This window comes from Toxotes jaculatrix, chromosome 11 (genome assembly GCF_017976425.1).
Source record: "Toxotes jaculatrix isolate fToxJac2 chromosome 11, fToxJac2.pri, whole genome shotgun sequence".
NCBI classification, from domain to species: domain Eukaryota; kingdom Metazoa; phylum Chordata; class Actinopteri; family Toxotidae; genus Toxotes; species Toxotes jaculatrix.
The window spans coordinates 22091082-22163170 of record NC_054404.1 but is presented as its reverse complement, the minus strand read 5'-3'; positions in this window follow the sequence as shown (position 1 = coordinate 22163170).

The window sequence follows — 72089 nt, the reverse complement described above, 5'->3', positions numbered from 1 at the left end:
TAAAAAAAAAAAAAAAAAAATACAGCAACAAAGATTTCATTTCCATAATGCATTCTAATGGATGGGCGATGTGTTTCAGCAGGTGAGACCAGAGGGCAAAAGCCTCCCAGACAAACACAACAATAAACCTGACAAGCACCATTATGCCATAGATATTACCGGCTGTTAGGGAATGGAAATGATGATAATTAGCTAATTCAGCTATAATCTCATTTGTTTGGCCTCACCTTTTACTAATACGACTTTGACCCTGATGCCTGAATGTTCCAAACAGCGTAAATAAAGAGTGCCAGGATGCTAATGTAGCAGGTATATATATTGCTTGTTGTATTGTTTTTGGGATAAGAGTAGGTTTGTGTGTTACAGTATTTTTGTCAAAGCTGTTTGTTTGTTGATCAGGGAGAAATTTTGAAGTGTTTTATGGTGAGTTTAAGAGCTGTTTTTTTTTTTTTTTCCTTTTTTTTTTTTTTTTTTTAACCAACTGCAACATTAAAAATGCTGCCCAGTTAGCTCAGTTGGTAGAGCATGAGACTCAGTCTCTCGTGGTCGTGGCCGGGCGGCATCACCTCCCATGGGCCCACCAGCTGTGGGAGGTGCCGTAGGACTTTGGTGCTTTGTGGACTGGGCGGCAGTCGCCCCTGCGACCTTGGCCCAGACTCAGATAAGTGGCAGATGATGACAACATTAAAAATGTCTAAATTTGCACATGTGCAGTGAAAGGCCATTTATGTTGACAAACAATAAGGATGTAAACAAACATGACTTATTTTTTTAAATTTGCATTGAACAGATGCAGACAGCATCCAGGTCTTTATTCTCAGCTGACACAATGTGCCATAAAAATCACAGCTATGACATCAGTCATAACCTTGAATGGCCGACACACACACACACATACACACATAGCATAAACACACTTCTACACATACGGATAGTATTTATTCTGCAAAAATACACACTCACAGGCACACACACATGTATTTGTAGCTTTGTTTCCTCAGCCATGCGATCCACAGTGAACACACCAGTTTTAGCTCTATCATAAAAGCATACGCATGCACATACTGTACACAAACACACACACAAAGCAGCACAAACAAGGACCTTCCTTGTAGTTACCTCCACACTGTAATCTGCTGTTGACCAGACACATTCCTCCAGCCTGGGCCACAGCACATGGTGCTCAGCCTCCTCTCTAATAAATGCTCCATAGGCGCTGGGCTGCGGGCCATGGTCCAGGCAGGGGGCTGGCAGGGGGTGAGCCATGGTTATGTGTGTGTGTGGTTAGGGCCAGGGTTTCTTTCATCCCGTGCCAGCCCAGGCTGGGTGTGAGCAGCTAGGGGTTGAACTCCAGGATTTATTGGTTCCTCTGGTTCCCTGGTTCATATACTGTGAACCCAGGATGCTGGGATGGAAGCAGCAGTTTACGATCCACTTCCCCACTGCACCACCACCGGATGTGGGACCCGAAACCTCACTCTCCTTTTCTCTTTGGCCCGTTTTGAACAGGACTAGTATTATAAAGACAGTATGGAATTCACTGAAATCACTTGGTTCCCCGTATACAGCTGTGTGAGGGCTGAACGTTGTGCTCGCTGGTTGGCGTGTAGGTCCATGGATAAAGTTTGGAATCTTACTGTGGCGTAGGCTGGAGTGTTTTCATTGCCAGTTAGAGTCAGCTGCTGATGAACGTCTTCAGGTTTCCCACTGTATGCCCACTTTTTAGTCTTCCTGCTGCTGACAGTGCAAGCTGCCACTGTTGAGTGCAAGTTCGCTTGTTCCGCTTTGTGCAGACCTCTCAGCCGGGGGGGGGGGGGGGTCGTGGTCAACGCTGGTTGCTTCTCACCAATGAGTTTCCCCAGCAGCCAGCTGTGTGCCTCCTTCTGTGCTGGACAGTCTCTGTGGCAGAGTGACCCTGTCACAAAGCTGCTGTTTGCACCAGCACAGGGACGTGCAGATGTTAGTCTCAATCCATCTGTTTATTCATACATAAATCACGGTTTTCACAGTTGTAATTCTTGCTGGATTATACTCCCTCCCAAATTTTGAGCAATGTATTTTAAGCAACTCTCCATCATCTCCTCTGTAACACCTTTGAGGGCAGTCAAAGCAGCCCCATCTGCACTCGCCGCTGCTGCTCCAAGCCCTGCCCTAAAACAGCGACCGGCCCGACGAGAGGGTCCCATAATGCACCTTTCAATGACTTTCATTAGCCAAACCCCGCCCCCTCCTCCATTTACACGTGCTCTACCCCTCTCTCGTGCCCCCTCGACCCCCATCTCCTTTGTGCTGTGATATGAATGCACTTTGATGCCTAATAAGTGGCTGTGTCCTTTTTGACATGAACAGCCTGTGCCTGCCCTGTTCAGCCAGTAATTAGCCTGCTCTCCTTACTTAGCAGCCATGTACAAATTAGACCGCTCTGCCTCTATCTCTCCTTCTCCTCCTCCCTGACTTTCATTCATCCATGGGTACTGTCTGTTCCCTGACTCATTCTCCGTCTTCCTCTCTCCCTCATTTTGTTTTAACTTCTTTATAAGCTTTGTCTTGCTCTTTCTCTTTGTTCATGTGCTTAATTCAATTCTTCAAATGTCAAAATGTCCTCATCAGGACAGAACACTGCTGGCCCACTCGAGATTAACCATTTGAATCCTTAACTGTTGTTTCTTGGTGTTCACTCTCTTTATTTACTGGCCTATGGCATAGTCACTGCATAGGGTAGGGTAGGAATGTGTTATAGTTATTTTCATAATAGGTTAGGTTACTCAGAAATGGATTTCTTCATCAAGGGTAAACAAGTAGTTTTCATTACATTTGCTTAAAATGTAATCCAAAGTTAGTAAAACCAGACATGGATAGCTCGTCAATGACTGTGTAAACGTACACTTTGAAACCGTAGGCTTTGATTCAGTTATTACCAGCTGCGACAGCGTGGCTGGTATTGTTTTCACCTTGTGAGTCATTGTTTGTGAGTGTGTGTGTGTGTGTGTGTGTGTGTGTCATCATGGGAAAATGTGGTCCTGGAGAAACCTACAGTATTGGGAACTGCCACGGTAATTTGGAAGGCGTTTCTGTCTGTCTGTCTGTCTGTCTGTCTGTCTGTCTCTGTCTGTCTGTCTGTCTGTCTGTCTGTCTGTCTGTCTGTCTGTCTGTCTGTCTCTGTCTGTCTGTCTGTCTGTCTGTCTGTCTGTCTGTCTGTCTGTCTGTCTGTGTCTGTGTGTCTGTGACAGATTTTGTCACTGTGATTGCACAACTGTGCAACATGCAGTCACGAAACTTTACAAGTGTGTAGTTGAGATCAAAATGAAGGCAGAGGGCATGATCCAAGTGAGGGCGCTATCAAAAACTCTGTTTTTGAGTAAGTGATATAATCTTACATTTATATTTAAAAATGATAGATTATCTTGTGCTGATTATGCAGACTGCTTCACATAATTCAAGTAAATGTGACTTTCTTCCTCTGAATTAGCGGTTTTATCTCATTTGGTGTTGGGGTGTATCCGTTACAGGACCTCCAGTTTGCTTTCACACTTGTCTCTGAAGTTTCAAGACAAAAATGTCTTATTTCAAAAGACAAAGTATCTCACTTCAAGGTTTAGATATTTCAGGTGGTTTACTTCCTGTTCAGTACAAACTATAGTCTCAGAAGAATCATTAGACCTCTCTGTAATGATGATGGAAATAATGCAAACCAGAATCGCACATATCATAAACACAAAAATAGTAATAACAATAAAATAGTGTCATCAGAAGTTAATACACAGATGTTACTGTATGTTAAAAAACTACAGAAAGTCTGAAGACATGCACCAAATTGTTTCTAGAAACATTCAGTGGTTGGGAAACAAAGAGAGTGAAGACCAGGCAACCACACACAGTCAGACACACCAGATCACTGAGTGTTGTGTGTCTCCAGCTGCCCCAGTGACCAACAACACATACACAACAGGACAGCTTCATTCAGGTGAGGAGACTATGTGCCCTCATACCCCCTCCAAACCCACAGCCTCCGTATGTGCCCCCAAATCAATAGAGATGTAAATAAGTCCATGCAGGACCTTTGTTTTGGACGCTCACACTGGAGAGGCCTGGCAAGTGCTTGTCCTTTGTCCCCCCCCCACCCCACACACCCCACCCCTCACCCCTTTATATATACACACGGAGGGTGAGTTCAGCTGCTCAGGGTCATCTGTTTATGAAAGGAGGCTTGTGTTTCCCCTTATGGGGAAGAGATGCTGTTTGTGCATGTGTTGTGTGAATGTGTGTGTGTGTGTGTGTGTGTGTGCACGTCCTAATGACGATGACGAGAACAAATGAAAACTCAGCGTCTGGTTGTGCCCATTTAGTCTGGTAAACATGTGTCACCAGTTATCTTTACACACAAATAACTCAGACTTTGGATCCTAGCCTGGCTTATCAAGAAAAAATAAAAATTCTCATGCGTCTGTATTTTAGGCACGACACGGCTGCTCACCGTGCTAGGTGCAGTATCATCTCCAATTACAAATGCAACCAGTCTGAGATCGTTAATTGAAGAGGCTGCATCACTAAACATCGGGGATAATATTATCTGAATTTTAATTCAGAGTCACTTAGGCCACTTTAATGGAAACTGCAAAATAACTGGATAAAAAAAAAAAAAAAAAAAAAGGCAATATGAAGGGATTTCATCCCGAAAAGCACCAGGCAATCAGATGAAATCACAACAGTTATGAATTTGGCAGGTGTACAACGTCCAAAGCTTTTTGCTGTAATGGCCGACGCTATTATGAACATTAGCCCAATTCCCTTACGAATTCAGTAATCTGTGGTAAGATGGGTCAGACACACAGACACACACTCACACACACGCATACACAAAAATGCATCCCCCTGTGTCAGGTCCGGTTGGGTGCTGTGGTGGTGCTGGGAGTGTTTGTAGGTTGAGTATTGAGGAGAGGCAAGAGGGCAAAAGGGACGTGCTGGCATAATGCATTTACTAATAACTGTTTATTATTGTTGGTTCCCCAGGGGAAGCACTTTATGGAAATGGCTGTATATGAAGGGCAGAGGTGCCAGAAGGCCACAGGGAAAATTAGCTTTTTAGATCCCCCCCCCCCACAATGTCCTACCAGCTTCATACCTTGTCTGCCTGTGGTGTCACCCTGCGAGCTTGGTTCATATACATGTGTTTGTTTATGGTGATGCAGATGCACAAAGTAAAAGGTGGTGGCGGATAATGAAAAACAACAAAAACTTGTGTGTTTAAATTCAGGGATAGTTTGAGCAGTTTGCGTGGAAATGCTCTCTGGCAGACACAACACTTTCCGCCCTGAAACCGGCTCATATGTCTCCAGTTCACACTTCAGACGACAGCGGACCCAGCCCAACGCACTAATTAACGCACACAGACACATACGCAACACACAACTAGCACTGTCTCATACTTTGGCAAGGTGTGATCTTGCACTTATTTGCATACATTAATTAAGTGCTTTGCTTCTAATAACACAAAATGACAACTGCGCTACATTAATGAATCGACTGTTCCAGTGACACACAACACGTCTTCACAGTCACAGTGGCTCTAATTCAGTAAGACTTAGCATATTTTAACACAAGCTTGACCCAACAGGAACACTCACAGTACGTAATGTAGGAGCGCTGTTACGCACTTTGCACAGTAGAAGACATTCTTACAGCTAAAATCGGATTTGGTTGTGTAAATCGAAATTTTTCAACAGCAAACCTTATTTACATTATACATAGATTTATAAAGCTTTACAATTTTATAATAAATAAATGTTTCCCTCTGTACGGTTACACTAAACAAGATTTGAACATTGATCAGTATAATGTACGCTGCAAAGTCAGCTGTCAGTCATTTTCATCTGATGTTTTAACACAAGTAAATTACAGGTCTCTCCACCAAGAACACATAAAATGCAAAAAGAAGTTTTGCACTCCGCACTAATTTGTCTCCAGGGAGCTTTAGTCTGTTGGGATCGAAGGTGATTTAATGGACAGTAAACCTGGAAAAAAAAAAAGGGACGTACAGTGTGGATTTGTGACATACATCTCCTGTGTGTGTAGCATTGCCTCAGATATTTTCTGTAGTGGTTTAGTAATTTACTCCAGCCCACTTAAAGACTTAAATTGGAATGAAACCTCAGAAAACCTTCAAGACTGGAGGATTTATTGCAGGACTGTTGTATTAGGCTGCGTTAGTCTTAGCTAGGTGTACCTAATAAATTGACAGCAGAGTGTATATGAGCATGTCCTGGCTCTGAGATTCTGTTTGTAGTCCGTCCCAATCATTATGTAATATTTTTGATTTAAAGAACCGTAGAGGAGAGTTTAATGATGTTTGGAAGAATCAGGGGAAACACTGTGTCAACTACACATCGGTGCTCTGCAAAAAAAAAAAAAAAAAAAAAAATACTGCTGAGCAAAGTTTTGAGTTTGGACTCATCTACAGACCACAGCAATATTTCACTGCTGGGTTAAAGCTTAATGTTGGATGTTGTGTTGGGGAAAAAAAAACCAAAACAATAAATTAGAGAAACTGTATGACCGAACACGGTGAACAAAGGATCATTTAATTTCACAAGTGATGCATTTTAGGGGAAGAAGAAGAAGAAGAATATCTGAAAATGTGCCTGGTTATTCACAAACAGTTTCACTGTCCAGAACTCTTGAATCAACTTACTCTTCCATTGAAACAAGTGCAACTTCTGGAACCAGAGGAGAAAAATATCTGGCAGGACACTGAGGTCATTTTATTGAACATGTCTTGAAATAAGCCTTGCGTAGCAGGATTGTAGATAAAAACATTTGTCAAACCTAATCATTTTTGCAGAGCGTGTGCTTGTGTGTGTGTGTGTGTGTGTGTGTGTGTGTGTGTGTACTTTGTAATGACATGGATGGGTGAGCCTGTTGACCTCACAGCGAAGCGCCGGGAGAGCCTATTTTTCCTCATTCTCCAGAGGAAGCAGGAGTCCAAACCCCGCTGGTTTTGGCTGAAGGATGTGTTTGTCTGCTGTGTTAGTCTTCAGCCCGTCTGCCGGTGCTGTTCTGCGGTCGGGAAGAGTCCACACGGAGCCCGAGCCAGCTATAATCCAGTCTGGACTCAGCTGGACCACATGGTGAAGAAACCCCAGATGCATGGTTAAACACATTATAACACTGTCTCACTCGTGTCTCCACGTGTGGATGAAACAGTAAGAGACGTATAGTTACTGATGTAACCATGTGACCTGCGGTCCATATTGCACTTCGCTGGACAGCTTTACATGGAAATGGTCTCAGAAGTTGCCTAATAATAATGTATTTAGCATGCCTGCTTTTAAATCATGGCACCTGACACCTGTCCTTTACATATTACATACATTAGCTACGTTTAGCAGTGAAAGTTATTGTATTGGAATTGATCTCAGTGATTCTGGCACTGCTGTTAACTGCTGCTGTCTTAGGGTCAAAGATTCATAGTCACTAACTATGCAGTTTGTCACTTGTTTCTCTATGTTAGGAGCTTGTATTGTAGTTTAAATGCACTTTTCAGCACACACAACAGCAAGCTAACTCACAGAAATTCATACTGCCTGTTGCGTTCAGTTCAGTACTAATCCATACAAGTACTATCCATAAGGCTCATAGATCACAGGCCTGTGATTGTTTCTGTGGGTTTTGTGTTTTTTAATGAGATTTTAATGAGGAATAACGTATTGTGACTCACAGCTCAGCTGACAACAGTTCCACTGTTAAAAGATAATGATTTGGTCAGTGACAATAGTGATTCAGTATATTCAGTTCAGTTTGAAGATTAATTCTCAAAGGTTAGTTTGTAAATGTACTGAGCACAGCTAGAATTCGCATAGCAACCAAAGTTGTTATCCCCGAGTGCTAATACACACGGTCACTCATGGTTGTACGCTGATCTCAAATTCAAAACTTCTAGAAAAGAAGATCATCAAAAAGAAAATCAGACCATAAAGATATTTATTTTAGCTCACAGGAATTCTGGGTAATGAAGTCTGGAGAGTTTAAGCAAAGACTCTAAGACCCGCTACCATTTGAAATCGCCTCATGCTTTACATCATTCACCCACTTTGCTCTCTGTAGTTACCTACAAATGCTTCCTTTGTATCACCCACTGTGTGTGTGTGTGCATGTGTCTGTTGTGCACATACACACCACCAAGGAAAAACTTCATTCTAACCACCATTTTCTTTATGACGATGCCAAACAAAACAAAACAAAATGAACAAAGTCTAAATCCAGACTGAAGGAAGAGATACCCTGGCATGAGGAAGAAACAGTAAGGCAACCAGGCAGGCAGGCAGCCGGCCTGAACTGTAATTAATGAACAAGTTTCTCATGATTAACTTTTATTAAGCGATACTCCTGAGTCCTCTAGCCGGCAGGTAATAGGAGAGGCCTGGGGAGAGGGAGAGAGGGATGGAGTGAGGGAAGGACGAAGGAGGGAGACACTCGACCCCATTATTTCTCCTCAGTCGCTCGTAAAAACAGCATCCCGTAAACTCATAAAATCCTTTCCCACTGTAACTGGGCCCTTAAGCTGCGGCCTGGTGAATTAGAAGGGCACGCAACACACAGCCAAGGAAGCCTACTATAGAAGGAATGTTACACGTCTGCATTTTGAGATGGTTTTTATTTCTCACGTGTAAATCAAGTGAGATGATGATGAATATTGCTATTATTATGTGAGTGCCACAAAGCAAAAGCTAGTACTGTACCTGGTTTATTTACTGATCACAAAAGTGCTTTATCCCCCAAACTCTGCTTCTTTTTTGTTGGCTCTTACTTCCTGCATGTTTGGCCGTTCAGTAGAAGATTAAGAATGAAAAAATAAACAAAACAAAGGCTGTACTGACATAGCGTTACACACAAACACCCTTGCAAGTGCACAAACACACAAACAGGCACTAAACAATCTTCAGTTTCCAGTAAGATGCAATTGTAGCACAGCACTCAGTGGGACTTCTGGCATTCCTTGTTTTCCACAATCCTTTAGAAATCTGGCTTGTATTCTGCTGCGGCCACTCGAGACAGCTCCTTCACACGTGTGTCAGTGAGAACAGATCAATGCTTGGATTTCATGTGTTTCAGAGTACAAATAAGAAGATTCACACGAGTTGTTCAGATTGTGGAATTTCTCGAGATCAAGATGAGCATCTCTATTAATGTTTGATATTCTGTGCTCAAAAGTTGATACCGTTCTCTTCAGAGTGCCGACTTTCAAGGCAAAGGAAAGAGTTAGTGTCACTGATTTGCCTTCATTTTAGTACACACAATACTCCATGCTAGCTGATGTAACGCTAATGTTGCCAGGTCTGAATGCTGGGTACATTTTTGTAACAGCTGTGTTTCAGTTTGTAATATGCACGTGAACAAAGTGTTTAGTCTTGTGGAGCTTGGCACCTTTGGGGAACTCTTTGATTGTGTTCACATGAAGGTTACGTGAAATGGTGCTGGAGATCAGGAGCCTTTAAAGATGGCTGTGAAGTCTGACGTTTTTTTTTTTTTTTTTTTTTTTCCTGATGTGATCAACAAGAAATTTAAATCCTCCCACTCAGTCATGAGAGCAGTTCTGCGTTTTGGGAAATACTCTCTTGTACCTCTCTAAGAGTGAGAACACTGATAGACTCAGGTCTGTGCTTTAAGTATAGAGCATGAAGTATGGATCTAGAATCAGGAGGTCATTAGCCTAGCTTAGCATAAACAGTGGAAGATTGGAGAAACAGCTGGCCTGGCTCTGCCCAGAGTTCAACAGGTACACCTTCCAACACCTCTGAAGCTCACTAATTAACACCTGGTTTCACATTTTTTCAATTCAGACACAAAAAGACATGTTAGAAAGATAATTAACATACAGACATCAGAACAAACATATTTCCCAAAAATTGTCATACCTTTGCTCAGCTTTACACTTAGTTGCGATGACGTTGCAAAATACCATGGCAACAAATTTGGTTTAAGTATCAGTATGTGATTTGTCCTTTATTAAGTTTATGCAGTTTTTTTTTACCTTGATGAGAAGTAATGATTAACATTTAAGATGTAAATACATTCATTTAATAAAAAAGACAACAGGACATGAATAAAAGAGTCACATATTTGCAGGGAGACAGATGTAGCTCAGGTTGCACATGTACTGTGACATACAGGCTCCTTTAGGCCACTAAAAATCATGTCATTGATATCTTTAAATTTGCCGTATCTCTGTGGAAAAAAAAAAAAAAAAGCTTCTGGAACAATTTTAGACAACATGAAATACTGGAGGGGAAATGGAAACAATACCTGGCAACATCTAAAGTAATTTTAACCGAAAATGATTCACAGCTGAATATCAGCTCTGCAGAGAATATTTCCCAGTGTCCAACAAAACTCTCCAGCGCATCAGGCTTTGTGGAATATATGGAGAGTTGCATCAAATCAAAATGGAGCTCACATTTCCAAATATAATAAAGAGAGATCCAGGCTGCTAACACCTAGTGAGGTCTGTCGTTCAGTCCTCTGAATCACACAGCATAAAGCCGGCGTGGTCCTCACGTAAGAGTGTTTCATAAGGCGAGCATCCTCCTAAGACGCCAGCACTTCATAAAGGAGCATTAGCCATTAGCCACGAGGGCTCACATCTCATCCCAGCCGCTTTAGGGCCGCCGTGTCTCTTAGCATGCCTGCTAGCATATGTTATTAAAATGACACCTGCTTTACGACAGCCACCGCATAGGGTCACAGTGACAGTCATAATCTATTACCTGCTTGGTGTTTTTGAAATGATAGAAGCGCTGTGTGTGAGGTCAGGAAAGCAGAGGAAGTAATGAAAAATGTAAAGACCAGAAAGTCAGTGAAACAACGGAGAATCATTTCGAAAGCCACTGTACAGTATCTCACTGATAATCTTTTGTCAGTCACATTGTTACAACCATATCATCCATTTGTTTTATGTTCTCTTTTTTTTTTATTTTCCGCCTCTGCCGTTACCTCTGCGCTGCTCTCTAACACTGCTTATGCACTCTGCAAACAATAAATCCCATTGTGCATAATGGCAGGACTACAAGAAGGGGGACATCAGTTATCTCGCACGAGTGCGTGTGCACATGTGTGCGAGTGTACGAGAGAAGAAGGTGCATAGAAAACAAGAGGGCTCACAAAGAGAATGAGTAAAGGATTCAGGTGTGTGGGTCTGTGCAGCTGCATGACTGTGTGTACATATATGTATGTATGTTTCTCTGCAGGGAGGGACAGGACAAGAAAATGTACCTGTATATCCATATACAGTAGTCTACACTTTTTTTTTTTTTGCATGCTCACTTACATTTCTCTCTGACAGTGAGCTCTGTGTGTTCACAAGCATGTGTGTACATCGTGTGTGTGTGTGTGTGTGTCATGCTTCATGCAGATGTTGTTGTTATATCAGGACAAAGGAGCACATGGGAGCGAGGGGAGCAGCTATAGCCGAACAGACAGACACACAATGCATCTTGCCTGCCAAATATGGCATCTATTCAATAGCAATCCCACTTATCTATGTGAGCATCAATGAGAAGTGCTTAGAATACCATCCTGACTGTATGTACGTCCACCATGCCGAGCATAACAAGTTAACCTGTTGTTTATGAATATAATCAGGGAATCGGCCATTGCTACCTGCTCGTGTTAGACCTTGACAATAGCTCTGAATTTACCCCCATATATTTCAGGATATCTGTGTATGAAGTGAAGACACACAATAGGGCTGACAGCTCGGGCTGATGTATCAGCTTCCAGCCTTCCTCAGGTCCAGCTGACACCTCTGGAAATTGAAAACGGCAAGGGCCTTGTTCGCCAACGAATGGTCTTGCGATGTGGGATGCACACAAACACACATACGCGTCCAGGCATTTCCCATTCATGGAATATATATTCCCATGCAGCTCCTGTGCGAGATATTTTAAAACATGAATGAAATCTAAATGAAATCTTAACATACTAGCGTGGCGCTACACATCCCTCATGCCTCGTGTGGATTGCACACACTCAGTATAGAGTTCAAAGCGGGGCAACCTTGGTAATGGAGTAGCTGTTTGCAATGCAACATGGGTTTAATGTGAGCAGACTCTTGATACATAGACTTCTTCCCTTTGTTACTCGCTGTGATTCAAGCACATATGTAGTGCATGGGGAAGATATCACCATCAGTTACTGAGCTGCATTAACCAGCAAACAGGTTAACAATGTAAAACTTTTATTTTCTTTTCATCTGTGTTGTGTTCATTTATGCTCAGCTGTATTGATGACGTGTAGCTTGCGTTCTTACTTTAAACCTTTTACGGACAGAAACCCCCTGCAGTGCTTCCTCTGAACATCCTGTACATCGTGCAACCTTCCACTCTCCCATTAGCAGTGTTATTTAAATCAATTTGCTGTTTCTGTAATAAAATCAATGGAGTAAGCCTTCAGCCCTTATTCAAATAACATAGCATGTATTAGTGTCACAAGACTTCCATCCTGACATGTCAGAGCAGCTACAGCTTATTGCTTATTGCCTAAGCCATTAATTGATTTTTCTTCTAGATCCTATAATTTAATATGTCCAGTGTATGTCAGGGTCTTCGCTGAGCAAACTCCTCCAGTATGGAAAATTAAGAAGAAAGAAGTCAGTACACCACATTAAGTCAGACAACTTAATTCCAACAGCGCAAATTGCATTCTTTTACTATTGTTTCAGCTAAGTGGTTTCAAATGTGGCTGTGACTGTTTCCACTTACTATGTGCTCTTAAAAGGGATGACTCATCTCGAAATACCTCCATGAGTGCACTCAGGGACAAAACAACTTGATTTGCTTTTAAAGGCATTAATACATGGAATTCAGGGCAGAATGTGGCATGTCTGACGCGGTGTCATGTTTACATTACATCGTATAGCTTCAGCAGTGGGGCTGTAGTGAGTGGTGAGTACACTAATTCATCATTTTGTATGGATGGACTCAGTCTTTGTGAAGTAACGTTATCTCAGTGCACTGCACTGAGCAAACTGAGGAACAGGGCTGTTACAGGGCTGTCGCTACTGCTGGGGACCACTGAGATCATATCTTTTTGTGTGAATTTGTTAGTTTTACAACATGGGGGAAGTTTATACTCCACCATTAAAAATGTACACAGCAGGATGCACTGCAAAGGCCCAAACCAGACCATGATGACAGTATGTTAGCAGCAGCACAAGCACAGACAGTAGAAAACACAGATACAGTGATTTTAAACGAACATATCCGAACATTTAGTCCTGTAATGGACCAGAATTCTGTGCAGGACAGTGTGGAAACTTTGAAACAGCATTTAGAATTATTTTGTTATTAAAAGCAGTGAACCATTGAGTAAATGAAGTATGAAAAAAAAAATGGCAGTATCCCTTCTAACAAAAGTTTTTTTCGAATAATCAATAAATATAATTCATTTAGTTTAGATTGTTTTTCTTGAAGAAGAAAATTCCAAGGTCCAGTAATGTTTTTTTGTTTTTTCCAGAGCTTTTAACCACATTTTGTGGTCTTTGCTCAGCAGCAGTATCCTTTTCCCTTTGTGTTTACAGTGATCCTGCACGTATTTACTTATGTAAATTTACACATCTTTTCAGCAACTGGTTGATAAGTGATATTAACTACAAAACATTAAACCTGGTAATGAAAAAAAAAACCCAAACATCTGATCTGATAATCGCCACATTTCAGCTTAGACTGTATGAAGTCACCATCCGAGCTAAAAGATTGTATTTCTCTCTCTCCACCTCCTCCCACCTCTGCTTCCACCCCTCCTCTTCTTCTTTCTCCTTTCTTCTCCTACCTATTTCTCACTCATCACTCCGAGTGACGAGCCTCAGTCGATGAACCGGAGTCAGGGAGTCAGGCGGCGACACTGGCCCACCAGATCTCGCTCGGCGATGTCGCCCGCCATCCGCAGTGTTGATGAAAACAAGGATTTACACATATTAATGAATAAGACACTGTGACACCTTGGGAGAGGTCTGGGAGAAAGAAGAGAGGGGAGGAGTGAAAATAGAGAGAGGGAGGGGTTGGATTCATTCGGTATCAATTTAGTTGGTATTCCTTAGGGGATATGCTAATATTTTCTGAGTAGCTGTGTTCTCTCTCTGTCTCTTTATTTCTGTCGCTCTCTCTTTGTGACCGCTGTACCTTGTTAGGGCTGTGGCCTCCTCCGCGGCGCCCAACGGGAAGCAGCGGCAGAGAGTTAGAGATGAAGAAAAACAGGCAAATAAATAAATAAGTGGAATACAACAACAACAAAAAAAATAAAAAAAAAACAAGAAAGGAAGAGTGATAGAGGAAGGGAGGGTGGGATGGTAGCACCTTGACGCCGATGTACAGTTGCTCTCTCTCGGCGTGCTGGTTTCACCTTTCCAACCCCCTCCTGTCTGTCGAGTGACGCGTTTGATTTCGCCGCATTCATACATCAGTGCGCCCGTGCAATGCTGACACCTCATCTCAGCCTGCCGACTTTGGCTACCGAGGCCCTGCTTTGCATAGTGCATACCCCCACCTCCTCCTTTCTCGCTTCCTCTCCTCCTCTCTTCTGTGTGACACTCTGCCTATCTTTAAAGAGAGAAAGATAGATCAGGAGTGGAAGCTGGGTTTTGGAGGGAGGGAGACCGAGATTGCAAGTGACAGAGAGGAGAAGAGAGGAAGAGGGCATCTGGAAGAAGAAATCAGAAGAGAAAAGAGACGCTTCTCGCTAATTTATGCTATCGCCGTCCCTCATCTTTTCATTGTTGCTCCCTGTCAGTTAAAAAAAGACATTCTCACAGCTTTCTCGCTGATATCTTTTTTTCAGCCTCTTTTTTTTTTCGGTGCCAATCATGTGCTACAACCTTTACCTTTGACTGACTGCATGCAAACACATCATTTCAAAAACCAGGACACTGCTGTAATGACGAATCAGGACAATGCACATTGCCGAGGAATGCAATAATTATGTTTGTCCAATTAGTAAGCAGCTCTAACTATAAAAGTACTTGGAGCTGCCTTCTTCAGAGAACAGTTCTTATTATAATCCTGGACCACATGGTCAAGATGGAGAGCTTGGCACACGTTCAGGACAGTATGACAGCTCTGGCTTTTTTGATATGCATATTTTCTCTGCTACGTGCTTGGTAATTGTGTGCTTATTAGTTTTAATGGGTTTAGTGAAATAAATCTTGTATGCTAATGTGTGGAAATACTTGCAAGGCCCAAACTGGAGGTGTTGGATTAATAACGGTAACTGCTTACAATAAAGCTGCAGTTGAATGAGCACTGCTGCACAATGCGAGTGTTAAAATGATGGTTTGAAAAGGAAACGCAGTCGTTTTTTTCCTGTGACCTTGATTGATTTCAGATGTTCACACAAATACGCCCTTGTTTTTTATACTGTCCTCAGCGGTTAAAGCTATAGAGACTGTGCTGTTCTGGAGCTTTTTGTCATATCACATGATCTTCATCATTACACATCAGTTTACAGGATCAAGAACCTGTGATTGTAAGCCGAAATGTTTACACCAAATCTGAGCATTTTTCCATGTTCAGATGTCTTCCTGTAATTCCATGACAACTGAGCAAACTCCATCTGGTGAAGAAGATCATATGATATGATTGAAAGCCCTAGAGCAGCCACTAAATGGACCTTTTGGGTGAGATTGTCCTCTCAGTTTACACTCCCAGTCCAATTTAAGTGAAGTGAAAAGTAAGTGAAATTGCCTTTTTCAATTTCCAGAGGTGTCAGTCGGACCCAAGGAAGGCTAGGAGTGGACACATCAGTCGAGCTGTCGGCCCCATTGTGCGTCTTCACCTAATTATTTTACACCAGCAATTTAAAAAAAAAAAAAAAAAAAGAAAGCATTTCAGTTGGGACAGCATCCATATATATCCATATATAAATTCAAAGTTTTTCTGGATATAAAAAAAGGCAATAAAAAATAGACATATGGATATATGTGTACTAAATCTAGCAAGGGTTTGGCCTAATTTTTGCAAGGTTAAATGGGATTTTAGAAGCAGTGGGTAATTGGTAAAATGTAAAAGGGTCATATGTTATCCCTGGGGGAGCGCGTAGTTTAGTGTTAAAGCTAAAAAAATGTGTTAAATCTACAAATTATTCACCGCGCTGTGAATTTCGAATCACAGGAACTCCCCTTTAGTGACGAAGAGACGTACAAACACAGCAGAGAGTAGATTGTCTCCTATGTCCACTTCCATCTGAACTGAACTGAGTAAACAGATGAATTGTGTGTGTGTGTGTGTGTGTGTGTGTGTGTGTGTGTGTGTGTGTGTGTGTGTGTGTATGTGTGTGTGTGTGTGTGTGTGTGTGTGTGTGTGCTGGGTTACTGATCCTGAGCTGCTGAGTTTGGAAATATACCATAGTATCATATATAGGCATCAAGACTAATGTCACATACTGACACCTTTTCCTCTCTTTTCGTGTGTGTGTGTGCGTGTGTAAAAGTGAGAAGGAGGACAGGAGAAAAAGAACAGAGTGTGAATGTCACTTTGAACTGTCACACTGTTGCACCCCCCATAACACACACACACACACACACACACACCTACACACACCTACACATACAAACACACACACATGTCCTAATGAGACAGAGAGGGGTTTCCGCTGTGCCAACCCAGGGGCCAAGGTGGTAGAAACACTTCTCTCCCAGCACCCATTGTAAACACATTGAACACCCCCCCAAACTCCAGACTCCCCCCTCCCAACAGACACACACGCACATAAACACCCACTGAGGCCTCCCAGGGCCTGACAGGCTCAGATAAATCAGGCTCTCGACACTCCTCCGCCCTCCCTGCCTCTCCATCCCTGCTGCCCCTCCCCTCGCCACCTGGGGTGGGAGGAGAGTGTTAATTTTCTTCAGGGAGAAATGTTTGGGTGGGTGGTGGTGGTGGTGGTGGTGGTGGTTGGGGGGGGGGGGGCGCAATGGGGAAAGGATGAGTGCATCCGTGTGATGATGGTGGGGTGTTAACCCAGACTTCTAAACACCTGCTTAGAGAAGTGGGAAGTCCTTGGGATTAAAAGCAGGAAGGTCTATGAATGTGACTGTGAGCTTCCTCTGTGATTACTCTGACTTCTGAGGTAAGATGAACTGTGTTGTCCTTGCGAGGAAAAATGGTTTTGGACTTAAAAGCCACAAAATCAGCAAAGTCTAACTGTAATATATCACTGGAAACAATATAAAACTTCTACGTTATGTTGTAAGGAAATCGAATTTTCCCACACAGTGTAAGGTTCAGCTTATGTTTATGACAGTTACATCAAAAATATGGTGCTGGATGAATGAGCTCATCCCTCATGGGAAGACACTATTACAAAACATCAGTGTTTACAGTACAACAATAATTAACCCAAATCATCATCTTAAACCTTAAAAATAATATTAAATGACACTGACCTGTTCAGAATATGTGACACATCCACACTGTTATAAATGAAGCACAAATCTTCCAGTCTTGCTTCTCTCTGTTCTGTTTCTGGGATATTATTTGGTCCGTGTGATAAATCATGAAACAAAGTAAAACCGCTTCTGAAACACGTCCTGCTGTGTTTTGTGGATGAGGCTTTCAAATGAATCTGGTTATTTTTGGTCTTGACCTTTGCCCTCTATTAAAATGATGAGAGGTATAAGATTACGTTTTGGACTCATTCAGACAAACAGTGGGGGAAGAAAGTAAAGGGTCAACAAGCAATATTGATGCCAGCACAGTTCCACTGCTATTTGGTGCAGAAGACTCACTGAAATGCTGTTTTCCATCCTGCTAAACTGGCCTCTGGGGCTAATTATTCTGTTGGCTGGGTTCAGATGCCACACAATGTGAGATTTGGGGTGTGGGATGGGGTATGGGGGGGGGTGGGCAAGGGCAAAGACTGAGCGGGGTCGAGGGAGCCAGCACACCCAGGTGTGCAATCTCCATGCTTGTTTCGCTTTGACCTCAGAGTCAAAGCCACTGCAGACCTGAGGCGTCTGCTCACCTGGATTCACCAAGCTTGTTTTGTTTCGTGCGAGAGGCTCTTTTGCCGCCTGCTTCGAGTGGGAGCCTCCCGGTACCACCGCAGAACCGTCCACCGGTGGCCAACCAGCGACTTGACTGGAAAAACAAACGGCTCAGTCTGACATGGACGCAAACAAAACCCATCTGTGTGTTTTTGCATGACGGTTAAGACAATGACTGTTTCAGATTTTTTAATTGAAAGGGAGATATGGCCCCTCATGGCAACCCATCTGTTCAAAATTGATATCTGAGCGACAGTTGCCCTCTCATCTCCATCGACGAACAAGCGTGAGATTTTCAAGCCCTATTTCATTTATTTCAGGTAATTGAAATGTGAGGCACGCTTGCGGGTCGATAACGACAGAGGGAACTAATAAACAACACACTGTGTTTATTGTTTTAATCACACAGGATGATTTGTTATTTTCTTCTCACACCGGCAGAACGCAGGAATCAGGTTTAAAATTTGAAGAACAAACGTAAAAGAAAGGGGGAAAAAAAGAAGCATCTTGTGTTGGACAGGTGGAGGAGAGCAGGATGAGGACTGACAGGGAATCTGTTCCTGGTCGGCCCAAGTACAGTATGGAGGGATGACGAAGATGAAAGAAAAAAAAGAACTGCAAACAGATGGTGGAGGTGCAGACGAGGAAGAGGACGAACAAGATAGAGAGACAGTGGGAGGGGGAGAACGAGAGGAATAATACACTGTCGGGAGAATCTAGGAATACAACCTGTCAGAGTTAAAGGAGAGGGGGAAAAAATGCTTGCATTGTTGTTTTCATTATCTGGCTGCTGTCATTCTGCAGGCTTTGTATCTGTGAAATGAAAGAGAGGGATGAACGAGAAAGGAAGAGGAGGAGAAGGATGAGGGGGGAGGAAAGAAAAGAGGAAGAGGGACAGAGGAGGAGGGAGGAGAAAGAAGAAGAAGAAGAGAGGGGGGAAAAAAAAAAGCTGTGAAATTAATCTTTTGTGCCTAGCCTTACACTGCCACAGACATGCTCAGACAAAAGCCCGGACCTGGAGAAGCTGCCTGGGTGTGATTGATGAATAAAGTAAAGGTGTCAGAAGTGTATTATGTAAATTAGCCCAGGCAGGGACCATTTCGGCGGTGAATGAAAGAGTGGGACATACGTGGGTGTGAGGGAGGGAAAGAATGTGTGTGTGTGTGTGTGTGTCACGGAGGGTGCGATCGTCCCCGAGCGCCACAGCCGTGCCATCTTTCATCTTGCAAGACAACCTCGGACGGCAATCTCTGCCACGGCTGCCGGTTTAAACCTGGGAGAGGATGGACAAAGACGTGGAGACGAGGGAGATGGACAGATGAAATGTGCCTGAAGCTTTATGAGACAGAGGACAAGAAAGATGGGAGGCTGTTTTGAATGAATACAGCCCTCCTGATTGACCAGCGCGGGGCATCTCTCATCTTACGTATGCTTTCCCTCCTTCTCTCACTGTAGTAAATGTATACAGTTACATTTCCCACCACCACTTTATCTCCCACCGGGGAATACAGTTATTTCAGTCGGAGTCGTAAAGACTGCCATAAAGAGCCTGTCTGTCTGATTCCCAATGACAGTGTACAGGCTCTGGGAGGGCAGATTGCGCTGTTGTGTGGAGAGGCGGGGTGTGTATTCGCCAATGATGTTATGGACAGAAGCAAGCTGAAAGTCTTTTGTGGTATAGAGAGTGATTTGCATTAGATATCAAGGTCTGTCAAGGGAGAGGAAGTGAGTGAGAGGGACATAAATTGTGAGAATGGGCATTTTCTCTTCACCATCCATAACACACACACACATACACATGCAAACGCAGACACATCTGCACCAACCTCTGGATCCGGCGGGTATGTTCCAACCTTTGCCGTTAACGGATTCAACACCACTTTTAATAGGCTGACAAAAACAATATATCATGTGTTCACCTACATACAGCACTATAAAACAGGTTAAGGGAAATTGACGGCATCCTCAGCCCTAATTCTTACCTTGAGTGGCGTCTCCCCGTGATTGAAACAGACAAAGACGTATAGGGTTATCCCTGTGCCGTACATGCGCTAATTGCCGGCGCTTGTCGTTCGCTGAAGCATTGTTTCAGAGGCTAACTAGAGCGCTAGGCCCCTCTTTTTTCCCCTCTGTGTGTTTGTGTTTGCGTGGCGACCAGACAGGCTGCTGAGAAAGCTGTTTTCATCACGGCAGCGGCACCCAGTTATTAACGGGTTCATAAGTAAGCCCAGGCCCCGGCTATTTCTCTGCGTTAGTATTTATTAGGAGTCCACAAAGAGAAGCCAGGCCCCATGCCTATAATGAATGAAAGAACCTCCGTGTAATTGAGCCTTATTAGGCCACAGTCGAGAGAGAGGGAGAGGAAAATAGGACAGCAGGGCTGAGAAGAAAGGGATGTGACGAGAGGGAGAGAAGGAGAGAGAGACTTGCATTGTCAAAACCCGTTCCGCTCCCATGCCTCTGTTTATTAATTTCGTCACCGAGGCACGAGGCGGAGTAATTTTCAGATCCCTTCCACTACACTGCTTCCCATATTTACAGTGTAAGTATGAATGACAGTCCGAACTGCACGCCGTGCCATACACAGTGGTAAACACTGGCAAACACGTCAGGCTGGCACGCTCTTTCCAGGCACTTGAGGGAGTGAGAACCTGCGGCTACGCACTCACAGAGCATGTGACTCAGCGGCAGCTTAAAGTGAAGAGGTCAGGGTCAGGTTTTGGTCAAGACTGACTGATCCAGACTATCAGGAACACTGTTAAACCTGAGTCAGAGGTGCTACCTGAGTGTGCAGCCTCACAAAATTGGCAGTGATGGAAGTTTGCTGACAGCTGACAAGTCCACTTGCACTCTCACAGTTAATGTGGTTACTAGTATGACAGAGTCCTCCATTTTGGATTTCAGTCCCTCTGAGGTCAGCACTGTCAAAACTGTTTTGTAATTGGTTCAAAATTTATGCACAGATTTAAACCCATCACTGATCACGGATCAGTTTCTGTTTCAGCGCTCCTGTCTGCACTTTCCAAAACCTTTACAAATCACTGTTAGAACATGAAAACCTTTTTATGATGTGACAACACGATGGTTAAGGTTTGGTTAGGTTTAGGGAAACATCATTGCTGGGGTTAAAATGTCAACTTTGCTCAGGTTGGAGGAGTTTCGTTGTCATAGTTACAATAACAAAAGTGGTGAGAGTTTGTGATCGCGCTTTAAAATAAAGTTGACCGTTGGTTGGAGACAGGAAACGAACGGTGGCTTACCAAGTTAAAGTCCAATGTTTTGTTGGCCTTATTCATCCACCGCAACTTCCCCCCTACATGGACAATGTTGCTCTGACAGCGCCGTCTCAATTCCTCCTTTGAGAATTCAGATGATGTAATTCATAACTCCTGTAGTCGCCAGAGGGCTTTGAAACTTGAATGTCAACATATGCTGTTGTAGGGCACTTCAGTCAAGAGAGGCTAACAGAGAGAGACACTTAATGAGTGATTCAATTAATTTATTTGATTTGCTGTGCACAATAGAAAACATGGAGAAATATGTGAGGAGTCTTTGGCGATTAGACCCCATCATTACGTCAATGTTTAAAGCGGTAGTCGTTCCATGAACTTTACAGGAAAATCCCACAGTGACATCTAGACATCCCCCCAATGGTGGTGGTGGTGGTGGTGGTGAAGGGTTCAAGAGTAATGGCTGTGGATGGACGAGACGTGCAGTGGCACTTCTGATAAGGATAGTGGAGAAGCCCACAGAGGCTAATACTGATGAAAACGGGAGGTCAGCAGAGAGAGAGGGAGGAGCTGACAGAGTAACAAGATGATTGGCTCACAAGGACAATGGCAGAAACTGATTGGTTAAACTGAAAGGGTGCCCGGCATCAGGAAGCAGGAGGTAGGGTTGGTCATCCTGACTGAACTTTTGACAGACATTTTGACAAGTCATAGCAGGAAGTGTGCAGGTGTAATTAATAACATTCATTAGTAATACCTGCATATCTCACTGTTAAGACCTGATTATTAGGCACACTCACTGAAAAGCACAGTTTAATCATCATTGTATGGATTAAATACACTCGTGCTCTTCCTGCTACAACAAGTCAAACTGGGCTCTGTGACAAAAATGTCCATTGATGTCAAACCAGGAACATGAATGTAACTAACATTAAAAGTCTTTTTGCATGACAGCAGTGTTATGAAATAGCTCTGTTACTGGAGGTCACAGCACACACACATTCATATTGGCCCATTCACAGGTAGAATGGTAATTTTCCCTGTATCAGCCAGGTCAATGCTATTTGAGGTTATCCTCAGGCTAACCATCACTATCTTTCTGCACAGATTCACGTCTTTATTTTCTGTCGTCTTTCTACTTTCTCTCTGCTCCTTTGCTTTTTCTGAATTCTGTCGCCAAAAGCTGAATTAAAACTGTTTTTCATATTAAAAAGCAAGAGTTTATACAGTTTATCCATGAAAACACTATAATGAATAATTTGCTTGTTTAAAAAAAAAAACTACTACTACATAATGAACCACACCTTTACAGGGATTGTTAAACCTCTAAACCATGTGCCCACTGAATGTGTGGCTCACTATAGTATAGCTGGAGATAGGAGGTACTGGATGGATAGATGTGCTATATTTTCTCAAGAGCTCTAAAATAACAAATGATCACTATGCATTCTTGTACAGGTTAAACAAACTAGACATGAAATGAAATGAAATCGGCTTCAGAGCTGTTGCTAGGCGAACTGTTCTTCCCCTGCCTCGAGTCTTTATGCTGAAGTGGTTCTGGTCCACGTTCTGGACCTCCAGTTCTGAGCTTAGCACACAGACGTGAGAGCAGCATCAAGAAAGCAAATAAGCAGATTTGCCAAAAATGTTGAACTGTACCTTTAACGTAGCAGGTCAGTAGCACAATATGTAAATGTGCTATTTATACAATCTAATGCATTATTTAATTTCACATAAGGGGAAAACTGGACACCACTATGACTTCTTTGCCTTTGAATGTGTGTCTCTTTGTGTGTCCAACTGAACTTGAATACAGGACAGCAACTTGTACTCTCTCTCTCTCTCTCTCTCTCTCTCTCTCTCTCTCTCTCTCTCTCTCTCTTCTCAGGATCTTCTAAAAGGCTGAGCTAGTCATATTCTGCGACCTGGCTATTTTTCAAAGCCAGATGATGTCTTTTTCTTTATTCAGGCCCAGAGTCTACACACACACACACACACACACAACACTTGCAGTTTGTCCCTATATACATGTCTGTGCTCACATATGCATACATATTTTTCCTTTTTTTTTTTTTTTTGTTTGTCTCTGTGCTTCTATAACACACCGTCCCCAGTTTTCCACATCCAGTCACCTCTTTCTCTTACGCAGTGTTTTTTTCTTGATGCCTTTGTTTCTAAGAATAGTCTGATATTTCATCTTGCTGTTAAAAGTTCTAGGTATTGGTGGTTTTGTCCATCCCTGATGTAACGCAGCACAGGCTTTTACACCTTCACAAGCCTGAAACTGGGCAGACTGGTATAAAATATCAACAATCTTTAATCCAAAAATAAATAAATAAATAAAATAAAATCTGTGCTCAGATTGAGTCCCACATCAGTTGAGCCCCATTTTGCTCTTTTCCCACTCTTCCTCATTGTCTCCCCTGCTCTCTCCATGCCTCCTCAATTTCCCCGTCTCTTTCTCTCATCTCTCTCTTCCTCTGTCTCACTATTTTTCACTCTCCCTCTCTCTAATTCTCTTTCTCATTTGCCTCCCTGTTTCTTCTCCACACGCGGGAACTGTCATTATATGTTATGGCGTATCGCTTCTCTGCATGCATATGAGCCTCTCTCTTTCTCTCTGTCTCTTTCATGTTTCCCTGGCAGTCATACATTACGTTGGAGAGACAATACCTCCTCCAGATAATGCCATAAATGAGGGAATTTACATACATATGCTCGCATATGCAACCACAGCCCTCTCATATCTGCTGCACTCAACGCAGGCTGGATTTCAGCTTTTGTGTGTTGTGTGTGTGTGTGCGTGTGCGTGCACGTGTGCATATGCGTGTGTGTGTGTGTGTGTGTGTGTGTGTGTGTGCGTGTGCGTGTGCGTGCACGTGTGCATATGCGTGTGTGTGTGTGTGTGTGTGTGTGAAGTGGTGCTCCAGTGGGACCATCATTAGAGTGGATCTAGACTAATGACACAGGAAACTGATTCACACTGAGAGAACTTCTGTAAAGGACCCCCCCCCCCCCCCCCCCCCCCCCCCCCACCATCCTCCCTCCACCCCCCCACCCACACACACACATTGGCACACAGCCTACTATTGTATATTCCTGCTTTTAGTAGGATTAGATCTTCCCATTGCAAAATGCCACAACCAAATTATTTACTAATTTAACCGGTCAGTAATCCTCTGAAATTTTTCTGAAAACTTACTCCACACCGACTTTACGCACACAAACAACACACACAGTAACAGCAGCACAGGGTATGATGGGTGCATTCATACCCTGACCAGCATTTTAAGATTTTTACAAGTGTCGTTCAGAGCAGGTGCATCTACCTGCTGCTGATAACCAATAAAAAAACAAATGTATTAATCACTGTGTCTGAAAATAGACTGAAAACCATTATTTTATTCATCATTGATTTTTTTGACACCCAGATAGACGTGTCCTGTACACTCAGGCTGCTCATTCCTCCTCAGTACAACTTGATCACGCGTCTCATTACAGCTGATACTGATCAGTGTGTAATATGTGAATAACTACTCACTGGCAACAAGAGGAGAACCTTAATCTATCCTCTCTGGGGACATAATCTGAGCTCAAGGTCTTACTCTTGACTTCGTCTGGGAGTAAATGACTAAACTTTGTAAACTGAGTTTTGCACCTGAAGGTTTCTTCCCTCTGAGTGAGTTCTTTACATTGTTGTTGTGACTTTGTTCAGGGAAAGATTAACCAGTGAGGAACAGTGTTGCTAACTTGGCAACTTTTTGGTCCCCTTTAACAACTTTTTTTGTTTGTTTTTAAATGCCTGAAAATGAATCTAGTAACTTTGGGGTGGACCTTTACTCCTCTCCTTTAAACATCGTCTCAGATGTGGCAGAGCAGCAGCAGCAGCATCATGTTCAGTGCCAATCATTAGCCAGGAATCTGAATGAGTAATAAATGTGCTTACCTGACGACCAATCGGTGGTCCTCACTGTTTGTCTGGGAAACTCTTTCTCCTTTGTTCTTCTTCTGATTTTACAGTGAGTTTATTCCAGTGTTTGGGTCTTTATTCTTCTCTTTATTCACTTTATTCAACAGCCTGCGTGTTTGTATTGTTTTCACACTTATATAAAAAGCGATGCCTCAGCAGCCTCAGTGATGCTTCATTCTGTTGTTTGTTGCATTTATGCATGTTTCACCTGTCACTGTGGCCATAGCTTCATAGGTTTGTTTTGCTTTCATAGCTCTTTTCCAAATGAAGTACATTGAGAAAGGTGTGACCAGGTTCCACATTTGAACTGGGCAGAGGGCCTGAGCGTTTCTTTACTCCTGTGCCCTCTGACGTCTTTTCCACAAACTGTGACTTTAAAAAGCACCAAGCCTTGTTTGATTGACTTGCTTTTTTTTTTTCCTCATGTGTTGTTCAGAGGTTATGCTGCACTGTATTTCACTGTATTTCCCAAACTGGGGGAGCTCACCATGAGAAAACACTGAACAGATGTTGTTTTAACACAAAATGCTCACTTGTGGAACCGCTTTAATCCCCATCTCCCTCAACCGCCACTGAACACGGAACTGGGCAGATCCTGTGAATTAGCTCGGAGACTAATTGTGCCATGTTGTAAACTTCTCCCGTCACGGACTAGAGAAGGTTTGTTTAAAGAAATCTCTACCAGGGTTTGACCACTGAGGGATTTTAAAGGCTGCTTGTATTTTGTTTTTTTCTTCCAGTTTCAAAGTTTGCTGATTTTTTAATACCAGAAAAAGTACTGTTACTGTGAGAATGACGTCATGTTCCTTACTTTTTTCTCTCACTGGTGAAATCGCACGTTTGTCCATGTTCTCACCTTATTTCAAAGATAAAAGGTGAGCTACTGAGGTGAGAGGAGGGTTTGCAGGCTCATCTAGGTCCTGTTTTGGCTCCTTTATGATTCAGGAACTACATCATTTTAGTGTCAAACAGAAGGCAGTACAACAATCCAAACCCCCCCCCACCCCCCCTTTTTTTTTTGGGCCAAAAGTCCACAAAGAAAAACTTGAGATAACAAAGTCGTGTTCCACAGTCAAACAACCTCCAAATGACTCAAACAAGCAGAGGAGGAAACACAAATTTTCAATGAACCTCCTCAAAGACTCTTCCCATCTCTCTCTTTTTCCATCTGACTCTTTATTGTTTACTTTTTAATTAATCGCGCCGGTTCATTCTAAACATGTCAGAATAAATACATTTTTCATCCTGGAGATATTGGCCCGCCACTTTGTTATTAATGCTGCAGAGAATTCAGCCACTGTTTGCAAATAATATCCTCAAATTGAATCATTGTTGCATGAATATATGCAAAATATTCATTTCAGGCGGCGTGAGGGTTGAGTGCTTTTAAATTGGAGAGATCATTCATGGCTTCACCTTTTCAGGCGAGATAAAGTCGTGTGCAGTAACATTACAATGTCAGTGTAAGGGAGGAGGGTGTATGTGTGTGTGTGTGTGTGTGTGGGGGGGGGGGGTTGGTGGTGGTGATGGGGGGTGAAAAAAGTGAGGGGTGAGAGAAGGAAAAGGTAGAAATAATGACAAGAAAAAAGCGTTGTGAGACAATAACAAGAAAATCCAAAGCGAATGAGAACAGAGGAGTCGAAGACAAAGGAACACGAACAGGGACAGTCCTGTCCCATCGTTTTGTAAGCACCGCACGGCAGGGATCAGGATCTGTGTGTGTTTGCGGCTCTGTAATCACAGGTTGGTGGTATTAATGAGACAGGTAAGTGACAAAATTTGATGTGAACTCGTAAAGACTCCAGGAGTTCATACCTCCACCAAGGCTGATGTCTTTTGTCATGAATTGATAGCTCTCATGTTCGAGACTGTGTCTGAGAAGTGTGAGTGTAGATTGTGGGTCTGTCTGATGACCTGTGTGTCCCAGTCTGTGTTGTTTGTCATTACAGAGCTGTTTTTTTTTTTTTTTATGAAGACCCTCGTGTCAACTTTTTCTAATGTGAGATTTCTAAAATTTCAAAAAAAAAGTTTTACATATTATTTATTTTTTTAGACCGATAGAGTCATTGCCATGGAAATAGTCAAATTAAAATGTCTTCAACCAATAATTTCATCCAGAAGCATCTATCAGAAGTGGGGCTCAGTCGCCCCCTGGGGCTGTTTCTGACCCTCGGTTTTTACAGTTTCAGCCTGATGTGCTCTCTAAAATCTCTTTAACTGTGTCCTCTTACTGTCCAGCTAAAAAAAAATAGACAAAAATCCAAATGAGGAAGGAGGAGAGTTAATCAAAATGTTGATGCGCTCGTCTGAGTTGCCTTCAGTTGTTTCTGTGAGCTCACAGCATTTGAGCTTTACAAGCAGCAGTGAGTGAGTGCGTGCACTCACTGTCAGAGCCTGGGAAGAAAGTGCGCAGGTGCTAACGCCTCCTTTGCATAAATATTTTTAAAAAATAATATTACATATTTATTTAATTTAATAAATCACTTAATCACCATTTTAATTTTTGGCTAATGTTTTCATAAAATCGGACGTCGGTCCAAGGTAACGCAGTAACATAGAGAGTGTTCATTTCCAAAAAAAGAGAATCTGAGAGAACAACTGTAAAAGCTTCACCAAACTAAACAAACCAAAACATCAATTTTTTAACCAGTGGACCATCAGATAACTCTGTATACCATTTGCATGTTAAGATGATTTATTCCCTGCTCCTGCTCTGCCTTCCAACCCTGCTTCCTTACACCGTTTAAAAGTTTCTGTGTCCTGTATCTAATGGGGGGAAAAAACTAATATCCAAAAGCAAATATTATTCTCTCCCCCCCACCACCTCTGCCCCCCACACACACTTTTTTCCTTTCTCTCTCGTGCAGCTGCAGATTAACAAGTCTAAACACAGCATAATCACCAGCAGAATCAAATTCCTGAGATATGAATGCCGATGCCGCGCTCCCACCAATATTTTATGGTAATACAATAAAAATGTAAAGTTGAAAAAAGCGGCTCCTTTTCTTCTTCCTCTTCTTCTCTTTTTCTTTTTAATGTAAAAGGTAAGCTGAAGAGTAGTAGAGGGAGGTGTGCTGGCGGGGTGGGGGGGTTGAGTTGGTGGTGGTGGTGGGGGGGTTCATCACATGGGCCAGGCCTCGCCGAGGGATAGGCTGTCGCTAGGAGACAGAGGCAGGGAACGGACCAGTGGCAATGATGTATTAACTGGCGAAGGTGGCTGACAGTAATCTTTGTCACTAGATGCAGTGGCTGTCTAAGTCCTGTCATTTTATGCATCTCATGCAAAACAGATGTACCGGGATACTACAGGCTCAGGGAGAGAGAGAGAGCAATCCAGCCAGGATGGAGGATGTAAAGGGAGGGGGAGGGGGGGTGCTGTGGGGGGCTGGTGGGTGGAGGGGAGGGGGACAAAAAAAATCATTATACAGCTAGAGGTTGGAAGGGCTGTCACAAAGAATTTCATTATTTTTCATCCGGTCTCGAGAAGGTGGATTCTGCATATTGTAATTTTTTCCCGCAACCATAAGCCTCTAAATAATTTGGGAAGTTTCCAGGGCAGAAGTTTTCCCTTTTCTCTTCGCTCATTACCCAGAGTTCAGGGCAGAGGTGCTCAATCACCCCAGCTGAAGGAAACGCTTACACATAGAAACACGCCCTGCCACCGCCGCCGCCACCTCCTTCTCCTCCTCCTCCTCCCTCCTGTCCTCCCCTTCGCTCTCTATCCACACTCCATCCTTTACCACTCCATCTCCCTTCCCTCCTCCTCCTCCCCTCCCAACCATTGTCCTTGCTACTCGCGTGGTTCTCCCTTTATTTCTCTGCCTTTCTTCCACTTTCACTTGCTTCAACCCCCGTTTGTTTTCTTTTTTCCTCCTTTCTCCTCATCACCCCTTACCCACAGTAACCTCTTTTCATTCGCTGACTTTCTGCCCCCACATTGCTTCTCTTGATACCACTATCATCTCTTTTCCTCTGCTATTCTTTATTCTTCTTCTACCTTCTTCCACTATTATCCTTTAGCAGCGAGCAAAGACGTTATTGGCAGCTTTTTTTTCCCTAATCACCATTAAACCTGTTAGCATTAAGAGCTCAGTGCTTTTCGGTGGCAAAGAGATTCCATCAGTGGCACTTACAGTCTCATATTCTGAAATGACAGAACACGTAGTTTCAGATAGTGGAAGTTAACTCAGCACCATTCTGGCTCATATTGTCCCAGGACTTTTTCATTTTTATTTTATTTTACTTTATTTTTTTGAGAAGGTTCATTTTGGATCTGGTTTAAAGTCTGTCATAAATTATTGATTTAAAATGCATTTAATAATGAATGAATCACCTTTAAAGGTGTGACTGCATGTGTAGCACATTATACTTCACATCTGTTAAGGCCCATTTTTTTAAAAAACAAAGAGAGGGAGTCGAAATTCATCAGCAGGGATGTAAGTTAAAATACTTTCAGCTTAGGTGGAGGGTGAGTACAACTAATACTGAATCCACTGATTCAGTTTGTAGTTTTTGTATTATACTTGTGTCTTCTGAAATACCACCATGAAACACTACACTGAAACCTACATACAATACTTTGCATACCTGTACAAACACTAAACTGATATACTGCACTGGTCTACACACACTCACACAGCGGCTGCACACGGGCCATTCCAACTGTACTACTTAAAGTACACTACTTATGTTTTACTCTTTTTCTTCACACTAAAGCAACAGCGTTGCAGTATCTTAATTGCACGTCTATTTGCTGCAGAGAAGCACATCACGGCTTAACGACAGTGTACATAGTGCATGTAGATGGCAGCAGAAGGACAATATCTTTTTATCTACCTGCAATAAAACTCACCCTCTGTCCAAGCCATGAATAACACTTATACTGCCAGCTCGTTTCTTTACCCAGGAGAGAGAGAGGGGGCACGAATTAGGGAGGAGGAGACAGCGAGGAGATTAAGAAAAACTGCATGTTTAGATACAGAAGAGGAGAACAGAGGAGAAGTACGCAGTGGAAAGGTAAGCACCACCCAAAGTCACATGACCCACCTTTTTCCAGAAATTAAAGCTGCTGTTAACATAATGAAGATGTCAGAAGTCAGAAATATGTTGATACTGAATCGGCAAAATGTCCACAGAAGGTTCAAGGTTTGGTTTAATACCAAAAAAGTTCACAGTGACTTCAGACACGTTTGTTCACATTTAACCAAAACCACCATCTTTCTCTAAACTTAACCAAAGAGCTTTTACTCTGAAAACCCTGGTTTCTACATCTGCCACCAACCCAGACCATCTCCTGCTGACTAAAGCGTTGTCTCTGATCATAATTCATTTAGTTGGACATAAACGTGATCTGTGGGACACAGGGTTGGACATCAAACTGATTTAAGCTTCATGAGGACAGGGTCTCAGGACATTTATAAATAAATATGACTTGTTTGTGTTTATATTTCTAGTTGCTTGTCATATGAAGATGACAGGAGGTCAAGCATGTGGACACCTGAACATCATACTCTAGTGGTCCAAAACAATGGACATTAATCTGCTGCTTCAAACACTTCTGGTTTCTTCTGATGATTTCACCCGGGGCTCTGGGATTTTGTGATGGACATTTTTCCTGATGTGTTATAAACCAAATGATTAATCAATCAATAGAGAAAATAATCAGTAGGTTAAAGGATAATAAGAATAATTGTCAGACCCAGTTGTCATGTCGAAACAGGAAAGAGGCTTCTCCAGACAGTTTGATTTCACTTTAATCTCTCTATTTGACAAAGAGCCAATCTGGGCTCAAACTTTTCCAAATGTAATAAAGTAAGAATGTTGAAGGGAACAGTTAACAGTTTTGCTCTTTAAAGGCAGAAATCACAGTAACAGTTTTTTTGGACGCAGCATCTGAAAAATAAACGTGTGTTTTGTTCATTAATCATTTTCCCAAACCGTCGACAAAAATGTTGGAAGCACACTATTGTCTAAACTATTATGATTTAACATAAAGATCTCCCTGTATTAGAAGGTGCCTGGACCAACCATGAAAAGCCGTTCCACACCAAATGTACTCAGATGTATGTGGACAGGGGTGTCCAAGGCAAAGAGAGCAAGTGAATCAAGGCCTGTAGAAGCTCCAAAACACACACACACAAAGTCGTGTCAGTTACTGCTAATCCATCACTGTAGTGTCGGTTGGTGTTTGGCAGTGGTCAGGGCCTGACAGCAAATTTTAGGTGTCCACATACTTTTGGCCACATAGTGTAGTTTTATGCACACATTTTTATGACTACACCCCTGGAGGAAAAGGAGAAAAAGACAAGGAACAGTTTAAAAAAAAAGTATGTATGTATGTATACATATGTATGTGTACACACACACACATAAATACACACACGCACACATACATATATATGTATACATATATATATACACACATGCACACATACATGACTACTACACAGTCAAAGAAGAGTAGAGGAGAAGAGGGAGATGAAAGGGTCAAAGCATAAAGGTGTAATAGAGAGGCAGAAAGGAAAGAGAGGAAGAGGCAGAAAGAGATGTAAGTGGGCTCTGTGGAGGCCCCAGTCGGTGGCAGTCTGTCTCTGATTTCCATTCATTGTTAAGATGGATGAGATCCCAGCCGGACCGAGAGCAGACCGCCGCATTTCTTCTTCTTCTACTCTTTCTCTTTTTTTTTTTTTTTTTTTTTTTGGAAAGGGGGCATTATTCAAAACAGAGCTTATTTTTGGTGGCCATTATGCATGCACACCTGATCAGCATGTCAGCCTGGCCTCCCCGCATCGCATGATGGAACGGCCCAATTTACCTCTTTCACCTGCCTTGCATAAAGGCACACGGAGCACACACCGGCAGGCACTCGCTGTACTGTACAACACACACGCACACACACCCGCACACACACACTCAGTGGAGTGGAGGTGGGAGGATGGAGTCGAGCATAAGTGTGCGTGATCATACACTGATGCAGACACACGAGCACACACACACTGCTGTTTATTTGCAAAGTGTGTATGAAAGTGTGTACTTATACTCTGCACAGCCATCTGAAGTGTTGCATGTGACACACACTCACCTACTGTAGACACACACATGCACACACACAGGTCTCCCACACAGATCCTAACTGTGTCAGTTGTTACTGAGTCAAAACTGAATTCATTAGCAAGTCAAGACTCTCTCCCTCTCTCTCTCTCTCTCTCTCTCTCTCTCTCTCTCCCTCTCTCTCCCTCTCTCTCTCTGTAGCCCTCTTGCTCTCTCGCTCTGACTCTTGCGACATGTAGACTGTTAATCTTGACAATATATTGCAACAACTACGTCAGTAAAATTGAATTCAACTGATCAGTCGTTTTTAATTCATAAACAAAAAGAACAGCCAATTACTATATACATTCCTATTTTTGTGTATGTGACCCAGGCGTTTATGTTTCTTCCCACAGGAAGTGTTTTCAAAGAGGGATGCCATTTAACCGCTTGTGTCTATTTGCAGGGTGTATCCAGCATGGAATGCGGATTTGGTCAAGGACAACCTCTCTTTGACCCCTAAGTATTAGTGTGGGATTAGTTATTTCTTCCCAGTATGAGTTTTCTTTTTAATTTGGTCACAATGTGGCTTGGCCAAATTAGCTACAGCTTTCCTGAAGCTCTGCCCAAAGTCTGTATTTATGTTCTTACTCATCACATCAACACTGGCAGACCTATGGTGCATAGAAAAGCAGATCTACAACGTCTCACTGTGAATTGTATAAGCCTTATTTTTCCATAGAAATAAACCCATTATGTACAATCTTTTCACTTCATTTTTGCTTCATTACATCTTTCAAATAACACAAACGTCCCTCTCCAGCTGCACGACATTTCAGGCTACTGCAGAAGCTATCTGTAATAAATTTCTGAGCCGCAGCTCTCACACACGCCACTTCATGTTTTTAGCCTTTTTGAAAAAACTGGTTAACTTTGGTATTTCTTTTCAGTAACTCCTGCTCTCGCTTTAGTTTTTCTTTGGCCTGGGTTTAAGTGAAAGGTCAACAGCTTTGACAATACAGTGACTTAACCTGTATTAACTAACAACAAGGATTTCATAGATTACCACTTTAAATCGGAGAATGAATCACTTGGAGCTGGCACTTGCTGGAGGAGGAATAAAGAAAGACATAAAAAAGAAAAAAAAACAGCAATATGTGAAAGTGTACTCATACTTTTACTGTCATATTTTCTGTAACTTTAGAATGACTGAAGAATGTCAGCCTTTCACTGTGTTATTTCGTGTTGAATGATTAATACAATAATAAAATGTCACTGCTGAGATATTCTTAAAATGACAGCTTCAGCTTAAAATTGCAGGCTGATATGCTTCACCTGACAGGGCTGATTTTCCCATCACAGAAATGGTTTTTATTTTCTTTCTCTTCTTGAGTATTAAGTATTAGTCAATGCAATATCATAGACTTTTGAAGGAGTGAAGAGCAGATGCCGATAATTAGAGAAAAAAAAAAAGAAAAAAGAAAGTGTTTTAGCCAGGCATGATGTGAGCTTAACTTTCATATTAACATAAGCAACTCATCCCTGATGTCTCTCACCTTACAGCTCTCTACAATGCATCTGCAAGGCTGTTGTTGATGTGCTGCATGAATGTGGAGCAGGTTACTATAGTGCTGCTGTTCAAGAGGAAAACTTTATCAGGACTTTTCATTTTAATACTTGGTAGAGAAACAACTCAAACTCTGACTTTGTGTCACCTGGTGTGAGCAGTTCTCTCTGTTTCTGTTCCTTTAGACCACCTTTCATCAAATGCTTGTTTTTACTTTTCCAGAGGCAGAGCTGAAATATGGTTCATGTCGTCAAACCAAACGGTGTGTGTCAGCCATGATCACACATTGGCTTAACTAACTTCCTTTTCAGTGTTTCTCTCTTCACAGGAGATTTTATTGTTAATTCTTTCCAACCTTTTAATTCATTCAGGAAACTGAGAGCCATCCTCACTCACACGGTTACATACATTCACACCTGGAAATACAGCCACAGTCAGAGCAACCGGGTTTGGGGCCTTACTGAGGGGCGGGGAGGAAGAATCTACGTCACTGAACAATAAAACAGGCCATAAACTCAACAAGAAAATGACCCCAATAGAAAGCACATCAAAAAATCTTCAGCACTTTTAATATACCACCTGTTCCTAAAAGCCTCCAAATTACTAATCATTTCTAATTAAGTTCATAACGTAATAACAAAGAAGTGACAACAAAGTGGGCTGCACACAGTCTCGTCAGCGTTGACTCTGGTCTGGCGCCCAGCCTCCCAACCTGAGGCATCAAAATCTCCTTCCAGTCCCTCTGTTTAGTAAAAGGATGTTGTCTCCAGCATTAGAATCCAGCCCATCAGAAACCTTTTGGCAAAGAGACTGGAACTAAAAACTCAGACAGCATCAATACCTTAAAATCTAAAAGAGAAGATTGGATGGGAAGAAATCTAGGAAGGAGAAAGATGAGGGGAAGGAAAGATGTTAGGCAAGGCCACAGGAAGAGGAATCAAAAGGAGAGAGGAGAAAGGATGCAAGGTGATGAAAAGACAAAGGAAAAAGAAAACAGAAGACAGGTAAAGACTATGCTGAAAAGGTGAAAGAGAAAGGAGAAGAGGACAAAGGAAAGTACTGTAGAGAGAAGGAAAGGAAGTGGGAGAGGTGAGGAAGAGAAAAGAGAGGACAAGAGACGAGAGGGCAAAAGGAGAGCACATCAGTGAAACATGGGGATGGAGTGAGAAAGAGGTCAGACGGAGAGATGAGGAGAGAGGAGATGCAGAGAAGCAGAGGGGCTGACATCACAGAGATGAGCACGAGGGGAGAAGACAGAAGGAGGGAGGTGAAGTGAGATGGAAAGAGAGGACAGGGCAGAAATGGAGAGAGGAGGAGAGAGGAATGAGAGAGGTGAAGTAAAGCCCAGCGGAGCCTCGTCCAGATATTTACGGCATCCGACTCCATCTCAGCCCGGCCAGCTGGGGAGAGCAGGTGGACCAAACAGGTCAGCTCATTAACACACACACACACACACACACACACACACACACAGAGTCACTGTTCTCATTCACCATTGTCCTGTTTTAGCTAATGTTTGAGTGTGGCATTACTGTGGCCGTGAGGTTACTACTGTCCTCCCCTGTGTAAAAAACAGCTTGACTGTTCCATGCAGGCTGGCACCCAGGTGTGTGTGTGTGTGTGTGTGCGCACCAGTGTGTTAAAGGGGTTAAAAAGACATGACCCAAGTATGGGACAGGGAGGACGGATGATGGTGTGTGTTTGTGTGTGTGTGTCCATTAATCACAGCTGTGCTCCAGGCCAAGCCCTCTGTCCCACCCTATCACACAGTGGACCACACTCACCTCTCTGTGCAGGACTTCTGCACATCCACACACACTCACACACACAGAGAGAGAGAGAGAGAGAGAGAGAGAGAGAGTTGTAATTCGGTGCTTTTAAAGAATCATTTTAGAAAAGTAATGTGCAAATATTTATCTCAACTGCAACAAGAACCAGACTTTTATTCAAACCAGGTTTATGTAAGAGTCAAGTCCTGGGTACAGATGTTCCCCATTCTTATATAGTATGGATGTATATTTTTAAGACGTTTGACTTGTTCTGGTCTGTTGCTGTTAATGCAAACTCTACACAATCCTGTCATTCTCCAGCCTCTGTGTGCAGACTATTTTACACTCTGTTTATACCATCTTCTGTTCAGCTTTGCTGTTATTGTTAATTTGGTGTGAAGCTGCTGTCTGAGTAAAACCTGCACAGATGTTTCACATTAAAAGCCTTCCACCCGCTCAGAGGGCACAGTCCCTCCCTTTCCTGGCTGGCTTTTATTGTGAAACATCAACACGTAGTGCTGCGTTTAAATGACAGCAGTTTAACACTGATCACAAAAAAAAAAAAAAAATGAAACAGTAAACTAGAAGTGATTTGATTTAATAAGGCTATGAATTCCAGTCTCCTTAGCTTGTGTTGTTTATGGAGGGATGTGTAAGGTACTATTTTGTGCATATTTATTATGTTGTGTATCTCCATTTTATATGTCATTATATTCTATTTTTTGGAGCTTGTTTAACATCTGGCCAGGAACATCAGGCTTATTTACACTTTATACTTTGTCGATCAATGAGGGTTATGCCTGTCAAATAAACTACTGAAACAACAAGACTATTACATGCACAGTGTTGCCCCCAAAGCTGTGCTATGAGATCTGAGAGGCTGCACTTTGGCACAGTGGTGCTTTGAGCTAAATGCTAACATCAGCATACTAACGCACTCAAAGTGAAAGCGCTAACATGCTGATGATGAGCAGGTATAATGTTTATCATGAGCACCATCTTAGTTGGCATGGTAACTTTTGGTAAACAGGACTAAGCACAAAGCACAGCTGAGGCTTTTTAAATACTCATTCATGAACCAAAGTAGCGAACAGAGTGAATGTTGGACCTGATGATGGTGCTCGATGGACATAAAGACGGACCAGATTTCATAACCATGTGTCAGCGGTTGAAATGTTTCATTAAACCCAACACAACTCGTGATGGAGCTAGATGAAAAAGTCAGTGAATCACCAACATCAGCAGGATTCATCGTCTGTGGAACCGTGAACTTCTGTACACAAATTTGTGCAAATAAATAAATAAACAACTTATGTGAAACATATTTTGGTAAAATATTTAGTGATGCCATATGCTGATCCCTGAAATACTTTGCTTTTTAGAAGTTCAGCCTTTAGTGAATTTATTACATTTTCATACAGGTCTGATTCTTGCTTTCTAAAAGAGAGTTTTGGCTTTTATTGATATATATTTCTGATCTTTACATTATAGATATTCTTATGATAATATTGCATCATGACTCACCCTGTGATTTCTTGCCCTACTGCTTGTACTGCGATATATGATGAAATATGAATGCCATAACAGGTGCACTGAACACAATATTGTTTTGAACTTGTTATAATCCATTGTTTGCATGTTTGCAATGACAAATGTTGTCATCCTCTGTAACCTAAGTGTGTTTTCCCGGCTCAGCCTCATCCCTGCTTGTGTATCTATTCACAGGTAAGGCTGTGACAGTGTGGCCAAGGGTGTGAATCTGCACCCCCTACCACCACCACCACCACCACACCACCAACCCACACCCCTCCGAGCTCGGGTGTCAAAGCCTGGTAATTGGTGGCGGCGTAAGGTGTAAACAGGGTGACGGTGGCGAGGCTATAATCGCCCCACTGGTGGTGTGAGCGGAAGGGAGGAAGAGGAGGATGAAGAGCTGCTGTGACAGGGTGTGAGGCCGTCACACAGCCACCTGCCCAAATGCAAGTGCACACACACACACACACACACACACACACACAAAAATAGATATTTACCATATATAAAAATGCACACACGCATTATTTGTATGTGGGCATTTGCAAGAACACACACAAGCGCTCACACATACACACACAAGTACACACAGTCTTGAGGGTTGCACTTACACGTGATACATTTCACATACATCGTTCACATGTAAAAACACCTGCAGTGTGTGGATAAATAGGCAAGGGCCTTAGAAGTCTCTCTCTCTCACTTACACACACACACACACACACACACACACTGTTAGGTTGCCATGTCTACCATGTGAACATTTACAGTGGGCCTCTGAGATGCTGTGAAGTACGATGGAAAGTAGCAGAGCTTCTGTGAAGCGACTGCTGCCATTTAGATTACACTGGAAAAAGTGTGTGTGTGTGTGTGTGTGTGTGTGTGAGAGAGAGAGAGAGAGAGAGAGAGACATTTTTCTCACCCCGAGCATAGATCTTTGGCCCTGCATTAGTGCCAAACCAAATTACCCTCCTGCCTGTCTGGTGCCCTCAGCCCAAACCACACACACACACACACACAAACATGGATTTGTGAGGAACTGAACACTGCTGCAAGTAACATTTTATGTTGGACAGTCTCTCTCCCTCACACACACAGACAGAGCCATATGACTATGACACAGTATGACAGGCAGCAGTAGCCTCGTCTGCTCTCTGTCCACTCTGAACTCTGTCTTCTTCTTCTTCTTCTTCTTCTATTCACTGCGGTTCTCCTCTTCCTTTCCCTCTATCCTCTCTCCCCACGGTCTTCACTCGTCTCTTGCTCTCCTCCTCTCTTTTAGATTCCCTTTAGTCCTTTTTAGTTGACTGTATAAACTCATAGGTGGTTTGAACACGGGGCCAGAGGAGAGGCTAACTGCATGTGTGTGTTTGTGTGTGGTTTGTGGTAGCTACAGTTTATGCTGTCCCCTCTGGCGCTCCTCACAGGCTTGCAGGCATATGCGCCCAATTCACACACTCAGACACATATCAAAGTGCTGCTAAACTAGACAATTAGCAAGAGAAGATGAGGGAATTCAATATTTCCCGTCCCTCATTTGCTTTCATTGCCCATTCATGTTTCAGATATAACATATTATATCATATTGTAAAAACTCATTTTAAAATTTGAGGTCAGTGCAGGAGCATAATCACCTAAATGTTCGGTCCCTTAATATTTTGTCATACTATTTTATATACAGAACATCACAGTATATTATTATTACTGCGTTAACACATCAGAAGTAGTTTACCTGAGCTGGTTGAGTTAATACAACAGTGCATCATATTATAGGAGGTGTTAATTAGTTTTAGGTGGTGTCTAAATCCTTTACTAAAGTAAAAGTAGCAGCACAACAATGAAAATTTCAATTTCTAGTAAAAAGCCTGCATTTAAAAATGTATCTGTCACAAAATGTACTTAAAGTATCAAAAGTAAAACTACACATTATGACATGAGCTCACCTTGTATTTTACCATGTTATGAGATATTACTATATATACTATATTGTATAATAATCTGTCATTTTTGTATTTCATGTCTGAAATGTACTATTTTACATTGCATGCACATATATATACGTACAGCATGATTCTGTCTCATTAAACTGTATTGGCTGTGCTGTACTGATTATATATTTTCACTCCACCTTAAATCCAGTCTGTCCATTCTTTACTTGGCTTTTAATTCAGAGTCTCATGTGTCAAACTCAATCCCGTGTCACATCCTTCTCTTCTCTCACCATCTTCTAATCCTCACTTCTCCTATTTCATTCCCCTCTTCCTCCCATCTCATCTCATCATCTTCTCCCTAGCCTCTTCTTTTTCCCTCTCACAATCCTGCTTTCCTCCATTTCCTTCATCATTTATTAAATTTATCTCCCAATTTCTTCCCTTTGTCTAATTTCCCAGCTCCTCTCCGCTCTCACTTTCCCAGTTCCTCCTGCTCACATTTAATCCCTCTACTCTTTCTCTCTCTTTTTTCTTTTGTTTTAACGCCCCTCTTCTCTTCTCTTCTCTTCTCTTCTCTCCCTCCTCCCTCCCTCCCTCAGCATTTCGTGTCAGACTGCTGCTCCTGAACTCTTTGTGTCTTGTCCTGTCCTTGCAGAAAGCCACGATGCTCCTCATTGGGACTATGCAGGGTGACTCTGCAGCTAACCCAGATGGACTATCCCTGTTCTGCCACAGACTAAAATAACACAGAAGCATGTTAGCATCATGGGAGGAGGCTTCATGTGCCCCCCCACCCCAACATCATCTACTGTATTATTCAACACCCTGAGCCCTCCCTCTGTGCAACACCGGTCCCTGACCTTTTCATACAGCCACACTAAGCTCTGTGATCCACATCAGAGGGTGGGATGTACCAAACTTCTTTGAATGAGGATTTGATCTGATTTTTATTTTTTCTAATGTGTAAAAATTATGCTAACTGGCCCAAAGCGAGACACAGTATCCCTATGTGTCATTATGATATGGCCAACAAGGACTAACAGTGCAAAACATAAGCTTCCTTTCTGTTCTCGTTCTTTTCATGATCACCGCGTATATTTTGTGAGAAGTCTCAAAGTACATTTGCAATCCTGATTTCAGCTCGCCGACTCCCTCATTGTTCAGCTGCCTTCATCTCCTCCTCAGAGAATACTGTAATGGTGTATTCTCTGCTGAATGAAAGACATCAAACCCAGTATATCACATACTTTACCCACATAGGGCTGCTGCTAAAAAAAAAATTAAAATATCAGTCTAATTTATATCTAAAGGAGCAAACATGGAGTTTGTAGTACTGTGCTATATAGGAGTGGAGAGTCAACTTCAGCTGCTCATACATATGAATAACTTTGCTTTACTTGAAGGCATCAGCACATTCTGACGCTCGATGTCCTTCCCTCCATTTCTCATTCGTGTTTCTTGTAAGTCTGCGCTGTGATGTGCACAGAGAAGACAGGCCCGAAACAGCCAACACCCGTCTGATGCAGACCAGAGGTTAATCAGTTCATGAAACACTACCGACCGCAACAAGTCATCGGAACTGTCGCTGGCTTCCAAACCACCCCATGCTATCATTTACAGATCTAACATTATCACCACTATGATAATGTCTGTCATTAAAATGTTAAACCCATTACATATGACTGCTATGTACTGCTCTGTTTGAGATTGTGTTTTGCGGTACTACTAACAATGGCTCAAAACTTCTGCCTCTGTTCCTGACAGACATTTGTCGTAATTCCCACAGCCACTGCACGTTCCATGTCAGATAAACACAAACAATAGTTTGAACAAAAGAAATTCTGCCATTTTTTGCTTGGGAGGATAGTCGGAGAGACGCAGCAGTCAATACGTCTTTCTACATCACACGTCCTCGAGTGCACAATAAGGGATCAGGTTTACATTTTTGGCTTTGGATATGAAGAATTGAGAAATGATTGCTCAGGTGGAAAAGAGTTGTACTTAGAGGAACTCAAGCTCCATTGACAGAGAATCAAAGGAAAAATGTGACAGTGTTTGATTTGACAGTTGATCTCTGTAGAACAACACAGACAGCAGTGGACACCGAGCACAAAAAAACAAAATCTAAAAGAGGATTATAAAGATTTAGCATTTGACAGAACAATTAGGGAAAGTTTTCAGAGTGAGCTGCATAGATTAGACAGAGAGCTGCATAGATGAATGCATGGCCCGGCCTGTATGAAGTTGTCCCTGACACCCAGAGGCCTCATCATCCACCCTGATCCAGACTCTGATGCATCGACCCGAGCCCAAGCCTCGCGTCAATAAATCCATCCCTCCTCCTCCGACTCCACTTCATTCTTCTTTTTCTCTCACTCTCCTGTGACCGGAGAGGTGAGAGGTGTCCTGAAAAAGAGGAATGAACACCGCAACAGTCTATCACAGCAAGGTCGAACCGTGTCCAAAACCCTGGGACACACAGGCTGAGGGCGTGTGAGGGATGTGGATAGCAAGTAAAAAAAATGGGAAGAGATGTGAAGAAAGAAATAAAGACAAAGAGACAGAGGCTCTGTCAGACTGGATAGATAGATAGATAGATAGATAGATAGATAGATAGATAGATAGATGATAGATAGATAGATAGATAGATAGATAGATAGATAGATAGATCCTCATATCCTCACGACTTTGTTTGATTCCTTGACTTTTCATGTGGAACAGCTGTTGGATGCATTGCCATGATGGTTGAGGTTAGGAGAGGAACCTCTGCCAATACAAGTCAAGGGGACTGAATTAGTATTCAACCTGAGAGGCATTTATCAGGGCAAAAATATCCCCAGTGTGAGTGGACGGTACCCGTTGGATTTTTGTCAACTCAACACATTTTTTTAAATCTTGATCATAGCAGCTGAGCAGTAAGAGTAGCCTATCCTAGTGGCCTACCCAGAGTCCAGGAGTCCTGGATGGTCCTTGAGGCAGTTCAAGGATTTCTTGAGGGTTGTAAGGGTTTCTCTGCAAAATAAGAAAATGTTTCATTTACACTCAAGTCACTGCAAGACGTTTGTAATCACAGGCCTTGCTGAATTCTACACTTGAATACAACATTTAAAAATGTTTGGTTTGAAAGAGAAGATCTAATGTGGTGTCTGCAGCCTCAGTTGTGTTTCTGTGTTTAAATATTTTCGGGTTTGGTATAAAAGCATTTACAAAACCACAGTATGATGTTCATCATCTGCTGCATAAACTGCATCATTCAAATCAAGAGCCACACCTCAGAGATAAGAAATGAGGAATAGTGTCTTTCAAGGCAACACACACACTCACATGGACACACACATACACACAATGGGCATAAGGATGGGGGCTTAGCCAACTTCTGCGAGTCGTCCCGACTTAACTTGAGCTCCAGACCGGGTCTTAATATTCCGTCGGAGTGGCGGAGCCGTTCTTCTGCACGACCAATCCCATCGTCAAGTCAAATTTGCATTAGCAAATGGGAAAGCAGCGACGGCCTATTTGTTAATCTGATCTTTGTTTACCCAACACTCTTGTAATCCACTTTTAATTAAATAGCCGCCCAAATATGTGCGAGCAGCAGTTTGACTTTGTCTGTGCCCACATAGCCAGACTGAAGCAGACCGAGAGGAAGGAAATAAAGAAAGAAAAGGGAGAGAGAGACAGTTCTGCTGTTACACACCTTGCTTGCTTGAAAGATGCAGGTTTCACGCGACACACATCTCTTTTTAATGCAAAGAAACTTAAATTGCACTGTGCATTCTTTTCTAAAGCACTTCCAAAGACACGCACACACACACACACACTGCACCTATACACTAACCATATACACCCAGGGTTTATGCGGGTCACTTCTGGAGATGCAGCTTATCCCATTGTCTGGTCAAATATCTAATTCTAACCTCACAATAGATTTGTATATCCTATCTGTCATAAACCACAGACTGTGTAGTTTGAATAAATCAAATAACACACACACACAAGCAAACACACTTTCAAAAATACTCGCTGCCCCTATCATCCACCCACCAACCCACACCCCTCCCACACACACACACAGAGTACACAATATGGCTGCATAATGTCCTTTATCTATTTATAGTTAATGCCATCCTAGGCCCGATAATGCAAGCAGATACCTGGTAGGCAATTACATCTTCCCGATTCCCTCTGCAATAAAATGCACTGGTAATAGAAAAAAAGGGGTAAATAACACAGCGGCGTGAAGTAAGCTGGCCTGGCCTGCACAATACATCCCCAATAAGTCAGCCTGCACTGACACAAGCCGCATTGTCATTCATATGTGCCTCCTCTGCTGTTTTTACATGTAAAAGGAAGGCAGCGGCAGGGACATTGTGTCTCTATCTGGGTATTAGGGGTGACATCACATTATCCTCATCCTCAACACGTACCAAAATATTCTTGGATATTTGTGTGCTTTTCTCTTTGGGGTTTGTATTCATGCATCCGTATGTGCAAGTTTGAAACAGGCAGAAAGTGTGATGCAGATTGTGTGAATATGTGCGCGTGTATTCTGAGCTGAAATTCAATGCCAGAGAATTGGTAACATTGGACAAAAGCCACATCGCTGCTCCAAGGTGTTGTGTACGATGGAGGGACAAATCCATTAAATGGAATTTGTGTATGTCTATGATTTAGATTCACAAAACACAGTGGGTGCAGAGGAGGAATCCAGTTTTTAATGTTTAGACTGTGTCAGGCACAACAGAACCATGTCAAGATCCTTTGTTTAGGACAATGGGTCAGTACAAGGTTATGTTAGTCGCGGCTACTAAACTTTTTGAGACTGTAATCGTAGGTGTTGAGAACTGAGGCCTCGTCATCACCTTAAATGAGAGAGAATAACCTGGATGACCAGAATGAGTCCATTTTCATTAACTTGCTTTCACCAAAAGTGTTTTTATTTGACTTAAAATGTACGACAACGATACGACAGCATCAAGTGAACAATAACTTTGGCTGTGACTTGGAACAATCTTTACATTTTATTTTATATTTGCATTGTTAGTGAAGTCTTGATTTAAAACCCCCGAGTCTGTTGCCAATATTTTCTATTTTTGGGTATTTTTACCTGGTGTACAGGCTTGAATTGCTCTGCCTTGGAAACACCTTCAACTCTCACTGTAAACAGTTTGTTTGTAAGAAGTATTTACAAACAGTATTATAACATGGTCGCTGGACCATGAATATTCATTGATGGTTCACTTTTCTCATAACACTGCAGTCATAAAGGAGGGACGGGCTCTAATACACCCACCATTCCAGGGAGAGAGTATTAAGGAGAGATTTAATAGAGGCGTGAGTATGGATGGACTCATTATCTTTCTATTAGCCTGTGGCTGCATGCTCTCCGCCAGCAGGGTTATACTGACTTCTATTAGGTTAGCAGTCGGATACACACACTCAAACACACAGATTTACAACAACAACAAAAAAATAAATAAAAAATAAACAGCTAATACAGGCTAATTTAGTAGCCAGTACTGCCCAGCAGTAACGGTTCAAGCAAATGAGTGTCCTCCTTGGGACTTGATTTACAAGGGTAGTAAACCTGTTATTGTGTGTGTGTGTGTGTATGTGTTGTTAGATATAACTGGAAAAACAATATCTCTGATATGAGAACGCATGCTCACACTGCATGTCCCCTGCATTTCCCTTCTCCCTGACCAATGATCACATATTATTCCTTGTTCTTTCTGGTGTCGTGTGTGTGTATGCGTGTGTGTGGACCTCACCACCTTATGCTGTGTCTAGGATGAAAAATGAAATTAAGCCTAAAATTAAACCCAAACTCTGAAGTCGCTTTGACCCTCAAAATTACTCTCTGCAGCACTTAAATGAACACAGAACCCACAATTCTGTACAAAATATCTCAAAGTAATCTCCTCTCTTTGGATTAAATGGGCCCGCATATACATACACTCTCAAAACATTCCAACCCTTTGCTTGCATTTGGTACTGTGCACTGAAAGTAAATTACTTTTCACTCAGACTGTATTAAGAATTTAAATTCTACACTTACAGTCCTGTTTCTGTCCTGGCAAGGTTTTTCTAGTCACCAGTGGTTCTGTCTGACCTTTGAGACATTTGAGCCGTCCATTCGATGTCTTCATCAGAGCTTCTGCTCCAAGCTCACTTTTATCTGTGCTTTTCTTTTCTACTAGTCACACAAACTAACCTAAAATCTCTAATGTTAGCCCATGCTAATAATACTTTTAATTAGCAGCCTACAGCTAACAATTAGCATTCTTTTTCCCACTAGCTCAGTGGCTGACAAAGATGCTTTCAGTTACTCACAGACCTGTTTAATTAACCAGAATTAAGTTGTGAAATGTATATGGTAGTGCTTTGCTCAAGCCCTCAGGAACAGCTCTGCTCTGTAAGTTGATTTTGGTAAAAATGCATTGAAAAGCATTTTACCACAACACAATCACTGGAACAGCAGTGGTTGTAAGAACGTGATTACATGTTTCTGAGCATCACGAGCCATCTTGAACTGTCTTTGTATAATCAGCACATGCGGTCAACTGGTACAGCTGGAGAACGATTCTTGTACACATGCGCTATGGGCACCAAAACCCTGGAGACTTAGGCAGACCATAAACTGTATGGGCAGTTGCAACAGAGAATCCAGTTTTCCTGTTTGTATCCAGGGCCTGTGCATGGCATCTGTGTTGTGTAATGAAAGTAGATCACTCCTCACTCAGACCCAATGTAGCAGTCCTATTTCAGCCCAGGCAAGGTTTTTCTGGGCTCCAGTGGAGATATCGCAAATTTTAACATCTGAACAGTCCCACTACAAGTCTGCTCAGAGGACCCACACCACGGGGTCCAAGTTATCTGACCTGGAGTCCAGTAAATCCAAGCCCATTCTCGTGATTCACAGATCTACTAGTCACAAAAGCTATCTATTCTATTCTAAGTACCAATTTAGAATAGAATAGATAGACTTTATTGAGCTCACAGCAAAATGTACTTGTTAGGCAAACTAGAGTATTTACAATATAAAAAGTTAAGTTAAAAATACAAAACAGTAAAAACTAATTTGGATTTGTAACATACACCTGGCACAGAGCGCCTTTTAATCTGCTACCTTGGTGGCTACTAAATGCACATTCATGCACACAAGCACTGATGCCCAGCCTAATTAACTAAAATTAGGTAGGGAAACCTTTATGTAGTGGTTTGATCTACTCCAACTTTTTTCTGCCATCTAATCAGTCTCCAACCTTTCTGCCCTCTTTTCCTCGCCTACCGTAATAAAACTAAAAGAGCCAAAAATAAAGGTGTAATCTCTATTTTTCTTTTAGTTAAAACTAAGCATTTTCTTCTCTTACAGTTTAGAACAAAATGACAATCTATTAATTTAAAGTCTGTTATTTAACTGTGGTGTATGTACTTACAGTATTTAGGACTGTTGTCCTCCATTTTAATCTGACTCGTTTTATTTAGAGCTAAATAAGTAAGGTTTTATTCTCTCACACCTGACACCAGGGCTTCATGTAAAACATCTATATCTTTATTAATGCACAGTGCTCCTTTCTGTACAGTGCAATAAAGCCCTCCGTGGCAAGAGGAGCAATACCCCAATACAGATACATTACCAAGCACTTAGATCTTCAAGCTTACACAGTAAATTCCCCCTTATAGGTCCCGACTGCAGTTCTATCGCCGCCCTAATTGAATCATAAATACATGTATATGTATATTACCCATTAATAAATAAAGACACAATTTTTTATTAATGAAGTGGAAAATGTGGTATGGTGAGACATCAATCATTTAGCATAAAAACCGTGTGTATTAGTGGGGAGGGTGATACTGTGCAGGGGGATAAAATTAGACCCGTTAAATAGGGAGCGCTGTGTGCATTAGTGTGAGTTTTTACATAAGCAATTATGGAAGCCTTCAGTGTTAATTTATGTGTGATCAGTGAACAAGAGGAGGGAGGGGGTCATGTAAGTGGGTGAAATAAATAGATGGAAATGGGAGAAAAGAGGGGACAAGGGACAGCGGACTGAGAGATAAAAAGGGAAGTGAGGAGATGGAGAGAGGAGTGCTGCAGGATGGAAGGGATATATTAGTGAGGAGAGAGACATGTGGGAAGGTTGTGTGAACAACAGATATTAATGAGGCAATATGAATCACACCGATTACAGCAACAATTAAGGAGCGGTCGTCTTGCAGCATGTGGCAGAAGGAGGGATGAAGGAGGAGGGCAAAGAAAGACAGGAGGTTGTCAGAAGGAGGACTGTGAGTTTTACTGGACAGAAAAAAATGTGGATTTTTAAAACCAGTTCTGTGTCTTCTCTCCTGCTGCTCTTCATCCACTGCTTCATCTTGGCTAATCAGTCTGAATTTAGGTCAATGGCTAAAGTCTTGGTGGAAAAAAATAGCTGATCAAATATAAACTTGAATCAATGATCAGCGTGATCAGATCTAGAATATAATTAGTAAAATCTCTTTAATACTACAAAACCAAAACAAAAATCTTTCACACATACAATCTGTACACTTGTAGGTGCAGGGGTATCAGCAGCTGACAAACTTCATATGACGTGAACCCTCCTGACTTTTCAGATGTCCACAAAGGGAAGAAAATGATGTTTTTGTTTGGCAGTTCATTCTTCACCTTCAGCAGTTGACAAACCAGTGTCAACTCAAATTTCACTGCGTGTTTTCTTCCAGAACATTTGGCTGTATCACATAGTCTTCATCAGTTTGCTCATTTGTCATAGAAACAAACCTGTTTAGTGGTATGTTTAGCTTTATACTTGCATGTCACTTAATTAACTCTAGTAATACAAGGACAATGTGAAATCTGGAGAAACCACAGCAGGTAATCACACTGGTTTTTTACACTATTCTCCAGATTAATCCAACTATCAAAGCCACTATTTTAAAAACAAAGGAGGACATTGTGTTCATTACCTAAACTGTTTGTTTTAGGTTGTTTAAAATGCAGCAACCTAATGCAGAAATGCAATGCAGACATTCGTTTCTGTTGTGCTGCAGATAATATGCTTAAATTTACATTTAAGCCTCTGTTTGCTCGTGTTGCTTCACCTAATGACGCTGTTGTATTTTAGTAAAATAAAATGTTATCATATCATAGAACTGAAACCAAAACTACAGAAATAAGGTCCAGGTTTGTAAAATCTCTCTGTAACTGTTTAATATCCACTCTGTGCCACTTTCCAGCCATTTCAGCCCTTCCAGATGGTGTCCATGTGAGAAAGCACCATTGGTTGCCACTATGTTCTTGAGCAGGTGTCTCTCCCTCATGTTAATGTATTTCTACTTAAATAACATCAGGGAAATTAAGACAGCACACTACTGATGTAGATGATCTCATTTATTTCTTTTTATATATATCTATATTTTCTTTATTTTACTTAGTAGTGATTGAACAAGTTAAGTTAAAAAAAAATCTATTACAAATGAACTGAGTGTGAAAAGAAGAATGAATGAATGCATAAAAAGATCAAGGCTTGTTTAGGTCCAATGTTCTTCTTTGTAACATGAACAGGAAATGTCATTCTGCTGTGTGTGTCTGTCTCTGTGTGTGTGTGTCCTGCAGATGTTCCTGAGCTCTGCATTGGTCAAGACCTTTAAAGGGTCAGCAGCAGTCCGGGCCTCTCTCTTCCTGTCCGCACACACAAACAGGACTAGATAAAGGAGAATGTGTGTGTGTGTGTGTGTGTGTGTGTGTGTGTGTGTGTGTGTGTGTGTGTGTGTGTTTGTGTTTGTGTAGCCTCTAAGCAGGATGTGTGCTGTAATCTAATTAGGCAATAACTTGGCTTGCCATGACCTTGCTAACCATAGCGAGACCCTGCCTAGCCCCAGATCACACAGAGTCCCCTGTCTGGATGAAACACACACACACACACCAGGCAGAAAGAAACGGATAGATACAGAGATAAGATTTACACACACACACGAAGATAGATAGACCATTACCTTATATTCACTTACAGCCTAGTTCTTGTTCTTGCACTATATATGAGGGGTGATTGTCCAGAAAGTTTAAAGTTAATAACTTTTGTAGTATTTCTATTTCAAGTAACTGAAAATCAGCAGTCAGCACTGTGTTAGAATATGGACCACATCAACCTTCATGCAGTCATCTGCTACCTCAGTCTCAAGGGCTTATCACACAAGGAGGTCCTTGGCCTGATCTGACCTGACTTTGCCCCTCAGACTACTACCTCTTGTGTGCGTGTGCGTGCGTGTGTTTATTATGCCATACAATTTAGGAAACTATTTATTAATTTGAATGAAAAGTTGTTAGAACTGTGAAAGAATACTGAAAGAAACTTTAGAATAGTGATTGAAAGTCTGGATATACTGAAAGGAATCCTGGTCTTTTGTGTTGGACAGTGTGTCTTTTGGGTGCTTTTTCTTGGGCCACTTTTACATTCACATAATTCTAAATGCATAAAGATACAAGCCAGTCCATAGCAAAATGGTCAGCCATGCAGAAACAGCTTTGTTGTAGCTTTGTCTTGCTGCTTTCTGCTGAGTGGTACATTGAAACTTGTGGGATGATGCTTCATTCCTTTTTCCTTTAAACACTTTGGAGATGAAACTATGTAAAATGAAACAAGCCCCTTTAATTTTCTAAGTATGTACATTGTATTTTATGGAGTTGCATGGAGTGTGTGTTTGTGGTCTTCTTGCGTGTATGGTGATTCTAGAGTTTGTCTGCCAAGCCATCCAGCATTTAAAGGTGCTAAATGTAAGAATTGGCCGTGGATTTTATAATTCACACTCGAAATACTGGGGGCAGCATATCACCTGAAAATGTGATGCAAGTGCCTTTACTAGTTTCAGACTGAAGTTTTCATATTCCAGCTCTCCTGTTGTTTACACAGCACACAAAATGCGGTGTGGCCAGGCACATTGTTGGTGCACTGAGACAGAGAAAAGCAACTGCTCGATTGACCATCAAAAACCTGGTCTGAAGTCAATGGCACAGTATTTCACTGTAACTTTAAGGTTGTGTTATCAAGATAGTAAATGATATGGAAAAGGCATCAGTACTTAAAAGGGAGAATGTGCCCCCTGTTTGTGCATTTAGCAGTAGCTGTGCTTTTAGTGATCTGAAGATATTTATAGAAGTTGCCCCGTTGCTTGAAAACCAGCTATGAAACAACCCCAATGGAAAGAGGGCAGCCACTAATGTCACTTGGTGGATAAGTAGTTATGCTAATGCTTAAGCATTAATGAGTTGCTGATATAATGCTATGCTAGGTTGTTCTGTTTATTCATTACAGGCAGCACTGTTCTGAAGCACCACAGGCAGTTAATTGAACACTAAAATGACCCCAAAATATCTGTATATCTCCATTTCCACGAGGGGGACAGTCCCTGATGCTTTCCACTGAAAAGCCAAGGGAAGCGGCTGTGTGCTGTGTACTGTGTGCTGCACTTTATCTGAGGTGAGGAAGTTCATCCAATCAGCATTTGCCAAAGCAAACCCCAAGTCCTCATTCTTTAAGCCCATTCTCTTGTAAAACCAAACTGAAAATCTATTTTCATTTGTGCTCTGTTAATGTATGCAACGGAGCAAATGGAAAATTAGCCTCTTTTAATTTAATTTTGACAATATACAGAGAGGAAACCCTCAGAGATTTTTATGATTTTACCATGTCACGCAGGTGATAATTATCCCTGTCAATTCTGTTTTTAAACTGTACGTGTTTACATGTGTGTTCTCTGTGTCTCCAGGGCAGAGGAAGTAAGGGACACAGCTGTCTAAAATCACCACTGGGACAGAGAATAACCTGGGGTCTGCCTGGCCTTCACATACACACATACACACACACACACACACACACACACACACTGAGCTCATGGAGGAAGCGTGGTATACAGTAGAGCCTTGGGGTCAGAACTCAGTGGCCTTAAATTACATTTCTCGACATGACAGAAACAGAAGTAGAGTGGAATTATTGTTTCACTTTGAATTTGGCCTGGGTGTTAAGGTGCCCTGTGGCACTGCACTACACGACACTAGTTTGCTATGTTCTTATTTCATCACACACACACACACACACACACACACACACACACACACACACACACACACACACACACACACACACACACACACACACACACACACACACACACACACATCCTACCAAAGGATGCCCAACTCCATAAATATTTGTTTCAAAAATGATTAAAATGGTTAAATGGGTGTTAGTGCAGTTTAATTTGAGAGGCTGATGCCTGTGCTTGAAATTAATGAACTAAACTGATGATGTCTTTGTCAGTCTTTGTACTAGTATCACATGTGATTACATCAGCAACTAAGTGTAACTTGTGTTTTGATTTTGGACTGGTACTGTGTGTAGACCCGCTTTGAATGTTATCACCACCTTAAATAGTTATTATCAGTTGTCATAGGGATCATAGGTGTGGGTTTGTTGGGGCCCTACTCCTGCACAGTGGGATGTTATGTGCCGGACCTTTGTTGTCATGGTTACAGTGACAAAAGTGGAACAAACCAGGTTCAGTCAAAGACTACTTGGTCATGGTCAGGGAAAGATCATGGTTTGGATTAAAATAATTACTTACTAAAGTAACAACACTAACTATCGGTTTGAAACAGGAAACTGCAGTCTCCTGAATGAAAGTCCTGTGTTTTGTCACCCCACCCATCCACCCCAACCTCACCCCTATGTGGACTTGGTCAATCTTTATATGATGTCGCCAGCAACACCACACTTTTGATCCTGTCACAAGTACTATAGCTACTAGAGGTTATCTAATTATAAAACTTAACTGTGGGTCATCATAAGCTGATCAGATAGGCGACCTACACGGTCACTTTAAAGGGAAGGACAGTGTTGATGACTTGCACCTTCTGGCCTGTTGGTAGGTGTAGATCCGTATAATTATGGGTATGATGGCAACTGATAACAGTCATTTAATAGGATGATATCGTTGGAAGCGTGTGGTTTATATGTATGGGTGTGTGTGAATATATGGATAAGTACAGGAAATGTGTGTGTAACTATGAATGCAGTATATGTATGTGCAGCATGTGTATACTTTTTTCAAATACAAAAGTGTACATATGTAAATATATTAGAAAAATTGTCTCATTCTCTTTTTGAGATTTTGGTGCAGAGCAAATATTCTCATTTGCTTTTAGCAGTTCCAAATATGATCACAGGTACAGCTCAGGATTAATAATTGTTATATTTTATTATTTCTCAGTCTCGAGTCTAAAATATTGTGCTTCAGTGAGCATTAACTGATGATGACTGAATGACTGATGAAAGAATAAACGATTGTTCAACAAACGAACAACATTCCCAAACTCCCAAAGCTCTGTAGTACACTCTGGTAGTGTATTTTTAATAGAGAGCAGAAACTGAAGAAATCCAACTCTTATAATAATATACTGGTTATTAATTGCTGTGTTATGGCACCATTTTTTTTCTAGTATTCTGAGTTTCTTACTTGGGTAGTTTTCATTACAGTGTCCTCAAGGCTTATGGCTCCAAATATATTTTTACAGCCATCTGCGCCAGTTGGCTATTCTTAATCGCTGCACTGTGTGTGTGTGTGTTTGTGTCTGTGTGTGTATGTGTGATTTTACCAACCCTACATACTGCAATGGATAAAGAGAGTCATCAGCAACACTTGGCTCAGGCGCTGTGCCTCTGTGGTATACACTGTGATGCCAACATAAATGGCAATGGAGTAGTCTAAATGTCACTCATGCACACACAGACACACATGCAGAGTTTGAGGGATAAGTCTTAATGCAGTAGCATGGGCTCCTTGGCACAGACTGTTTGCCAGACTGGTATGTGGTCTGGGGTAAGTGGGGAGGCGTTGGCTGGGCTGACACACTACCAGACGTGACATACTGCACTCTATTCTCTCCTTTTATGACTGTTGTTCTGTGTCTGCGCTGTGTAATCATCTCTGGCCACCGACTGTTTTATAGTAATCATAATGAGTGCCTTACATGATTAAAAAAAAAGGAATTAGAAATAAGCGGAAATTACACCAGAAAATAAACGAGATCAAGAAAAGAGCCTTTATAGATACTACACCTTAACATAAAGCATCAGTGTAGTATCACTGTGATACATTATTCCTAAAACTACACATTTTCATATGATGTCCTGCAAAAGGCAAACAATCTGTAGAATATGTTTGTGTTTTTTTTAAAAACTATGTCTGAGGTATGAGTTCAAAAAAGTAGTTTTCAACAAATTTCCCTTAACACCTGTTTGGTTGCTATATGGGTCAGATCATTTTTTAAATTTCTAGTTGGTGTAAATTATTTCAGAGTTATGGTTGGGTTCTGTCAGGTTTATCTTTCCTGGTTGAATCCACAGACTCCACATTTGACTCCACATAAGTCCTCATGTCTAAACAACAAAAAGGTGGTTTGTCAGTGCCTTCCAATATGACTTACATTAGATGACCCAGAAAAATGATTTATATGAAGGTTTTCTGATCTTCCACCGCTATGGTTAAGGAGCTGGTTAATGTTGGGAAACGTCAGGCACTGCTTTTACATAGAAAGATTTTTACTGGTAATGGGGAGTCCAACTCAGCCTGTCAAAACAGTGATATAATGTCATCTGTGGCTCTCCAGAGAGCTAAGTCTAAAGTCTGCAAAAATAACCCCTGATGATGTCATCAGGGTTATTTTGGCTTGGGCTTGATGCTTCATGTTTTCAACAAGAAGCCTGCATTACTAACTGGAGGCATAGAGTTTGAAAGACAAGGGCATTTACCTGTTAGGGAGGGTCTCAAGAAATATGCTGTTGACCAAACCCAATGAGTCCTTGGCTATTTTGTTGCCTAAAGCGTTGGGCTCGAGTTTGATCATAAATCCATGCATCCTTTTTCATGGGGAAGATGTTGGGGGGCAGGCCAAAAATGATCTTCTGTAAGGCTGATAATTCTGGGTCTGAAAGGAAGAGACATGGGCCAGATTTGCTGTCCATTTTAGGCATAAGTCTAAATCTGTTTTAAAGAGGTATTGATTTATTTTAATGGTCATTTTGGAGGTTGTGATTTGTGGTGCTGTTGGACTGTACTGGGTTATACTGAGTATACTGAATATTAATTTTGTCAACCTTAATTCACATAAATGGGATGGACAACATACTGGGAACACCTCACCTCTATTACACTGCATTAGTTTTATCTAGGTGTACTTAATAAATTGGTATGTGAGTGTATGTGTAACAACAATGCAAGCAATGCAACAGGAAGGTCTATTATTATTAATAATATTATAACACAGAGACGTGGGAATTAGGTGATGATAATTAGATGATTGAATTAAAAAAAATGTAACTATTAAGGAAATAAGCACATTTTGAATGGCCACTGCACTAGTCAACTTAAAGTTGACTTATCTGAGAGTAACATCCTACCCTAATCACTGGATTCTACTTCCTCAGAAATAAGGATTGTCCTCTTGTAGTAAAGAGATGAAAAGTTGACCTGTCCTCTGCAGAAGTACTAAGGACCACTGGAAATCAACACTGTTAAGTTCTCTGATCAGAGCAGGGGGAACAGACTGTTGGTTTTTGAAGGAAAGGGATGCTGTGATGGCCAGTTTGTGGGACATAGCAAAGAATAAATATATTATAAATAATCTACTAACCCCACCACATGCCCGACAATGAGCCTGTTCTCATTGTAACAATGTGAGAGAACCATTCTAGGGTCCAGTGATAGTTGATCTGAGAGCTTGTCTTTCTATGATTGTCTCCCTTGCTTTCTCTGTGTCCCCCCTGACCACCCCTGTCTCTCAGATGAATTAGTTATATTAGAGGAATATAGTGTTTGGCATAAGGGAGCCATTACCCACACCATGTGATGCATGTGCCAGTTTAGCCAAGGTCCTTTCTGCCTCTCCATTCAAGCACAGCCTGGCGGGCCATGCAGGATGCCAGGCTGAGCCAGGCTGGCATCACTCCCAGCCTGAACAATGGATGACAGAGGGCTACCAGGGATGACTGGAGACAGATTGATAGGGGGAGAGAAGAGAGCTAGAAATTTGCAGAATGGAGGGAAAAGGGGAAGAGGAAGCCAGGGACAGAGTTAGAGAGATGACAGCACAGAAATGGGGGGATACTAAGGAACAGGGAAGTACTTCATCATACTCTTCATCAAATGAACATAATAATGTAAAGTGAAGTGAAGCATATTTAAAATACAAATACAGGTACAGAAGTTGGGAATTGAAAATGCAGTGAATTCTGTTTTCGCTGAGCATGTCTTTTTTCAAATAGAGACAACATTGATTGTTTTTTTTTTTAATGCCTGAAACAACCCACTGTAGAGATAGACGTTTTAGAGTGAGCCTCACCCTTATACCAACCAGAGAAGGTCAAAGTCAGGGATGGGAGCTCACAGCTTTCAGTCATACGTGAACATGCTTCTGGTCTACTACCCTCCTCGCACTGAGGCTAAGCTAGAATTAACTGCAGGAGGATGATCCTGGGGTGAATCACGGGTTATCAAGCCCCTGATTTCTGCATTAGCTGAGACAGTGAACACGACAAGGATGTCAGAAGTCTCTTACCAGTGCCAGCTTAATTTGCAGAAATTGCATATTATGGCTTTAAAATGTGTGACTGCGCACCTAGCTGTGAGCACAACCATCTTGGAAAAATGTGTGAACACATACGTTAGGAGAACAGGAGGTTTCCCTGTTGCCTTCTGTTGACGTGAATGCAGTTTAACAAAATGTGGCGTCTATATAACATTATGAAAAATTAGAAATCCAACAGGAACTAAAGGTCAGAATATTAGGTGTCAATTTTAGCCATTCTTTTTTCAATCTGTTTCTTTTAAGTCCCTCAACTTTATGAAAATGCAGTGCTAAATTGCTGGTTTGCCTTTTTAACAACCACATTTAAACCAACATCACCGCTTTTGTCTTAGGATGTACAGTGTAAAAACAAACATACACTTATTATCTATTCACATGACATTTAATATCAAAGCAGGAATGGATTCAGTGACAACACAAAGACAAATTTTAATTGTTCTGAATCCATTAAGTCATGCACATTTCTCCATTTTAGTTTACAAATAGAGGATAGAACAAATCAGCTGCCCTCGCATTTTGACTTATGCTCCAAAGATGTTTGAACAGTCCAGTGTGTGATTTTTTTAGCTTACACATATTTTTGAGCCCTGAGCTGTTTCTTTCGCTGGGGACAAATGTTCAAACCTACACAAAGTGGAGCTATATGTTCGCTGCCATTGTTGAGAAATCAGAAATCAGAGTTATTTTGCCACTTGAGTTGGAGGGCATAATATTTCAGCACACGGGAGCAGGAAAAAGGGGCTAACATGTTCTGACACCAAGCCATCAGTTAGAAGCTGACACGGAGGGCTTTGGACCCCATGGCACAGGGCGGCATTAATGCCATCGCCTTCAACTTTCACCTCTCGCCTGACTACCCATGAGGATCATCGCTACTGTGAGACAGCTGACTTGAACTAAAACCAAGAAAATAAATGTTTTCCCCCTACAAAAACAGAGAATAGGCATTGTTAATATTGCTTATTTTTCGTACCACAAAGTTCAGGAGCATTTGGGTTTAAAGCAGGAGTTGTAATGAGGGGATTACAGGAGGGATTTCATGTTTGTTTTTCTGTTTTTGTTGCTCCAAATGGTCAGCATCTGCCAGTCTGGGAAAGCAAAAAAGTTGTTGGAGACTTCTGACCATATTTTCATAGAGTGGTTCATCCAAGAGTTAGAAAGACAAACAGTGTTAGTGATTAATAAGAGGCGGGAGGGGGCACTGCGACAGAGGAAGAGTCCAAGTTAATTATCGTGCCATAAGTGCTGCTTTCAACTTTACACACAAGTGCACAAATACTGTATGTGTGCCTGCACTGTAATTTTATGTGAATGTGTGTGTATACATAGACTGTGTCATGTTACTCGCCTGGCAATGGGTAGCACCAGGCCTGGGCCTGCAAAGTACACTGTAAAAAAAAGTAATTTTGAGTCATATCAGTGTAAAAATAATATTTACTGATAATCAGAATTAAATATTCATATCTATTGGAGTATTTTTTTATTTCTGAAATAGTGTCAAATTTTGATAGAATGAAAATATTCTAGGACAGAATGCTCCACTAATAAAGAAAATTACACTTTAATAAAAAAAAAAAAAAGAAATACTAGATCTGCATAATATTGGAATTGTCTCATACAGTTTTGGCTGTTTACCTTAAATTAGGAATCATTAAACAAATCAGTACTAGACTCACATGGTACCATGGATATTTTTATGGTGTGGCAGAGAATACATGCGTAGCTCTGCAGTAGGTAGGTGGTGTGTGAAAGGAGGAAGCCATGGTTTTGGAAAAACTGTTACCATAAGGAGGTGTGAACACAGCAGAAAGCCAAGCTGGGAATCCATCCAGCTGCTCCTTAGAAACGGGAACTGGATTTTAGATGAGGTTGGAACTTGAAGGGATAACATGGCATTCTGAATGTTAGCCTACCTGTGAGACACTATGGTTATCAAAAGACTGCCAAACTGTTTTTACTCCAAAATATTTTTATTATGTTGTAGTGTACTTGACTCTGTAATGGTGAGTGGAGAGTTAACATTCTTTTGTATGGTAGTGTGTCTGTAACTTGCCAAATGCGAATAATGTTATGTTCATATTTCCAGTTATGACTCAACAGACTTGTATGACCACCTATAGGTTATACTAGTCTCCTGTAAGTGTCCACACACACCACCATTACTTCCTGCACTGGCATTGGATGTAAATTATCACCCAAAGTGAACCTAATTTCTAGGGATACTAGATGACTTTTTCAAATGGAAAGTTCTCAAGATAGAAGAATAAACAATACAGAACCTGCTTGTATTTTGTTGGTAACTATCAAAATTCATGTAAAATTAACTGCATTAATCATTTTCTGAATCCTTATGTCAGCGGGTGTCTGCACATTAAAAATAGTTGTGCTTTAATATTATATCTCGTTATGTTTCCTTTTCCTTTCTATATCCTTTCAGTGAGTGTGGAAGGAGAGTCAGACATTAGCAGTAAATGTCTGGATTTGGTACCGGATCTTAACAATAAAAGACCAACAGCTTTATCACTTGTCAGAGATTATAGTTGTCTGTGGACTGATCTTTCATTCATTGCTCTTTAGAGGCATGTCTCGTTCTCGTCGTCAGAGTTTCAATTTGTTACGCCATCTGTGCAGAAGTTCTTGCTGGTGGTCATTCCTGACCACAGTGGTTTGTATGGGCAAAACCAGGAAACCTTATACATTGCAAATGGGTAACTTTTTCACTTGTTCAGTCTAAACACGTTAGTTCTGTTGACATTTGGGAAACATTTTCATTTATGATCTTTAGTAGTGTAATTTTAACAATAAACCTAAAGGATCATGTGTAAAGGAGTCCTCTGTACTTGAGCCAAGTAAACTTCACCTACTGACCAGCCATACAGATTTGGGAACTCATTTTTCCTGTCCTTGTCTTCTTGTTATTTATCACCATGCTTTTATATATCCCCTGCTTTCCAGCCATGTCTTTTTATCTTCTCTTTTTGACTGTTTCTGTCTTGTGCCTTTCCATTTCCTTTTGCTCTTCCTATGTCCCTTTATATTCTCATTTGTCCTTCTCCCATTCTTACCTTTCTCGCCATGTTTTTCCTTATACTCCTCGCGTTTTCCATGTCTGTTCCTTTCAACACCACTCTTACTGATCTCTATATTAGCAAAAAATAAACACACTCACAAGCATTATCTGAAATATCTGATCATGTTTTAAACCATGTTAAATGTTTACAACTTTAAACCATATTAAAAACTTACACCACATTAATGCTTAAATACTTACATACATACACCTGACCTCTGTATGGATTCTTAAGGAGGCCTAGTATTAGTGTATGTGTGCATGCATCCACATCTTTTTTTTTTTTAAGTGTCCCCTCTCTTTATTGAAGATAAATGTTTTGATTGGGTGTATGTGTGTGTGTGTGCAGGAGATGGCCTTAGTACTCAGCAGGGAACCGTTCCTTTAAAGTTGGTGAGAGGTTTTCATGGAGCTCTTGTTCACCCTGCACTCGTTTGCCTCTTGATCTCACCGTGCAACGAACACTCGCGCCACATTAAATGAATGACCGGGGTCCCCACTGCCTACAGAGCATGCAGAAATGACTAGGTAAAAAAAAATTTAAAATCACAGACACCCCAGGCTTCCGCATTACACAGACTTCAGAGGGGCAACTTTTTAACTGCGTGGTGTAAAATTAGAGCCATGATAAAAGGAAAATGTTAAGTTTTGTTTAAAGCAGTGTGTGAGGTGTATGGAGAAAAAAGTTTGGTGAGGTGTATCAAAGTCCTTATAGCCAAGTCTCTCCACTTGGTAGCCATTTTGGCACCACCCCTGACAGTTATTTCAGGCTAACAAGATGAGGACCCTATCTAAAAGAACAAGGATAGCAAGGATAGTGCCATTACAGGCAAAAAAAGATAAAAGAAGGGCTTAACGTCTGGTGAGCCAAAACACGTTTTAAATTAATTAAATTAGCTTGGTTACAACATCATGCTGGGCTACTATAGGCTAGACTATACCACGTGCGCTAGGGCGTACTCACTTTCCAATACTGAGAAAATACCAATCTGCCCCCCCCCCCCCAGTTGAAAAGCATGATCTACTTTTATAACTCCAGTCAACGCATCTCTTTTTATTTCATGTTTAGCTTCAGTTCATTTTCATTTGCTAAGGAAAACAGAAGTGTGCGACTCCCCCCTCTCAGTTGTACACTTGGTTGCGACCATGGCTAGCTAGCGTGGTTAGCTAGCACAGCACCTCGGTTACCTGGCTTAGCGCGTGCTGCTAGGGCGTACTCACTTTCCACTACTGAGAAAATACCAATCTGTCCCCCCCGAGTTTACAGTGAAAAGCATGATCTACTTTTATAACTCCAGTCAACGCATCTCTTTTTATTTCATGTTTAGCTTCAGTTCATTTTCATTTGCTAAGGAAAACAGAAGTGTGCGACTCCCCCCTCTCAGTTGTACACTTGGTTGCGACCATGGCTAGTTAGCGTGGTTAGCTAGCATACGCACCTCGGTTACCTGGCTTAGCGCGTGCTGAGGCCCTACGGTGATAATTTGACGGGTCTTTAAATTCGCTCGGTCCGCGGAGGTGAACACGTTGGAGGAAATAACGGATGAAAACGGAGAAAGAAGGAGCAGCAGGCAGCAGGTTACCAAACACCTGAGAAGGTAACATTAGCTTAGTAAATAAGGCAATAGCTAACGTCTTAGGTAACTCTCACTACTGTCACTGATTCAGTATAGCTAAGTTTATTTACTTAAGTGCTGTAGTTAAGTATAATTTTGACGTACTTTTATTTCCTTGAATATTTTTATACTACGTTATACTTCTACTGCACCACATTTCAGAGGGAAAGATTGTGCTTTCTAGTCCACATTTATTTGACAGCTTCAGTTACCAGTTACTTTTAAGACAAGGACATTTTGCACAGTGGATAATATAGCAAGCGGTTAAAATACAACACGTTGAAGTTTAATCCAGTGTTTTCCAACCTTTTTGTCTTCTTACAAACACCAATGTGTAGTTATGAACAGCTCCATAAAACTTGGCACATGGTTTCATTTCAATATGTTCTAATGATGGTACAGATTACAGAAAAAGTCCAAAAATTGAAATCAGATCAGTGAATAAGAAGTTAATGATTTTCTTCTTTTCCTCCCAGTGATGAATTAATCAGATTTATCTGTTTATAAAACTGTATATGAAGTAGTTCAAACTAGCTCCACCTTCAGGAGCTACAACTCTAACATGCAGCTGACACACTGATGTTTCAGTATTAATCATCTAATCATGTTATCTATAAGAATATATCAGTCTGAAGGACCAAACCATTACTTTCAATTTGATACTTTAGCTACAATTTGCTTCTGATACTTTTCTGACTTTTGATGCAGTAATTTTACTTGTATCGGAGTATTTTTATTTTACTGTACATTAGCTAAACAGAATGATAACGTAACCTAAATAAAATAATAATGCAAACAGAACAGTCCAATTAAAATGATCATCAAGGTCAGTCATTGTTCCTCTGGTAAAATAATGGTATTTGGTCTCAGTGCAGGCAGCACAGAGAGACTGGAAGAGGGAGGTACAAGCTGAAAGCAGCGGCCAGACGAGGACATGCTCTGGAGTTACAGATGATCAGGTGAGAATATGAATCTTAGTAATGGAACACAGGTAACTGTATCTTGTGTATGATTTACTGTGATTGCATGAGAACAATACTCTACTCTTAGTCAGAGTAAGACATAAGTGTGGACAACAGTTTTTCCATGAGATGTTTTACAGCTGACATTAAGCAACAGTGAGCAAAGATTCTTGGTGATTAAAAACCAGGTTAAGATGAAAATGTGTCAAAATTATACTTGTTTTTAGTTGTTTTATGTTTCATTAAAAATGGGTCTTGTCTGCCCCTGTGTCTTCATCTGATTAAGATCAGAGTACTGCATTTCTAGCTTCTAAATTGGTTTAGAGAAAGATCTTGGGTTAAAATTTGTACTTCATTAAGGTTCATTAAGGTTAAAGGAGCTTTGTCGTCATGGTTGCAGTAATAAACACCCAGTAAAGACTGCAGTGGTCATGGTTAAAAGAAACAATGATGACTATCAGTTTGAAATGGGAATTTAACAACTGTCTCCCTTGCTTCAGTCCCACGTTTTGTCAACCTCCTAGCTACACTTTTTAGTATGTTTTAGTATCTTTTCTGTCAGATGCACATGAGGCAGACTGTTGAAAAATGTGTCCACAGTGTGGAGAGTCTGTTAGATGCCAACAATAAACATGTTTCCATTCACCATTTGTATAAATTTGTGTTTTATTTGTGCATTAAAATTTCAAAATATTGCAAAAAAGATTTTACTCTTGGCTGGGTTTGAAAAGACTGATAAATAATAAATCTCTAAATAAAGTGCCATGAAAACAAAATAAAACCGGACGTACATGAAACATGCGACTCATTTGTCACTGAAACTTTTGATCCACTGACAAGGCAAAGAGCAGTGGCAGATGCATCTGAAACTTCAGATCTGTGTGGCACACCAAGGAGATTGTATCCTTACACAAAATAAATACATGACAATGTGATAATACACTAGTTTAATGGTACCTGATGGGAGAATTGGCATCATCATGAACGGAAATACACACTGGTTCACATTTTCATCACATTTATTAGCATTTTCTGGAAATTTGGAAAGTTCCACGACATACTTTGTATGGAAGCCTGAGTAATACTTGTTTTAGCATAATCTAGCCTAATACTGTGTATATTCTGCCAGTTTTCTGTATAAATGTATAAGTATCCAAGACCCAATATAATAAAGGTCAGTGAGTCCCTGAAAAAGCATTTACACCACAAAACTCCACAACCACTTAGTCAATCACTAATTCTCCAGTGAATACTGTATATTATCAAGCAAAAGCAGACTGACTCACTTATCTGTTTGTGCATATATGACTCCTGTAACCCCGATTAATATCAGCTTATGTATTAATATTTCTGCTGCCAGTTTACCTTCTTATCTTCATTCTTACAGGGCTCTACCTTTCACCCAGTGCAACGTTGTTTCGTTGACGGGCTTTGTGATGAGCTTCCCTGGGATCACTGCCTCTGCTTGGGGCTGTATTTGAGCCTCCGTGGACGTGGAGCCGGTCAGTTTCCAACATGACACTGTGAGCACCTCAAACATGTTTGCCACAAGTCATCCTCATGCATTTGTGGGTGAAGTGACAGTCCTGTCTTTCAGGTGATGTCAGCTCACCTCAGCTAGAATAGGTTTTGACATGCTTTTGTGTATGTGTGTGTGTGTAAGTGAAAGTGAGAAAGAGTATTTGCATGTTTTACAAAAGTCCATACTTTTCATTCATTCATGCCTGTCATTGAGTGTACTGTAGTAGGGATTGTATATGTTTTTGATCACATATGGTGTTATATGTGTGTGTGTATGTTCATTTGTGTGCTCACTCCAGGTTTGTGTGTGTGTTGTAGGTGTGTTGACACTGCTCCCTGTCAAAGGCGATTTGAGGCCAGTTCAGTCACTGTCAGGGCCGAGGCCAACTGGGTTGTGGGGCATCTGCGTTTATCAGCTCTGTTAGATCCTGTCATCCACCAGGCTCAGAGCAGAGCACAGGGGACCGATCATCATCTCCTCCAGCAGGTAAAGAACATTGAAGTGACAGGAAAGGACCTCCAGCCACACACACACACACACATGCCCATGCACACACACCTGAAGAAAAAAAAACATCCAAACTGTTGGCCACTCTCAGTCTCTGGTTAAACCTTCAGCTGTGGAGACAGGTTGTGTGTTTGTATGGGGTCTGGTGATTGTTAGTCACCCCCAGGTCTTGTCAGAGGACTGTTTTTCCTTATAAAACTTAAAATACAATTATTTTTGTCGTGAAAAGGCCGCTAAATGTAGAATATTTTTTAAAAAATATATATATACACTTTAAATTACGATGTGGTGAATCACAGTGCTTGTTGTAGCTGACTGAAAGCTGTTTGAATCGTGCTTGACCATCACTGGTTTGTTCACTGTGGTTGGATTAGTTCGCCTGCAGAACCCTCCTCATTGCTCCTTGGTTTTCTTTGAGAGTTCCCTTGAAGAGCAGGGCTTGTTTGCTGAATCTAATTGTAGAACCATTTGCAGTAAATGGTCCGTTTCTTAACAAATCACTTTTGAGTCCAATTTATGTTGTGCAATACTGGAAGTTCTCAAGGAAGACTCTTGTGTTAGTCAGGGATGAACTTTGATCTGCCCCCATGTGGATTAATTTACCCTGCCAGGTACACAGAAAGTATGCAGGCAGGTATGCAAACATTACTGCTCACACTTCAGCTTTGCTCTGCGTATGCATTCTTAAAATGAAGTACAAAGAAGTATAACATCTCCTGTGGCATAAATCTTGACATAAAAGTACCGATGTAGTGCTGTGGCTGCCGCTTATGGTTAGGGCCCATGGTTAAGGGTTCAATCCCTGGTGTCCTTGGGCAAGACAATGAACCAAAAGTGACGAGAGGGAAGTTGAAATGTGCTATGTACCGTTTACCATTGCTTAGCGTTTCCTGTCATAGTAATCTATTGTGTAAAATAAAGCATAAACTTTCATCAGCTTTTTATTTTTTTATCACAGAGAAAAAAACTCACCAGTTAAAACAGTTTTTGTTATGAATGCTGGCCGAGTAAGCATCACTCTATAGCAAACCTCATAACCTTCTCTCTTCTCAGAATCATTCAGGATCTTTCCTGTCTTTCCTATTTATTTTGATATATTTGTACCAAGTTTATCTTCTTTACTCTGTTTCATTCAGTGTGTATAAAACTTCACCTCACCTTTTCTGTTCATGGAAATTGTATGTATTGTATGTTAAGTGCTCTGTTAGGTAATTAATTGAAAAGCTGGTGTGGTTTAAGTTTTTACAGCTACTTTGACAGTTACGGTTGCTACATTTCCTGGCAGTAAGACAGGATTTGATAAGTGGAGGTCTGTGCAGCCTTTTCAAGGCTGATCTACTAGGAAATTACTCAGTAATATACACCATGTGTATGGCTACATCATAGAAATCCATGGACCAGATTGCAAATAAGTGTTTCTAATACCTTCTGGAGTATCAAAATGCCTTTGCCTCGGTGTCAGCTTGTCAGCTGGGAGCCTTACCTTCTTTCATTTTTTTCTTTCTTTGCCAAATGAGAAAGAGTATGAAACAGAGTTAAATCATGAATTCTTGATGGCAGTTTTTTAGGTACAGCCTTGATGTTCTGGTGATTTTCAGATTAGACCTCAAACACCTTAGACATAGTTTGAATCCACTCTGTCAACTTTTAGAAAAAATAGTTGATCAAACCCTGGTAGAGATTAAACAAACTCAGAAACAGGAGAAATTATAAAACACCGGCACAATTAGCCTGCAAACTAATTCACAGGTTCTGCCCAGTTACGTTTGTGGCAGTGGCTGAGGGACCTGGGGATTTAAGCCATTCCACAAGTGAGTGTTTTCTGTTAAAACAAACATCTGTTCAATGTTTTCTCACAGTGAGCTCACCCACCGGACAGAATTACCCAGGAAAAACATGCCCATCAAATATTTTTTTTTTCTCTTTTCTGAGAATTGGCCTTCAAACCTTCACTTAAAAAAGTCACTTAAAAAAATCACTCAAACTTTTCTTTAGATAAGAGTATTAGAATTATTTTAGAACAGGGTACCAGGACAACACCATAAATAAAATGGTTGAGTGGATTATGGAGGCAAATAGGAGGAAACACAGGAAGAGGTAGAGATGAAATTAGAAATACAGAGCGATGGAGCTGCTGTGGAGTAGAGGTCAGGATAATGACTGGGGACAAGTCCAGAGTAGTCGACCGCCAAGCCGTAAGTTCCAGCACTAATAGGATTAAGAAGGATGGGATTCCCCCCTGGAGGACTGGACACACTCACACCAGAGAGCGATGGCAGGAGCGACATCTCTGCCTCGCCCTGCAATACACCCGCAGGACTGGGTTTAAAATGTGCCTGTGTGTGTGTGTGTGTGTTGTACTCCTCTGAGAATGGGGATATAAGGAACAAAACAGTCCTCACAAGGATAGAAAGATGAAAAAAAAATCCTCTAAAGTGGGAACGTTTGGCTGGCTATAAGACGTTACTTTACATCAGTGGTGCTTTCGTCAGGTCGGGCAAGGCAAGCTGTGCTTGACCAGTTAAATCTAAAAATAGACATCAATTAGAACAATGCTGAAGTGTTCGTGATCTCTCTGTTACATCTCAGAACAGCGTTCAGTCCCATTAAGGATCTGATGTTGCCTGTTTGCATCCATCTTGTAATTTACTGATAGCATTGGTCAACATGTGAGAGGACGAAGGGCTGAGAAGTAACTTTACGATACTTTATACTGCACATTTGATTTGTGAGTTTAGTTCATTGGTTCATTTTTCAGGGTGAGTTATTCATCCTCTTTCCCAGGGTTGAAATGTTAAAAATCTGAACACCCAAATACAATCTGGCTGTTTTTGCTGTTTAACTTCTGTGCTGCTAAGCACAGAAGTGTTGTGCTGCTCATCAAGGACTGTTTTTTGCACTTTGTATTTTTCAGAAATAGCTTGTCCAAGAAAATGTGTGGCCAGTACATTTTACTTGGAGTGAGTGCACTTTTTATCCACGCTAGCAGCATGGCTCGAGGACAGTGTCGGCTGGTCGGCCTGTCTGTCAGTTTGGTCCTGAAATATTGTGACAAATTGCATTGATTGTATTTTGTACAAACATTTATGGTCCACGGAGATGAAGCATGCTGACTTTGATCTTCTGATTTTTTTTTTTTTGTCTAGCTCTGCAATGAGCTGGGCAGTTTTATTTTTTGCATTGAATATCAGGATAGCTGTTGGATGGACAGTTAGATACAATGAAATATGGAGCAGATTCATATTGTACAAAAAATATCCCAAATGATGCGTCCCAATCACTCTGCTATCCCCTGAGTTCTCATGTAGCACAAAGTCAAGGTAAAAATTTTGAATTATCCTCTGAACTTTCTCAGTATCGACTGAATTGGCCCAAATTTTGTACAGAGAGTGATGGTTCACCGCTGATATGTTCCAATAACTTTGGTGATCCCTTGACTTCTGCTCTTGTGCCATATGGTTCACACTTCTGGCTCAGAATTAAATGCCTGACAGGATGATTTGGAATAACTTTGGTCTGATTTTTTTTTATCTTTCTTCATAATTAAATACTGGTAAAACTAATGAAATTCCCACCAGCCTCAGCTCTACTTTGTATTTAGTGCTAATTAACAAATGTTAGTATGCTAATTTATCTGAATTTTCATTGTGAGCACATTAGCATGATAACGCTAGCATTTTTCTCTAAGGACCGCTGTGCCTAAGCGTGGCTGTAAAGTCTTAGTTTTGTTGTCCACTTTTCAGCCATGGTATCCATCCAGTTTTTGCTCTGTTTCAAACAACTGAAACATCCAGATCAGCTGTGCATTTGTCAGTAATTCAGACAGAAGTTTAATCAGTGTCTAGTTGAATGTGGTCTTGTAATGTAATAATTGTGTCTGAGGTGTCTTGGTACAAGAAATGATGGCTTTGCTGCCACCTTGTCCTTTATTATCCTATAACAGCACTACTCTTTCTTATAATGTACTTGTAGTGCATACAAATATGAAGACTGATAGTTGAAATGGATTATGCTAATTATACCACTTCCACTATCCAGCAATGAAAATATAAAGATTTCTGTACATTTCTAAAGTTGATCATTTGTGATGGCGCTCTTTCCCAGCTATGTTAGAGATGAATAGTTCTCTTTTATTAGCTTCTCTTCAGTCGGGTCTCAGATTCAGGTTTCTTCTCCAGACAGTACATTGTATAGGAAGAATTTTCATACCTCTGCTTCAGTTATTCCTGCTAATTTTTCTTTCCAATTTTATCAGTGTCTCTGTTGGTCTCACCCTTTCATCTCCCTTGTTGTTTACACTCTTTATGGTCACTTGCCTCTAACTTATCCAAATTGTGACGATGTGACAGCAACACAATCATGCATGCAAACCTCTTTCCTTTCTCTCCACTTGTTGTTCACCTTCTTAAATGAGAGGGAGACAAGGAGAACGAAAGGTCTCTGTGTGATGGCGAGTGATGGTGACAGAGAACACTGCCTGGGAGCCTCTTCATGGCTCTGTCCACAACATCACAGCCAACAAAGAACCAGAGCATTGCATAGCCTGCAACACTTCTCTGCTCCTTCTGACACACACACACACACACACCCCACACATTCTTCTATTACTATACTTTTTAGTCTTCAGTGACTTTTTATTCTCAGTCTGCTAACCTTTACCAAAATGGAAACATGGAAGTTGAGTGGCAGTAAAAACTTTACCTGTAAGGAAAAGTTACTGAATAGCATGTAACTTTTTAGTGACATGCAAAGTTGTTGTAAATGTAAATGTACATGTACAGCTGTGGCTGTTTATCCTTTTGACTGAGATGATTTTACCATAGTAGGTAAGAATTGTTGTTTGCTGTTGTCAATTTAGTTTTGATTTGGTGGATTGATGGGTCAACATAATGCAAGACATTCACGCTGTGGTTTGTTTCCCATGTGAAACCAATAATCACTGTTGTATTTTTTTAATGACCATTCCAAAACCTTAGCCATATGTTTAATGATGACAAAGGTCCTCTAATCTTAAGGAAGGACTTATTTAAACCCATGAACATGAACGTTACCTAAACCTGACTGTTTTTCTGTGCCTCAGTCTAACTAAGGCATAACCCTTCCATCAGCTTAACTACCTGTTTACTGTTGTAACCATGAAAATGAAAGTCTGGTATACCTGCTGCTGTAGGAGATGCTCCTATGTGTCACATCAGAGGGCATGGACAAATGCCCTAAATGGTTGTTCAGATTCGAGGACTTGTTGGTCGTTTAGTTTTTCAAATGTTGCTTATGTGCTTATGTGAAGTGGGCCTTGTTCACTATATATGGTGCAATATTAGTGGCTCTGCAACTGGGTAATATATCACCAATTTGACAAATATGTGATATGAAACTTCCAGCTCTGTAATATATTTCATTTGAAATATACTGAATTTACATTTCTCAAAGCAAAACCAAACCAGTGCACCGTAGATTTAGGATTTCCTCAAAATTAGCTAACCTGCGAAGTTATGAGAACTTACACAGCAAAAACATCCAATGTACTGGTCCCTAATTAGCAGACCACTGAGTTATCCAAAGCAAAACAATTTATATTTTAGCTTCACCCACCATTCAGTCTGTTGACAAAGGTAAAGTGGTTTCTACAAGTTGTTCATTTCTGGTTCATTTCATTAAATTGCTAACCAGATTTACTGTAAAAAAAAAAAGAAAAAAATGGATGATTTGGCCTCACTGGTCACTGTACACTAAGCGAACCATTCTCCCAAAATACCTTTAACCTCTTAACTATTACTGTAATCCGATCTATAGTCTAACCCCAGTTCATAACCCTAAACTGGCCTTAGAGGGAAGCACCTGATCAACATCCTCCTCCCGCTTTTTATCCTTGTGTTGCTTTTCGGCCCTCGTAAGGATAGCAGTACAACTAGGCTCACACATTTGAACACACACACATTCCCATGGGTGTCCTGTTTGAACACTCCTCCACACACCCACCCTCCAGCTCAGTACTTAGGGAGCATATGCTGGGTGCTGTGTCTTTCTGTCCTCAGGGGCCCGTGGGACCGAGGCCCCTGCCCGCCTGCCTTGTCTGCCTATTTATGACCAGAGCCAACTGGACAGGGCTGACGGATGGGCCCCTGAAGCTGGGGACAGGCTAGGGAGAGGGGAAGGGGGGTGGGGTGGTGGAGGAGGGGGTGGGGGGACGGCGCACTCAATCCTGGGCAATTAGAAGGAAAGACTGAATGTGTGTGTGTTAGTGTGTGTGTGTGTGTGTGTGAAGCATGTGCTTGTGTGTCGAGGGGCAGACATAGTGTGAGTTGGACTTTCCTAATCCATTATCGCCGGGCCTCGCTCCAGGTGGCGTTATGTCGACACACTGAACAGCGAGTGTGTTGTGATGTGACAGGTTGGGTGTGCGCGCGGCACATTTCTGCAGAGTTGTCCGCAGATGCATCTGATGTGCGGTAATTGCTGCCCTTTCAGTTAACTGTTACAGATTGTCTTGAGAGGGGAAACTCAGTTCAGTCAGCCCACACTTTGTCTCTGCCGCTGCCAAACTTAACTCTTTTCATCAGAGGAGATTCAGACTCGAGAGGTAAATGGTAGTTCACAGGAAAGAGAAACATTCCTGCTTTGTTTTGGCGCTTTAACATGCTGTAGCATGCTGTGTAGAATTTATTTTTGACTTGTCTGACTTCCTGCGGTGAACACAATCGCTGTTGTGTTTCAGTAATCGACACCTTCACACCAGCAATTTATCTCCATTAAAAGCTGTGGCTTGTGGAGCTATTCTTCTCTTAAAGGTGCTATGTGTGGCTTTTTTTTTTTAATATAAGTATATGTTTGCCAGATTTATAGTGGTAGTTTCTTATAATTGGTGTACAGAATAAGACAGTGGTGGAAATAAATGGTAGCTGCTAACTCACCCAAGTGACGACAAACCTTTTCACTGTAAATTATAACAAGTTAAGTTTTACTTAAAAACAGTAGAAAACCAATTAACAAAAGTACAAGAACCTTACTGGGTCAAGTTGTGTGAAATAATTGTTTAGAATGAACGAGTTATATAAGTAAACTGTATTTTTTTTTTTTTTAAATGTGAGCATTTAATGTATCCGAGAATAGTTATATTCAGTCATGCAGTTACAATAAATAAACTTTATTATTATTTATAATTATTTCTACAAAAGACAGAAAGAGAACTTTTGTATAAATCTGTATTATATGTTCCAGGTACATCTACCATGCTAACATCTTCATTGTCAACATAAAGGGAAACAGTTTTTCAAGTGAACGCGCTCGTCATGTCACATAATCATGTTAAAGGCATGATTTAAAATACATACAAACATCAGTGTACATGTCTATCCAACAAAGCTGGATATAAATGTGAGTTCTACTGTATTTAATTATTCAATTATTCAGTCTATACCAAATTAGCATTATGTAGCTCAAGGCAAATTTTCGAGAAAAATGTCAAGTATAGCCCATCAGAGATGAATTCATATTGTGTGATATTGCACAGTATTAGCAGTAAACATGTAAAATTAAACATGTTGATGTATTTTAGATTAATATATTTTCAGCATCATGTGAAGGGAACGATGATTTGTGTTTGTAAACTGACATGCTCCGTTTTCATGTTTTAATCTCCTCAGAGGAATAAATGGGTTAACTCACAAACGGGAATAGGATTATGATTTGTACACTCACATCCAGGACCTATTGGGTTACATTGGGTGTGCTTTAAAACATGTTAAGTGTTGATTTTAATCATTATAAAACCCAATTTACGTAATGTTCCTCATAAAAGTTCCATTTCAGAAAGTGTGTAGTTTTGTGTGCATGTCTTTTTATAGTTGTAGCCTTGTAAAGGAAGTGTAGTAATTCCATGTTTATGTAATTAGGTCAGTAATTCAAAGGAATAAGCTTGTATGTTTCCCATTAGTAATAAAGTAGCCCTTTGTGGCCTATATCTGTCACAAGCAGGGTTGCTCTTTCATTAGTTAACACACAAATAGGCATATCTCTTTACCAGTAGTGCTAAATACACACACACACACACACACACACACACACACACCACTGGCATCTGGGGATACCTGCAGTTATGCAACACACACATTTAGTGATCAAACAACAGGGTGCATTCACACAACCAAAAAATACAGATAAAATTAACACGGTCACACTTTGTCCTTCAACATGTGAAGGCAAAAACATACATATACACCTTACAATGCAATATACTATGCACTCAGTACATGTATGTATAAATTCAATGACACACACAAATGCACTTGCCATTTCTAGACACATACATACATACATGTACACACAGACAGCCCAACATTCACACAAATACTTGCACACACATACTTTGCATTTGCACAGCCAAGAAACTTACATGCACACGTTACAAAGCACAAAAAATGCTTCTACACACTTACTATTGCCAGACTCACACATGCTCACAACATGCTCATACTTTCGCCCTCCACCGGCAAACCACGAAACACACACACACTCAAACAGGCACAGCTCTCGCCACTTCTAGGCCCTCAGAAGGTATTTTTTCTCTCTCTCTCTCTGGCTCATCAGGCCCTGTAGCAGAGGGCAGGCAGTAGCTAATAATAGGTATTGACTGGTTCAACGTGGGATGAGCAAGGTTCAACCATTGGATCTCCAAATGCGCCCGGGGGTCACTCGCACAGCGAACACGTCTCCC